At 44.6% G+C, this 72089-nt stretch overlaps 2 protein-coding genes across 4 annotated transcripts in view; one reads left to right on the top strand and one right to left on the bottom strand.

Annotated features, from left to right (window-relative positions):
• The window catches only part of LOC117353678 (3-mercaptopyruvate sulfurtransferase-like), a 9715-nt gene extending 6047 nt beyond the window's left edge, over positions 1–3668 (bottom strand). Inside the window, exon 1 of one of the 3 annotated variants that reach the window (XM_033929880.1) lies at positions 3490–3668. The gene's annotated coding sequence lies outside the window, so the exon portion shown is untranslated. Of the gene's footprint in view, positions 1–3282; positions 3465–3489 lie in introns of those variants that run through there. The other 2 variants (XM_033929883.1, XM_033929881.1) reach the window with 2 other exon arrangements.
• Positions 3669–38884: 35216 nt separating this feature from the next.
• Positions 38885–64151, top strand: LOC117353677 (thiosulfate sulfurtransferase-like). The gene is made up of 2 exons (XM_033929879.1): positions 38885–39517; positions 62560–64151. The coding sequence occupies exons 1-2, from the start codon at positions 38926–38928 to the stop codon at positions 62856–62858; spliced, it is 891 nt and encodes a 296-aa protein (XP_033785770.1). The 5' UTR covers positions 38885–38925; the 3' UTR covers positions 62859–64151.
• The last annotated feature ends 7938 nt before the right edge of the window (positions 64152–72089 follow it).

Genomic DNA, 72089 nt, shown 5'->3' with positions numbered 1-72089 from the left:
TTAATTTTTAAGCTGGAGTCACTTTGGATTCCAATGAGCTGAAGGAGAGCAGACAAATATCATCCCATGGGGGGCTATGACACTACTGACCAGTGGGTATCAATGACATTCATCTCTACTAGCCCACATACATCAGTGGTATCCTCAAGGTTGTGGGCATTTTCAAAGGCATTCTATACTGTGAACCGAAACAATACAAATCAAAAATATTTTTTTGTCATATCTTTCAAAAAACTCAGCCGATTCTTATGAAATTTAGTGTGTTGAATCCTGAAGTTGATGTAATATGTTGTAAATATTTCCCTCTGCACCACAACACTATCTTGTGAAAATGAATTATAAAACACAAATAAAACATTTAAAAATATTTTATGATATATCTTTCAGAAAAATGTAAAGTCAAAAAATGTTTCAATTAAGCAAATGTTTGAAGTGCTCTCCCTTTGCCCGAAGGCACACCCTCAGCCTTGGCTTGTCAATGAAGTTTTGCTTCAGCTCAGCCAAAGCACTGTTTAAGGTTTTTGACATCAGATATCGCTGTCTAGTAAACGCATTCCTGCATCAACCCCCAGATCCAGTAGTCAACTGGGTTTAGGTCTGGTGAATTTGCAGTCCATAGGTCTGGATCAATGAAGTCTGGGGTCTCCAAATGTAACAGTTCTATGGTGTCTTTTCCCCGATGTGCTGGGTCATTGTCCTGTTGGAAAATAAAAGTAGTCTCCCAACATGCAACAGATCGCTGGCAATAGCTTCTGCGTCGAGGAAGTCCCTTTAGTATGCGCCGTTGATCTTAACCCCAGGATTGATGAAGAATAGATCTATGAATCGAGTTTTGAGATTGCGAACGAGACCATAACTGACTGGCTTTAGGTCTGGTGGATCAATAGCAGGCGTTGGGTATTAACCTCACACTGCAGTTTGTTAAAGGCACGTGCAGGGGATCATTCTGTGTTTTAATTGGTGAAGCTACTATAAATATCTTTACATCTGTAAACCAGATAAGCTGACGCTGTGCTCCGAGTACTTGTTCAAAAGGTGCTTGCACCGTTTCAGGCATGTGTCTTTGTTGTGTAAAGTTAACTCTTGGGTACGATGTTTTTTAAGACACTTTAATTTCAGATCGTCATGAATTATCCTAACCACAGTTGTCTGGCTTATTCTTGCTTCTCTCGCTTATTTGGCGAGTAGTTTGGTATGTTCGTGGCGCATCCTCTTGGCTCAGTACAAGATTGCATACAACATCAATGTGCTCTTGTGTGTGAAATTGAGCACAGCAGTCCACTGCCTGGCTTACAATCCACAGTGCTCACTGCTCGGATCTTATGTAGCAGCACATCAAGACCGTTTTTGTCCCAACCTTTCTGTGGGAACTCTTTAAACAATCGTCAATTACTGTAACCTTTTAGCAGTGCCAAGTTCTTTATCAGAATTCGGTATTCTGCAGTGAAAATCATTTGATACAGAAACTATTAACTATCATCTGCTTCTGCACATATCCTATAGCAACAATTCATTTTCAGAAGGTAACGTTGTGGTGCGGTGGGAAATATTTACAACATTTTACATCAACTTCATTCAGGACACAATGAGCTAAATTTCACAAAAATCGACCGAGTTCTGTGGAAGATATGACAAGAAAAACCCCATTTTGGTGTTTTTTTTCTGTTCAGTGTATTTTGTCTACTGAGAAATGCTTTGTTCTTCAAGCATGTGGCTCATCCTTAATCCACTTTCCCCATTCTGTCCTGAGCCTGGGAAGAGTGGCAGAATAAGCAGGGGAAATAATCCCCCCCAAAAAACAATGAAAGCCACCCCAAAGGTCTCTGAGGGCAGCCATTGTCCCCTGGGCCTTGCATTGAAGAACACATACTCCTGGAATAAACTGAGAAAATACAATGTGCTGCACATTGTATTTTCAATGTTCAGACATAGGAATATTATGGTTCTTTAACTGAATGTTGTTCCATGAGAATTGCAGTAAATCCCACTATACCAGTATCGTGACACTACAATAATATTGCTACACACACCCTTTAACCATGAGATTATTATCTCATGATCATATACATGTGCTTCATCTGACATACTAGAGAGGTGAGGCTGGTTGTGTCCCACTGGTCTTGTCAGCTGTACAAAAAAAAAAAAAAAAAGCTGCAGAATGGGATACCACTACACTAGGGGTCAATGTGGCCCAGAACACACAACACTGCAAGACCTGCACTACAGCAAGTAGGCCTTTTTTGTAACAAGTTAGGTTCAAGTACACTAAATATATTCCTATCCCTGGAAGGCTTACAATTCAGACAGAACAATTTGGCCAAAATCACTAAGCTCATCAGTGGGATTTGAGCTCACATTCTTCATTCTGAGCCAACTATCCTAACCATAAGGCAGTGGTCTAAAACTCAAACCCTTTTCAGGGCCACATTTTGGATTTGTAGGTACTTGGCGGGCCTCAGAAAAAAATAGTTAATGTTTTATTAAAGAAATGACAATTTTGTATGAGGTAAAACTTTATAGTTTATAAATCTTTCCTTTTAGCTAAGTCTTAATAATAATATTGTCATTTATAGCTAAAGAGACATATATGATCAAGAAACTGTTTTATTTTTGTGATTATGATAAACATACCGAGGGCCTCAAAATAGTACCTGGCGGCCGCGAGTTTGACACCACTGCCATAAGGCAATCTCCTTCCTGACAAAGAGGAGAGAGAAAACTGATAGAGGTAGGTTAGGGGGAATGAGAAACTACAGTGGCATTAATGGTGGGCGAGGGGGAGGAGGGAGAGAAATTGCTGGAAAGGGAAAGAAGAATATGCAGGAGGACAGATACCGAAGTCCTCAAAATTTGGATAGGATAAAAATGGATCTGCATGGTTTAAAAGGTTGTTAAAGACAGAATATACCTTTCCAACTGCATTTTCGTTTGGCATTCAAGCTATACAGTATTCATACCTATACCCAATGTACACCACCAGAAAAATCTCATTAACTAAGGATGCAAGTCTCCCATTAACCCGTAGTTTATCTGTCCTTAATTTTTTTTTTTTTTTTATCTTCTTTCTTCCCTGGCTAATGACCGCTCCCTCGGGAACTCGAAAGCTTCGTAGCCAGAAAGTAGGACCACAAGCAGCCAGTTGTGCTTCACGTCACACTCCGTTATAGCTACACCATAATCCATTCCTGGATCATGTCACAACATGTTTAATATATGACAGACACCTAGCCTAGAGGTGAAGGAAAGACACTCAAATGGAACCTTAACCTCTTACTTTCCCACCTTCAAAACTCGGACACCAGCTAATCAGAAAGCACAATAGCTGCGAGACCCACGAGAGGAAACATCTCAGAGCCCTTGCGAATGCCACTGACCCAGCAAAACCCTCAGGTCACCTTCCACCGCGCGGAAGTGACAGCGACCCGGACCCGGGGTCAGCGTCTCCCTATCTCGCTGCTGAATTCCCCCCCGCCTCGCGCCACTTCTTACCCGCGACGCAGAAACCCAACTTGAAAAGTCTGGGGGGAGGGGAAGAACGGAGGTTCTCGTAGGCGAGTGCGTGACCTCTGCGTCACTCTTCAGCAGGATGCATTCGCGCGGCAAAGACAACGTGAATGAGCGGAGGCTGGGGCCACGTGACGGATTCGGAAGGGGGCAGAGGGAAGCACGGCCGCCATCTTGAAATACGTGTGCACTGTATAGAGTATATATATTGTATATAAAAAGAAAGAAAGAAAGAAACTCTGTCTCGTCCCGTCAGTGTGTTCCTTGCTCTGCCTTTCCAAAGCGAAACGATAATTGAAGTATCTTGGATTGGTACGGAAAGGTGCCTATTAGCTGTCCGCGTTAGGACTACAACTCCCATCGACCACTGTGACTCTTACGCATTTATGAAGCGCTGTTCCGGCGTCTCTTTCCTACGTCAGGCCTGTTCAGCTTGCCTTTGCCTAGGGTTATAGCTTTGTTTAGGGAACTCAAAACAGCGGTACCTTGGTTTATGAGCATAATTCGTTCCAGAAGCATGCTCGTAAATCAAAATACTCGTATATCAAAGCGAGTTTCCCTAACTAAGGGAAACTCACTTGATTCGTTCCCACCCACCCCCAATCCCCTGAGGCCAGTGGCGCTGCTCTAACCCCCCCCCCCCCAAGAACCGGCATTGCTCCACCCACTCATGAAGGTTCCCCCCCCCCACGCGTGATCCGACATCCCCCCTGCTCGTCCCCCCCCCTGCTCGTGGCCTCCCCCGGCACCCTCCGCTCATGTTGCACCCCCTCCCCACCGCGATACGGCATCAAAAAGGCACCCACCCACCCGATCACATTTCTTACCCCCCATTTGGCACCGGCACCAACGCACAGGACATTACAGTGCCGGTGTCTGAAGATCTGCCTCCGCGCTGGGCCTCGCATGCTCAAGGCCCAGCGCGAAGGAGGCAGATCTTCGGGCACCGGCATGTCCTGTGCATTGGTGCCGGTGCCAAATGGGGGGTAAGAAATGTGATCGGGTGGGTGGGTGGGTGCCTTTTTGATGCCGGATCACGGCGGGGAGGGGGTGCGATGCGAGTGGAGGGTGCCGGATCGCGGGGGGGGGGGGGTGCTCTTAAATCAAGGCACGCTCGGTTTCCGAGGCGCCAATTTTGCTCGTCTTGCAAAACACTCGCAGACCGGTGCACTCGCAAACCGAGGTACCACTGTATTCTTTTATGACCCTTGACAGAAAAGGACATTACCGTATTTTCACGCATATAACGCGCGCGTTATACACATTTTTACCTACCGCGCATACCCCTCGCGCGTTATACGCGTGAGCGCGGTATACAAAATTTTTTTTACATAGTTCCCACCCCGCCCGACGACCGATTCACCCCCCCCAGCAGGACCGCTCGCACCCCCACCCCGAACGACCGCTCGCACGTGCTCCCACCCGCACCCGCATCCACGATCGGAGCAAGAGGGAGCCCAAGCCCTCTTGCCCGGCCGACTCCCCAAATCCCCGACAATATCGGGCCAGGAGGGAGCCCAAACCCTCCTGCCCTCGACGCAAACCGCCCTCCCTCCAACGACCGCCCCCCCCAAGAACCTCCGACCGACCCCCCTGGCCGACCCCCACGACACCCCCACCCCCCTTCCCCGTACCTTTGGTAGTTGGCCGGACAGACGGGAGCCAAACCCGCCTGTCCGGCAGGCAGCCAACGACGGAATGAGGCCGGATTGGCCCATCCGTCCCAAAGCTCCGCCTACTGGTGGGGCCTAAGGCGCGTGGGCCAATCAGAATAGGCCCTGGAGCCTTAGGTCCCACCTGGGGGCGCGGCCTGAGGCACATGGTCGGGTTGGGCCCATGTGCCTCAGGCCGCGCCCCCAGGTGGGACCTAAGGCTCCAGGGCCTATTCTGATTGGCCCACGCGCCTTAGGCCCCACCAGTAGGCGGAGCTTTGGGACGGATGGGCCAATCCGGCCTCATTCCGTCGTTGGCTGCCTGCCGGACAGGCGGGTTTGGCTCCCGTCTGTCCGGCCAACTACCAAAGGTACGGGGAAGGGGGGTGGGGGTGTCGTGGGGGTCGGCCAGGGGGGTCGCGGGTCGGCTGGGGGGGGGCGGTCGGAGGTTCTTGGGGGGGGCGGTCGTTGGAGGGAGGGGGGTTTGCGTCGAGGGCAGGAGGGCCTGGGAAACCTCCTGCCCGTAATGTAGTGGGGGTAGGGGGTCGCCGTGGCTAGGAGGGTTTGGGCTCCCTCCTGGCCCGATATTGTCGGGGATTTGGGGAGTCGGCCGGGCAAGAGGGCTTGGGCTCCCTCTTGCTCCGATCGTGGATGCGGGTGCGGGTGGGAGCGCGTGCGAGTGGTCGTTCGGGGTGGGGGTGCGAGTGGTCCTGCCGGGGGGGGGGGATGTATCGGACGTCGGGGGGGGGCACGGAAAGTCAGGGCGGGCGAAAGGAGAGTCGGGACAGCGCACGGAGAGGCGGGGCAGTGCACGAAAAGTCTGGGCGGGTGAACGGAGAGTCGGGACAGCGCACGGAGAGTCGGGGCAGTGCACGGAAAGTCAGGGAGGGTGAACGGAGAGTCGGGACAGCGCACGGAGAGGCGGGGCAGTGCACGGAAAGTCAGGGCGGGTGAACGGAGAGTCGGGACAGCGCACGGAGAGTCGGGGCAGTGCACGGAGAGGCGGGGCAGTGCACGGAAAGTCAGGGAGGGTGAACGGAGAGTCGGGACAGCGCACGGAGAGTCGGGGCAGTGCACGGAAAGTCAGGGAGTGTGAATGGAGAGTCGGGACAGCGCACGGAGAGTCGGGGAGGGCGAAAGGAGAGTTGGGGTGGCCAGAGGAGAGTCGGGGCGGGCGAAAGGACAGTCGGGCTGCATGCGCGGTATACCCGTGAGCGTGGTATACAAAAGTTTTTGTACATAAAATCGTGGTTTCTGCGCGCTATACCCGTGTGCGCGTTTTACACGGGTGCGCGTTATCTGCGTGAAAATACGTTAGTCTTGTTAACAGTTATGCTGTTTTCGGAGTTTTCCGTGATTAGGGTTACCTTTTTTGTGAAGACCCAGCCCACATTACACCCATTTCCTTGGTCCCCCTTCAGTGTCTCAAACTTTTTTAGCTCTGGCACGCACACTATATAGAGCAAATGTCCTTAGTGCCCTCAGTGCCTCCTTCGTATGTCCTTAGTGTCCCATCCTATGCCCTTAGTGCCTCATATGTCCTTAATGATGGTGTCATCAGTGATGCAGCAGAGGAAATCAGGGTGGTAGAAGGCCGCGAAGCAGCATATTTAGAGTGCTGCGGACGCTGCTGGAGTTGGGAGGATTGTGGTCATCTCGCAGTGGGAGGGTCAGATGGGAGGATCAACGGGGGTTCGGGTGCGCCGAGGAGGGGTGCACCGGGGGGAGGGGGACGATGACGGACACAATGCTGCTGCCTAAAGCACCACACCAGCAGGCCAAGGGAGGCTTTTTTTTTTTTTTTTTTTTTGCATGGCAGGGAGGGACAGGAAGTGATCACCTGTCCAATTTTCCCCGCGCACAGCTTCGGGACGCTGTCCCTGAAAACGAGACATTTCAGCGTCCCGAAGCTGTGTGTGGGAACAACGGGACAGGGGGGGGTCTAAAAACGTGATGGTCCCATTCAAAATGGTCACCTTATGTATGGGTAATTATAACAACAGTGGAATGGAAAGAAAGTAGATAGAATAGATTTGCTAATGCGATGGATAAGCTTTTTTTTTTTAGCACAGATTAACTTGGGAACGCAAACACACATTTCATCATCCACCATCTGCAGTCTTTTTTTTCAATTTAATTTCTGTCAGCTGAAAATCCAAGTTTGCAAAGATAAGAAGATATAAACAGTAACAAAGCCTTGATTGCTTTGTTGCTCAAGTTAGGATAACTACTGCATAGAAAATAAAACTAAAATTAATTGCTGTTAGTTTTCAAAGACCAATCACGTCAAAGAATGATGCTTGTCTGGGTGATTGTATCCTTATGCACACAGATGCTCATAGCATTGACAGACTCATGAATATGTGACATACATGTCATCTATTCGGGTGTATACTTATGAAGGTATTTTTTTTTTTAATGTAAAATTCTGGAATCTCTCATGGCACACCCAGAATCTCTTTGGGGCGCACCGAGACACTGCTTTAAGACAAGTGCTTCTCTCCCTTCTTCCAATCCTCCTCCCCTTATTATAGACATAGAAACATAGAATATGACAACAGGAAAGGGCCACTGGCCCAACAAGTTTGCCCACTCTAAGTTTGCCCCTAAGCACTTCCACGAAGTGAACCCACATGCTTATCCCATTTTTTCTTAAAATCAAGCACATTGCTTGTCTCAGTTACCTGAAATGGAAGATCATTCCAACGATCAACCACCCTTTCAGTGAAGAAATACTTCCTAGTGTTGCTATGAAATCTCCCACCCCTGAGTTTCAACGGATGCCCTCTTGTTGCTGTAGATCTTGTAAGGAAAAAGATAGTGCGGCTTGATAAAAGGAGCCCTTAATGTGAGAAAGCACAAAGATACTTGTCTTGAAATCTTAGCATGTAGAATGCAGAAACCCACTCTGATAATCTTGGCTTCCTATTGCTCTATAGGCTTCCGTGTTCTTGGGCTAATTCACAACAGAAACTATATGAGAAAATATTAAATTGTTCTGTTACTTTCAAGGACCTAATAATTCTAGGAGATCTAAATTTGTACCTGGAGGAAACTAACAATGCAAATACTTAACAATTCCTAATTTTTTGTTCTTCATTAAATATCTTTATTAACCCAGCACAAGTTACTCATATTAAAGGTCACTCACTAGATTTTGTTGCTAGTTTAATCAAAAACAATGGTCACTTACTGATTGATCATATAATCTGGAAATCAATTATCTGGTCTGACCATTTTCTATTAAGCTTTTTTCATAATATATCCCGTGCTCAAAAACTACTGAGCCATTCTCACAGTGTGTTGGCTTGGTCAGGCAAGATTGATTCTGAGAAATTTTGGAATGAAATGGATAACCGCTTAAATTATTCAGATAAAACTTCATGCATAATGTTGTCTAACTGGAACATGTTTGTGACACAGATCATAAATAAAGTTGCCCCTAAAAGAGTTAAAACAAATAAACATTCTTGGTACTATGAATCTGTAGCGTTCTCAAAGATCCTGTTGGAAAATTGGACTACTATGGAGACACGTTAAAACTCAAAATTCATATAATGAGTGGAATGCACAATGTAAAATCTACATAAAAGCTATTGAAGAGTCAAAGAAGTATTATTTATTTATTTAGATTTTTATCCCATTCTCCCAGTAGCTCAGAATAGCTTACAGCAAACATTCACAGTGGAGTACATTTGGGACAATACAAAGACTATACAGTAGTTTAAATACAAGGACTATACGGCAATTTTAGTATAGGTTAAGAATGGACTATACAGCAATTTAAGTAGAAGTTTAGAAAGGAGAAGAGAGGGTAGAGGGGGGGGTTAAGGGGGAGAGGCGTAGACTGGATGAATTTTAGTTGAAGAGGGTCTTTACCGCTTTCTGGAAGGTCATCAATGCATTCTGTAATCTGATTTGGGGGGGGGGGGAGTTGGTTCCAGAGTTGGGGGATGAAGTGGGCTGTAGGAGCGTTTGCGGGCGATTTCTGACAGGAGGGACCTTCCTTGGGGGATGCATAGGTATTTCTCCATTTCCGATCGGAGGGGGCAGGTGGGGGTGTACAGGGTTAGCTTGGATTTTATTTAGGCAGGGCTGGTGGCGTATATTCTTTTGTGCGCTATTACCAGGGCCTTGAATGCGCAGCATTGGTTAATTGGAAGCCAGTGTTCAGAGCATTATGCATGTCTGATTAATGAGGCAGTCATACACACTGAAGCAAGTAAAGCAAAACCAGGAATGCTGATATCGCTATGTGAGTGAAACTGTGAACTTCAAACAACCAACACCCCCAATCTGCAGGTGCCTAATGGGGTATGAATATCATCATAAGTTCACAGGAGGCTCGTAGGAGGCTAATCAGACTGAAAAATGCCGTTTCGCTATTGAAACAAACAAGACTTTTTTACATCAGTGACCCTCAGTGAAGTGTTCATTGTCCATTCCCACTGTTTTTTGTGTGATTTTGAACCCGTGGATTTTTTTGTCCTGTTGGACTTTTGTTGTTTGTCTTTTACAATTTGACATTTTTGCTGCTTTTGACACTATAGATCACCATGTCATGATTTTCAGGCTGAATGAGTTAGGTATTACAGGAACTGTCCTGGCATGGTTTACTGAATTTCTATGCAAACAATCATAAAGAGTACAGAAGGTAAATTTTCTGACCTTAACAAAGTTGGACAGACAGACGGGTCCCAAGTCCGTCCGGCAAGCCCGCCATCCTCAGAATGGGTCTGATTGACCCAGGTGCTTCAAGCCCCGCCCACAAGTGGGGCCTTAGGCGCCTGAGCCAACCGGAATTAGCCCAGTTGCCTTAGGCCCCTCCTGTGGGCGGGGCCTTAGGCCAGTGGCGTACCAAGAGGGGGGCGTGGGGGAAGGTCCGCCCCGGGTGCCAAGCCCTGAGGGGGTGCTCCCGGTCTGGTCCGGTTCCCCCCCCCTGCACCGGGTGTCGCGTTTGGAAACAGCCTGCAGCAAGATCGCGATGCTAGGATCTTTGCCTGCTTCGGCTGTTTCCTCCGCCACGGTCCCGCCCTCGGAGGGGCGGGACCGCGGCGGAGGAAACAGCCGAAGCAAGCAAAGATCGCTGGCATCGCGCGTTCTTGCTGCAGGCTGTTTCCCCAGGGAAATGAAGCGTGGAGACCGGGGGAATGAGCAGTGCTTTGTGGTGGTGGTGGTGGGGCCGAGCCGAGTGATCCTTCGAGGTAGTGGGGGGGCAGCAGGCCTTCAGGGTGGGGCGGGCAGGCAGACCTTGTTGAGGGGGGGTAAACAGGCCTTCGTGGAGAAAAGGCAGGCAAGCCTTCAAAGGGGGGACAAGCCTTTGGGGGGGGGGTGTAGGCCTTCGTGGGGGGTGACAGGCCGTCGGGGGGGGTGCAGTCCTTCGGGGGGACAGGCCTTCAAGGGAGGGCACAGACCTTCAAGAGGGGGACAGGCCTTCGAGGGAGATGTAGGCCTTCGGGGGGGGGGGGGGTGCAGGCCTTCGGGGGGGTGTAGGCCTTCAAGGGGGGGGACAGGCCTTCGAGGGAGATGTAGGCCTTCGGGGGGAGCAGGCCTTCGGGGGGGTGCAGGCCTTCAAGGGGGGGACAGGCCTTCAGGGGGGCAGGCAGGCAGGCCTTCAAGGGGGGGACAGGCCTTCGAGGGGGGTGTAGGCCTTCGGGGGGTGCAGCCTTCAAGGGGGGGGGGTGCAGGCCTTCGGGGGATGCAGACCTTCAAAGGGGGGGACAGGCCTTCAAGGGGAGCAGGCAGGCAGGCCTTCAAGGGGGGGACAGGCCTTCAGGGGTGGGATGCAGACCTTTAAGGGGAGGACAGGCCTTCAGGGGAGGGGGAGCCCTGGTGTAGAAGTACACGGAGGGAAGGGGGAGGGGTTCAAAGAGACGTGCATATGCCGGACTTTAGGTGGGAAGAAATAATGGGTCTGAAAATAGAGGAGAGAGAGAGAGATCATAGACATGGTTTTTAGGGAGGGAAGGAACAGAAAGGGAGAGAAGTTGGACACAAGGGATGGTGTGGAGGGGGGATAGAGATACTGGTTAGGAGGGTAGTTGGGAAAAGAAAGGGAGAGATGGTGGACCCTGGGGTGGTGGGGAAGGAGGGAGAGCTGCTGGATGAAAGGGTAGTTAAGAAAAGGTGGATCTGTGGAGGGAGACAAAAAAAGGAAAGATGCCAGACATCCGGGGGAGAGAAGGGAAACGGAAGGGGAGGACAGAGATGGCAGATGGATGGTTAGCACGGAGAAAGAAGAAAGAAGGAGACCCTGGCAAGCAAGTTATCAGAAGACAACCAGAGCCTTGGACCAACAAGATTTGAAAAATAACCAGACAAAAAAAAGGTAGAAAAACTAATTTTATTTTCTGTTTTGTGATTATAATATGTCAGATTTGAAATGTGTATCCTGGTGTTAGACCGCAAACGTGAGCTAGGATTTAACAGAGAGAGGAAAAGTCCTTTTTGTTTCTTTATTTTATTTACACCACAGCGCCAGTGTGGTTAGGAGAAGCCAAAGGGGGGTGAAAAAGCTATAAAATAAACCCACAAGGATGTTTGGAAAAAAAAAAAAAAAAACCCAATTGGGCAGGAAAATCGAATCGATAAACCAATTCAATAGGCTGAATTGAATCGAAATTTTTTTTCCTGAATCTGGCAGCACTAGTTTGCGCTACTGTCTTAGACTTTAGGAACTGGGATTGGGGAGAGATGGCATCCTCAGTACTTTATAATGCAAGTGAAATGAGGATTTGGTCAGATTTTTGAAGGGTCTGCACTCTGCAGAAGAAAAATATTGTTTAGGCTGGGGACATGAGACAGCAGGAAATGGGAACTTTTCTTCCTTCTATTTTTGTGAAAGGAAAGGCTGAAAATGTCAGAGAGTTCAGTTAAAATATGTGCTTTATGAGGGGTCACGTGATGTGCTCAAGCTAAGCAGACATGCTTGCTCACCTCTCCCGCTTTATCAGGCTTTAATCGCAGCTTTTTCGCCGAATTCCCTGGGCTCGGGCGCTGCTGGTGGCCTCTCCAGTTCGGGCTGATCGGGGGACGCCGGCTGTTGCTTTTTTTGGTCGGTTTTTAAGGTATGCCGACTCGGGCGTCCCGTCCAACAAAATTCCCACAAGGCCCTAACACGCCTGTCAAGATGGCGACGCATACATCTCCTGCTACAGCACTCCCGGGCCCGACGGTCACGCTGCACTCGGAGGCGGTGGAAGAATTAAAACGGCACCTGACCGCCATCCTTGATGACAAGCTGACTCGTTTGCAGTCCTCGATGGATGGCATTAAGGACACTTTGGAGCGGCAGGCTACTCGGCTTCAACAGGCAGAGGAGCGGGTGTCAGTGCAGGAGGACCGGACCGGGGCCCTGGAGGCGAGGGCTTCCGCACTGGAGGAGAAATGCGGGCGCTTGGAGGACAAGGCCGAGGATCTGGAGAACCGCAGCCGCCGTAACAATCTCCGTCTGATCGGGATCCCTGAATCGGTCCTTGATGCGGGCCTGCGGGAGTTGGTGTCGACCTGGCTGCCGAAGGAATTAAATATGGATACTGGAGGAGTGCCTCTACTGGTGGAAAGGGCCCACCGGCTGGGAGCTCGCCGCGAAGGTGATCGCAGGCCCAGGCCAGTTATAGCTCGTCTTTTGAATTATGCAGATAAACACCGGCTGCTGACCTGCTGTAAGGCCAGGGGTGATCTCTCCTATGAAGGCCAGAAGATCTTGATATTCCAGGACTATTCTGCTCGAGTATCGGAGAAACGGCGCGCCATGGCGCCTTATTGCACTCAGCTGCATCAGCGACAGATTCGCTTTGCCCTGCAGTATCCTGCACGGGTCCGGGTGTTCCATGATAACAGGGCTGCTTATTTCAACACTCCGGAGGAAGTCCGCGCTTTCTTATCCACCCTGCCTGGGTGATGTTGGGGGGACTTCCGCCCTTTCGGTTTTCGCCGACTGAGATTGGGCTTGCTGGTGACTTTTCTTTACTTTCCAGTGCTGCAGGGGTGCTCCTGTGGATTTATTGGGATATTGATGAGGCCACTATTCCTTTTGGCTCCTGGTTGTCAGCTGGAGGAGCTTTGCTCAGCCCGCACACTTTCAGGGCAAGACTGAGTAGTGGACTTGGACTTTGTGCGGGGGTCTAGTTTTGTATCTTTGTTCTCTTTTTTTTTCTCTCTTACTTTCTTCTGTGCTGTTCTTTTCTTGCTCCAGCTGTGTGTCTCTGGCTTTGTTAGCCCTTTCTCATCTGCGAGGGACCTTGAGGGAGAGTTACCTGGCAAATAGCACAGTCCACCCTTATACTGGTTCTTGATTTCATCTTCTTCTTCTTTCTAGGACTGTGTTTTTCTCTGTCCCCTCTATATTCTGCTGCGGCGGACGGGACTGATGCTGCTGGACCTCTCTTCCCTGGTGGATGAGGGGCTTGGTGGCCTTTCTCTGTTCGTCTTTTTCCGGTTGTTTTGTGTGCTGCTGGTTTCTGATGTACCTTTTTGAGAGTCATCTACCTTAGCTCTTGCGGGGGGAGTGGTTCTGCTTTAGTCTCTGGGTATGGTCTCTCTTCCTCTATTTCTGGGGCTCTGGGGACGTAATTCCCTCCTTGGCAGCTGTGTGTCTAGTTTACATTTTCTTATTATATTTTCTTTTTTGCATCTAGGGGAGGGGTGAGTAAGGGCTTGGGTGTATGGGGGTCTGTATGACATGGGGGTGGTGGCTGATTGGGGGAAGGCTTTCTGGGAGGGGGGGTTTGGGAGGGTGGGTTGGTGTTTGTGTGTGGTGTGGCTGTGGTTGATTGTGGTGGGGTGTATGGGGGGTGTGGGGGTGGGAGGGGTGGGGCGCTTGTCCTTCCCATGGGCGACTGGAGGAGTTGGTGGATATGTTCCTACTATTGTGGTGTTGTTTTCAGGAGCTGAGTCTAGCTGGGAGGCTCAGGTTCCGGTATGTATGGATGGGATTATTCTATGGGAGTGTTGGTGGCTTTTTTCTCTCAGCAGCTATGGTTAATCTTCAGGTAGCCACTTTCAATGTGGATGGTATCCATTCCCCTATAAAACGTAAGAAAATATTTACATGGCTTAAGCAGCATCGTGTTGATATTGCATATCTCCAAGAAACCCACCTTACTGCCTCCGAACATGAGAAGCTGTGCAGAGACTGGGTTGGGGAAGTGGGCTATTCTGCATATAACAATAGGCAACGGGGGGGGGGGGGTCGCCATATTGGTTCACAAATAGCTACCCTTTCATGTCCATAAGACTATCCAGGATAAGGAAGGCCGCTATGTCTTTCTTCTGGGGGAGTTATGGGGGTATAATTTTCTTTTTTGCAATCTGTATGCCCCCAATGTTTATAGTCATAAATTTTTCTCAGGGCTTCTGGGTCTCCTCACACAATATCCCATTTACCAGTTGATAGTTGGAGGGGATTTCAATGTGGTGGCTGACCCCTCTTTGGACTGTTCTCCTGTAAAGCCACAGCTTCTTAATCCGGACAAACGGGGAGTGAATTTTCTTTGTAGTCAATTAGACCTCGTTGATGCGTGGCGAACGCTTCATCAGTTCGACCGTGAATTTACCTTCTTCTCGCACCCTCATAACAAGTATTCGCGCTTGGATTATTTCTTAGTATCTTCTTCCTTATTGTCCCGCGTCGACACTGTCACTATCGAGGATACGCCGTTATCTGATCATTCAGTGGTAGTGCTGGCTTTGGGGGTTACGGACCAGCGGGAGGAGCGCTCTTGACGTTTTCCGGTCGCCCTGTATAGTGATAAGGATTTTCATACCTTCCTTAGAGCTTGTTAGCTCGAGTATGCTTCCCATAATGACACCTCGGATGTGACCCCGGAAACCTTTTGGGAGGCTTCTAAGGCGGTCGTGCGGGGGCACATTATACAATATGTTGCGACCCGACGTAAAAAGCAGGGGGCAGAGCTTTTGGCTCTCTTGCGGAATCTGGCTGCGCTGCGGCGGAGTCATTGCTCCAGTCGGGATGGGGAAACTTGATTGAATGAGCATCGGTCCAATATAAAAAGAACAAAAACTGAAGCCCCTATGGTAGCTCACTGCAATGAATTTCAACATAAATTTCAACAACTTAAATGTTGGGTCATTGATCAAGTTTCTAAATCCAACAGAGGGGGCGATCGTAACAAGCTTCTTCTAAGAAGGGAACAACTTTGGATTTCGAGACTCCATTCATTAGAACCTCATGGACTCAATAGTCAGATAGACTGGCATGTTTTCTTTTAAATCATTTAAAATAATTATTTTCACTCTAATACAGGATTATGAAGATTGGACATTCACAAATACACAATTAGTTAGACAGATTATAAGGATCTTACAATATGAACATATCTTCTTTATATATTTAAAATTGTAGAGATTGAGTACTCGTTATTCCAAAGGTTCATTTCTGATTGGCAGTTAGATTTTTAGTGTCTCTTTGAATGTTAACGTTATTTTTGGACCATACTCTAAGTTTTTCTTGAATCGAGTAAATCACATAAATGATGGTATACACCACTGCAAGTGTTTTTGGAATACTTGAAAGGCAAATAAATCTAGTGGGTTAAGATTTTGATGAATGCTGCACGTTTACAGCTGTAGTGCTCGTCATTCTATATATCCATCTCTGATTGGTTGTCAAGATTCTTAGCGTCTCTTTAAATATGAGCGCCATTTTTAAACCAAACTTTAAGTTCCTTTGACTGAGCAAAGAAATGAATGGCGGCACACATTACTGCAGGTATTTTTCTTGAATCTAGTAAAGCACATAAATGACGGTACATACCACTGCAAGTGTTTTTGGATTACTTGAAAGACAAACAAACTTAGTGGGTTAAGATTTTGATGAATGCTGCACGTTTATAGCTTGAGTGCTCGTCATTCTATATATCCATCTCTGATTGGTTGTTAGATTCTTAGCGTCTCTTTAAATGTGAGCGCCATTTTTAAACCAAACTTCAAATTCCTTTGACTGAGCAAAGAAATGAATGGCAGCATATATCACTGCAGGTATTTTTTAATTTGCCTGCAAGGCAAACAACCTAAGGGGGTTAAAGTTATAATTAATGTTGTATGTTCAATATAACAGTTGGGCTGATACATGCAGAGTTATATATATTGTTTTGCTATTTGTTTGGTTTTTCTGTTTTTACCGACAAGTTTAAATTTGGCTTTAGGGCAATCAGCCTTGTTGCATTATGGGTCGATTCAGGTGCTTGAATGCTGATGTCTTCGCTCATAAATTGAGTCTTGACATATGTATAAACGCTTTAAAATTAACATATTCAGTGAAATTTCACAAGTAATCATGATTTAAAAATACATCAGTAATGTTGATGTCATCAGAGTCACGATTGGCTACAATGCTTCAGCGTTCTGTTTAAATACGGGCGCTAGTTTGCTTTTAACATTTCGATATGTGGAGTGGGTAAAAGTCTCTCTAACGGCAAGCAAGTATTGTTGATCGATTTGCCAAGTTATCAGATTTAAGATCATTATTTTTTATATAAATACGACCATGCCCTAAGTTATCTCTCACATTCACTGTGGGTAAGAGACTTTTATATACCGCGATGTTTTGAAGGAAATAATGAGTCTGTAGCCATTGTGAAAAAACACTTTCTAAAATTTATTTAAAATATATTGAATTGATGAATGGTTTTATTTAAATCAAAGGAGATAATATTTTAACACTAATACATGATTAAAATCAAGTGAAATATAAGCAGAATAATATACATTTATTGATGTTCTCAACAATAGCACATTGGGTGTTTGATGTAATTTATTAATGATTTATTCAGTAAAATATGTTATATAATGTACTTCTTTTTCTTTTCCTTCTGTTTAAAGATCTTAGAGCAAAATGAAAGTACAACTGGCAAATTAATAAGCCTTTTCATTACTCCTGAAGAAGCCCATGAGTGCGAAACGGATCGGGCCTCCGTTGGGTTATTTAAGATAAGTGCTAATTATTTTCTAAATACAAGTAAAATGATTATCATGGTATTGAACCAACATTTGCTGGTCACTTGAATGCTCATTTGTCAAGAAGGAAAACTTAATAGAGGAAAATTCAATAGGAAATTGATACACACTATATTTATAAGCAAAGTAAAAATATTTTAAAGATTAAAATCAATTAAAATTAGAAAAATAACAAAAATTCAAGGGTTTTTGACCTGTGATGATACCTAACCCCGAAACAGTTGTGACTTTATTGACCACACAATAGGGGTATTTTGAGGTCTTTTTTCCCTTGATTTAAATCACATTATATACACTATTAGTGTTCCATCAATTTTGTTGCATTTTATTATTATTTGGACACTATTTCGTTTTCCATTCTTTAATTCAGTATTATGCATTTTTGTGCCATTTTCCAGGGTGCAGTTTTGGACTTTTGGATTTCTGCCTTGTTCTTTGTACTTGCCTTTTGCCTTGGTACTTTTGGTGTTTGCGCCTCAGGCGCACTTATTGTATTTGATACCTTGTTGTTCCCTTCTCAATAAAAATGATTTAACAAAAAAAAAATGTGCTTTATAAGAAAATATAATAATGTGTTTTATAAAGTTTATAGCATGTGTTGAGAGAAGAGGTGATCTGGGAAATTCTGCTGAGTAAACTCCAGGCCCATTTCCACCCCCCAGTTAGTCCACTCCACTCAACTGGTTCACACACTGAGTGGGTCTTTGGGTGTTGTTCCTGGGTAGTTGTTTTGGGATCTCTTCCAGTGGTTTGTCAGTATCTCCTTCTGGTCCAAGGAAGGAAACTTTGTTAACCTTAGCACTGACCTACAGAATATGTTTGTAACAGCGCTGCTTGTGTGGCATTAGTCTATGTAGTGATCAAAAGAAAAAACCAGACCTTTGCACATTTTTGCACTATATGGTGGGTGTATGAGGAGATTCACATTTCCTGCACAGCTAAGTCCGTGTGAAGTTACCTTGTGCTGTATTTGACAACTAGCAAAGTCTCTGTTTGGAAGGAAAGATCTCAGCTTAAAAATGAAGTGGCCAGAAGTTATGGTAAAAGCAGATAGCGTAGCTGGTTTTAAGAAAGGTTTGGACAAATTCCTGGAGGAAAAGTCCATAGTCTGTTATTAAGACATGGGGGAAACATCTACTTGCCCCGGATCGGTAGCATGGAATGTTGCTACTCTTTGGGTTTTGACCAGGTACTAGTTACCTGGATTGGCTTCCATGAGAATGGGCTACTGGGCATGATGGACCATTGGTCTGACCCAGTTAGGCTATTCTTATGTTATGTTCTCATCTGTAGGGGCCTTTATTTTCACTTCTTATTTTAATGTATTTTTTTTTCTGAGAACTTATCAGTGTTTTTTATAATGGGAACAAAAATGGAAGAGAATTAATGTGTGTGGAATGGGGGGTAACTAATTTCTTCAGCTAAATAATTCAATCCACCTCAACCAGACATAGGAGAACTCACGCACCATTCACACACCCTCCAACCAAAAACGTCAAAAGAAAAAAACAGTTCGACAACCTCCTAGCCATTCGAGCTGCAACACTCGACCCCCAACTCTACAACCTATTGACCTCAACTAGAGAATGACACGGGGAAAAAATCTGTCCCCGTCACCGCCCCGTCCCCGGCCCACCATCCTCTGCACCGCCCCGTCACCGCCGTTCCCTTCACCGCCCCGTCACCGTCACCGCCACCGCCATCCCTTTTACCGCCCCGTCACCGCCACTGCCATCCCATTCACCACCCCGTCACCGTCCCCGCTGCATCCATATAAGCCTTAGTACTGTAATATTTAGCTTATTCCTTTCTTATAAATCAAAGTTCCTGCTGCTGAATTAGAGAAAGAGATGTTCAGCTGGCAGGGCTTTGTTTATAAATTTTTATCAACACAACTAATATACTACTTTATCCTAAAGCAAAAAATAAATAAATAGAATTTTTTTTCTACCTTTGTTGTCTGGTTTCTGCTTTCCACATCTTCTCATTCAATTCCTTCCATCCACTGTGTGTCTTCTCTCTGCGTCTTCCAATTGCTGTTACTGTGCCTCTCCCTTCACCTCCCTCCCAATTGGTCTAGCACCCATCTTCTTCCCTCCGCTCCCCCATAGTCTGGCATCTGTCTTCTTCCCATTCTGTCTTCCACATTTCCCTTCAGGGTCTGTTCCTCTCCACCCTCCTTCAATGTCTGTCCTATTCCTTTCCACCACCACCCTTCCCTCCCTCCTTTACCATCTGTTCCTTTCTACCATCCTTCAGCTCCTCTCGCGTGGCCTATCTATCTACCTTCCTCCCTCTTATTTTCATGGCACGTTACAATGTAATTTGTGCAAGCCACTGGAGCCTGCGAGCTCGGTCCCTGTCCCATCCCCACAAACCATCTCGCTTCTGTGCTCCTATTTTCCCCATTTCTAATATCTCCCCTATGTATCTGCCATTGCCCACCCCCCTGTGTCTATATACCATCCCCATGGCATGTCCCCTTTATGTCTCTGTCCCTATGCCCCATGCACATAATTTCCCCTCTTTCTGTTACCTTCCTGTGTCCAGATTTCCCCTATCTTCCTCTTCCATACCAGTGTGTCTCTTCTTTTCAACCCCATCTAGCTTTTTTCCCTCTTTCTTCCTCCCCCCCTGCTTCTAGCATCTGGCTTACCTGCTTGTCCTTCCCTTTCTTTCCTGCTGTGGGTTTTTCTTTCCATCTTCATCCCCTTAGCCCAGAATCCTTTTCCCTTTCACTCCCTCCTTCCAGTTTGAGCGGGGAACACGGCCGATCGCACGGTCCTCGCAGCCCCCACCCACCTGCCCAATCGATCCTAGTGTTTAGCCAGCTCTCTCCCTTCTCCTCACCTTAGTTTGCAGACTTTCTTTTTCGGCGGCCTGCACGCTTTCCCAAAGAGCCCCCACCCACCTGCCCAATCGATCGTAGTGATTAGCCAGCTCTCTCCCTTCTCCTCACCTTAGTTGCAGGCTTTCTTTTTCAGCGAACTGCACGCTTTCTCAAAGAGCCGCGCACGCGCGGCTGCTCAGTGTTCAATCTTCTGCTCTGCTGCAACTTCCTGTTTTCGGTTGCGTCAGAGCAGAAGATCGAAACTGAGCAGCAGCGGGTGCGCGGCTCTTTGATAGCGTGCGGGTCGCCGAAAAAGAAAACCTACAAACTAAGGTGAGGAGAAGGGAGAGAGCTGGCTAATCACTACGATCGATTGGGCAGGCGGGTGTGGGCTGCGGGGACCGCACGATCCTTCATGCCTCACTGCGGGAACAAGACCATTCATCGCTCCACGGGGCGGTGAATGGCCTTGTCCCCATCGCCGCAGCGACTGCTAGTTTTCGTTCCCCGTTTTGGCGGGTTACCCGCGGCTAAACCCGGTGGCCGCGGGTAAACCGCCACCGTGTCATTCTCTAACCTCGACCACAAACTACAAAACCTTCAAAAAAGAAATAAAAACCCTTCTATTCAAAAAACACATAAAACCGAACTAACACAATCAGAACTGTCCCAAGCATTACCTGCAACTACTCCATATGTACTTCTGATGTCATGACAATTCAGACATAATTTATGTTATGTTATGGTATGTTTGGAATAATGGTTACATATATGAGGTTCAATAAAATAAAATTTTCACTACCTGTTTCTATTATGACCATTTATTCGTTTCATGGTTATTACAAAAATATTTTTTACATGGGGGGGTGTCAAAAAATTATGGGCCCCGGGTGCCACATACTTTAGGTACGCCATGCCTTAGGCACATTGGCTGGGTTGGCTAATGCTATATTTTCTGGTATTAATTTTATCATCTACACCAGGGGTGTCCAATGTCGGTCCTCGAGGGCCGCAGTCCAGTCGGGTTTTCAGGATTTCCCCAGTGAATATGCATGAGATCTATTAGCATACAATGAAAGCAGTGCTTGCAAATAGACCTCATGTATATTCATTGGGGAAATCCTGAAAACCCGACGACTGCGGTCCTCGAGGACCGACATTGGACACCCCTGATCTACACCTTTTGTTTACAGATGAATAATAGAATCTGCCTCAAGAGCCTTGCCGTCTCCATTTCTGCACTTCTCATACCTTGGCCTTACAAGAATAGGCCATGTCTGTCTTCTCTCACCTTTCTAAGTTTTTATTATATGTAGCATTCAAATCCAAGCTAAAAGCCCACTTTTTTGAATCTGTTTTCAACTCTTAACTCACTCATTGCTGTTGGATACCTATACCCACTGTATCATTTCCTCTACCATAATCTCCCCAACCCCAAAATGTCCTGTCTAAATTAGATTGTAAGCTCTTCTGAACAGGGACCATCTATTGTATGTTAAAATGTACAGCGCTGCGTACGCCTTTCAGCGCTTTAGAAATAATAAATGAATAGTAGTAGTAGTAATATGTCATCAGTATTGCTTTGTGAAATGACACACTTAAGCTTCCAGAGCTGTGTTGTACCCTTACAGGGGTGAATCACCAAGGACTACCGTACTTTTGTTGCCTGCCTCCATCTGCTGGTCAATGAACATAACTGACAAGTTTCTGGTCTGATCTGTTGGGACTAAAGGAAAGAAAATTACCAGGAAATAAACATCATTTTTCCTTCACTGTTATGACTGGGCTGAGCGGTATTACATATCTCATATCCACACTCCCAGGCACCTTAGTTCTCTGTAAAAACAACACCCAACAGGGTCAAACACACATGTAACATGCATTATGTTAAAATTCATGACCAGGGGCTTCCCCAACTCTCCTGGCCATTTTCCGGGTCCTGCCTGGACTCCATCTTCTCCAGGTCTTCTCAAGAGTCCTCCCTGACCCTCCATTAACCCGCCAGGTCTTGGTAGCATCTGGTGCCATATACTTGACCCTCTGCCAGTTGCCACCATCCTATCTGGTCCCTCCGCTGGACTGCTCCTCCCAAATCCCCTGCCCAGTTTCCGGGTCCTCCCTGGACTCCATCTTCTCCAGGTCAAGAGTCCTTCCTGACCCTCCATTAACCCTTCAGGTCTTCGGCAGCATCTGGTACCATATACCTGTCCCTCTGCCAGTTGCCACCATCCCATATGGTCCCTCCGCTGGACTGCTCCTCAGTCCTTTGGCCAATGCTTCCAGGATCCTTGGACTCTCCCAGCTTCTCCATCGCTCAGTTGTCTTATCCTGCATGCATGCACTGAGAACTCTTCTAGCCCCTCAGCCATCTTGAGGACTTGCTTGGATTCTTTTTCACTGGTCCCACCTCCAGCTGTCAAGCCTAAGTCCCTTGACTCCAAGCTCTATTGGGTCCCTGGCTACTTCTTAGCTCCTTCCCTGCCAATGAATAGGTCTCTTCCATCATCAGGCTTCAATACAGGGCCCGATTTCTCTGTCGGTGGATTGGTGTCCATAGACTCTCCCACCACAAAGTTTCTGTTTCTCTGCTGCACTAGTCCCTCCTCTCAGGACTGGTCAGCCAGGCTACTCTACTCTGCTACACCAGGCCCCCTATCAGTACTGGACAGTAATGACCTTCAGGGGTTATCAAGAGTGGATCTAAAGCCAGTAAGTATTCCCCTTCCCAAGGCATGCACAACCCCCAAAGAAGCTCTTTGCCTTCTGAGTTCGCTGTGCTGGGAGCTGTTATTTTCAGCACTACAATCCATTCAGGGTGAGTGGACAGCTCCCAGCAGCACTTGCAGTTCTATGAAACTTAGCTCTTCTCTCAGGCTCAATGAGCTCCACTGCTCAGGCTCCCTCTGCTGGCCAGTGACAAGTTCTTCATCCTGTCACATCCATCTTCAAATAACTATTAGGGGAAGGGAAAGAGATTTGATATAATCAAAGTGGTTTATATTTATTATGTGCAGGTACTATCTCTGCCCCTAGTGGGTTCACAATTTTTTTTTGTACCTGGGGCAATAAATGACTGCTTAAATGCTTTTTAAGTGAGCAGGAGTCTCTTCCGCCTGCTTAAATCACTTTGATTATCAGGTCTATGGGTTTCAGAGATCTGAAAATGAATTACAAAATTTAAATGCAAATAATCTGAATATAAACAAGTCCACTCTGTCTGGCACTGGGTATAAAATGTCACATCTCTGATCCCTGGCTGGGAGGAGTTTTTGTGAGAACTCTTTGTTGTCATTTTAGCCATCAGGAGGGACATCAGGAGGCATTTAGGTGGATGGGAGGAGCATTGGGGAGCTCTTTTTCCTATTTTTAGACATAGAGGGGGGTCAGGTTGGTATGAGGAGCATTGGGGGACTCTTTGTTGTCATTTCGGCCTTTGGAGGAGGTCAAGTGCTGATTTATGTGAGAGATGGATCAGATGGGGGGGGGGGAAGAAGAAATCAACAACCCCATGGATCCCTTTATGCAGGTCCTGACCAATATTCAGCCAGAACTTACATAGGTTTCTTATAGGTTCTGGCTGAATATTAGCTGAGACCCGCATAAGTGCCAGCAGTCAGGAGAATTCTGGTCACATACCCAAATATTCAATACTGGTGCCCGGATATGATCCAGTGTTTAATATCTGGGACTAATTTAACCAGCACCATATAAATAACGTCGATCACCACCAGCTGATTATTGACTAGCATATGTTTGTTTGTATAAAATTGTACTTGTCTGAGTTTTTATTAGGTCTGGGTGAATGATTGCTTGTTGTTTGTGTTTCATGATTTCTATGCAATTATGCAAACTGCTTTAATTGCACGAGTAAGTGGCAAGTATAGATAAATTAACACAATTGCTTTTTTCCTAGCTCCGCCAAACCCTCTGTGACACTTTTTCACTAATCTAGCTGGGCTTATATCCAGTGGAAAGCTGGATGGATTCAAAGATTTAATGATGCCCAGAACTTTCCTATTATTTAGTTCAAAGAAAGATGTTAATCATTTCCTCGGAGGGGGGGGGGGGGGGACTTTACTTATAGGTATTAATACTGCTTGAATTTTCTGTAGTTTTTTTAATGTAAGAAAAATTGCTCATTTCTTATTATCTTGTACTCTTACAAGAATTTCATCAAATTGTACCATTGGTGGTTTTGTTATTTACTCTCTGGAACAAATGTTTTGGTTTAATTTTGGAGAACTATAATGCATGTACTTTTATATTATCTCAGTAATAGTATTTTTTGTATGTATGTCCATGACCCAGGCACTGTGGCTTAAACGTACATCCTGTGCTTGGACTTGCACCATTGGTTTTTCAGGATTCTGAACCTTTGATTTCATTTATGTGAGCCAGGAGGCTGAATTATATCTGGGGAGAAACTGCTGATATATTATCCATAGCTCGGAGCATCTCAGAGTTCCATAGACTGACTAAGGAATCAATATTTCGTTCCTTGAACTTAATGAAGAAGTAATCTAAAGTATTAGAAAGATTTTCTGCATCATCTGCTTTTTCAAATAAAATTTAATCCGAGGCATGTCTAATAACTAAACAAAATGAAGCAGTCAAAAGTGATCTGACCATGCAACTTGCTCAACCCTGAGGGAGACCCACCTGATTTACACTACCTTGTTTCCACTCAGGAGTGTGCCTTACCCAATAATGGGGAATTTACCACCCCCACCCCCTCTTTTACAAAACCGTAGCAGTTTTTAGCACCAGCAGCAGCAGTAACAGCTCTGACGCTCATAGAATTCCTATGAATGTCAGAGCTGTTACCGCTGGTAGTGTAGTGTCAAACTCCTGAACATTTTAAAAGAGTGGAATCAACCTGTATATTAAAATATCGTGGAGTAGGCATGTAACTTGTTTCTTAAAAGATCTTCACTATTAGGTTTGCCAGATCACCTGATGAATCCACATAGTTCCATGGTGTTCCATAAACTACAGTGGAACCTCGGTTTGCGAGTAACGCGGTTTGCGAATGTTTTGCAAGACGAGCAAAACACTCAGCAAACTCTCGCGAACCGAGCACTGCCCCGATAAACGAGCACTTACAGCTGCAGTAAGCGTCGCTTCAGGGGGATTCCTCTTCCGTCCGCCGGCCAGCCTTCCACGCCAGGTGCCTTCTGCATGTTGGAGAGACTCTATCTGAGCCCATGCAGCCAAGTGCTGTCCCACCTGCACGTTGCGTATGATCACGCACAACGTCAGTCATTGACGTTGTGCGTGATCATATGGAACGTGCAGGTGGGATGGCACTTGGCTGCGTGGGCTCTCATAGGCTCTCCAACATGCAGAAGGCACCTGGTGTGGAAGGCTGGCCGGCGGACGGAAGAGGAATCCCCCTGAAGTGGCGCTGTGTGGGCTCAGGGATTCTTTAGTAGCTGGCGGACAGACGAGGCATCCCCCCAAAAGCAACACTGCGGGGTTCTTCAGCGGCTGGCGGACGGAGGAGGCGTTACTAGAGACCCGGCACTTGACAGATACAGACCCCTGGGCCACCCCTCGCCACTTCCTCGGCATCTTTTGGGTTGTGGAACAAATTCTCAGTGTTGCCATTATGGCCTATGGGGAAAGTTGCTTTGATATACGAGTACTTTGGATTACGAGCATGCTTCTGGAACAAATTATGCTCGTAAACCAAGATACCACTGTACTAGGATTCTTACGTCTTACTGTTCTGCTTTCAATGAAACATATTTCTTACTTACTAGTTGTGTGAATTTATGCTTAATTATGAATCCTTGCAGTGAATTTCTAATACACCCCTTCCCCTATCTTTTTTTAATGTTGTGTCACAGAATAACATGTTGGGCAAAGCTGAGATGTATTTTATATTAGTGGTACCCAACCTTTTTGACACCAAGGGCCACTTTTATAGAAACACATTTTTCCAGGTACCAGTAGGTGCGGGGAGGGGGGGGAAGAGGATTCGGGGTGGGTTCGTAGGGCAGTTTTATACACAATATACATTACATTTCTATTAGTATTAAGTTATAATATCGTAATAGAAATTATACAACATATCATATTGCAGAATCAGTGGGAGCCCTGGGATTGTTTTTCTGAAACCAGATGATCCCATCTGGGGACGATGGAAGACAGTGACACATGAAGTGTGTTGCTTATGTTCAGTCTACTCCATAATCTCATTTTGGTTACTGTGACTGCAGAAAACGCCAAACAAAGAAAAATCCAACAAGACTGCAGTGAAAGGCGAGTACCAAAAACAAAAAGAGCAGAGAGGAATGTACAAGGTACAGGAACTTTTATTAAAAGTCAATAAAATATTGTAATCCAGAAAATGGTGCCATCAGAGGGAATGCTTCCGGCTCAACTGCAGGGCGTGTGAAGAGGGAGCCGGCCAGCAGGTAAACACTCGGAGATGTTTGTTAGTTTGTTATTAGTTCAGTATTAGACATATGTTAGTTTAGAATAGATAGGTATAGATTAGTTTAGGTTAAGTTAGGGCCCTGCTGAAAGAGTCTACCTTGACGTGGTTGCAGGCTTACAAATCTTTTGGTCAAAGAGTGCGGCGACAGAGAAAAGTATGTGTGTATTCGGCCCATGGAAGAAGGGGGGGTCGGGGGGGAAGGGGTGTGTGGGGGGCCCAATAGGATTGCTCAGTAAGGGGCCCAGAAATTTCTGATGGCGGCCCTGTGCGCCAGGCCTTAGGTCAAAGACCAGTGTCCTAACTGAATCTAGCCTTTAGGTTCTCTTGCCAACACCTGTAAGAAATCACAATGATACCAGGGTTTCAGCTGCACCTCCTCACATTGGAGGGTGGTTGATGGTGTTCCTGCAGGAGTGGAACAGATCACCGTGAACCAATGGGTGCTGGACATCATACAGGAGGGACACAAGATACACTTCCTTCACCTTCCTCCAGATCTATACATAAATTTAAACTAATTTACCCTTCTGTTAGAGGGATTCAAACTTTAGGTAGACTTTCACATTCTTTGGCATTCACTATGGTGAAAGTTTAGAATGATCTCCTTTCAGATATTAGAACTTGCTCCTCATTGATTTGCTTTAGAAAAACCTTGAAAACACATTTGTTTAAGAAATTTCTAACTGATAACTGAAAGATGACTGAATGTTTGATATTTATTGACTTTTTTGTCTATTATCATTCATCAATGTATTCTTAATCTAAAGTTTTGTTAACCTGTCCCTCAGGAGAATGACCCAGTATATAAGGTTAAAGATTTGATTAGATTGTACTCTCTGGCAGGAAGACACTGAAAGTCGGGGTGATTCTGCAGTGTCTCTTGGTTATTCAGGCTGTAGAACCAGTTCCCAAAAGCAAAATCAGGCTCCAGCAGATACTCTTTATACTTCATTGTGACAAAGAAAGACTCAGAAGACTAGAGACCCATCTTGGATCTCAAGTCAGTCAATGCATTTCTATGAATTCCACACTTTTACATGGAAACAGTGTGTTCAGTCATAGCAGAAGTGGCTCTGGGAGAGTTTCTGGCTTTCCTGGATCTAACTGAAGTCTATCTGCATATTCCTATCTTCCTCAGACACCAGAAATATCTGAGATTTCACGTTCTTCTGCAGCATTTCCAGTTTGCAGTCCTATCCTTCGGGTTGGCAATGGCCCCCCCGCACCTTCCCCAAAGTGATGGCGGTGGTAGCGGCATATCTCCATAAAATAGGGTTCTTGGGTGGGCAGACTTGTTGGGACGTCAGCCCTTTTCTGCCGTCATACTCTATGTTTCTATCCATATCTGGACGATTGGTTGATCAGGGCTTTGTCCAGACTGGAGTGTGAGCTGGCGGTTTAGACTGTGGTGTCTCTCCTGCAGCATTTGGGCTGGATTGTAAACTTCAGGAAAAGCCATCTAATTCCATCTCAGAGACTACGGGAACTCACAGCAGCCATTTCCTAATGGCGATCTGCACGGGGCAGGAGTGTAGGAAGATCGCTCCTGCCCCGAAAGCCCGCTAGACCACCAGGTAAGGCCGGGATGCCGGGGGGAAGACTTAACGATGTTTTTTATTTTCTTTTTTTCCCCTCCCCAAAAAATAGCGAATATGTGAAATCGCTGATTCTTGGATGTCCGTCAGCCCTTGGGGGCTGGGAAAAATTTGTTTATATATATATTTCAGTTTTATATGGAAGCAGTTTCTCAGCTCGTTTGAAGCCTGTGTTGGCAGTTAACATTACTTTTAAGTTAATTCTTGAGCAGAACAATTGGTTTAAGCCTGTTGTTACAGATGCTTCTACTTCACGTGTATCAGGTGGCTCTCAGTGCTTGGGTACTAACTATAGGTGGAGCTGGAGTACAGCCGAGGCAGAGTGAAAAATCTCGAGTGGATTCATTCTGCAGCAGCACTTGGCTATGGGCAAATAACCCATCTATCTTTCCTCACCTATCTCTTTTTATATGAGACTGTCCTCTCCAGTGACAGAAACATACATAAGTGCATAAACTCTCTGGTTCTCCCCCCCTTACCCTAGGCAAGAAACTAGTTTAAATAACTTTAAAATAAATTTTTGCTTATGAGATTTATGATTGATAATGGGAAAAAAGCAAAGAGGCTTGCTTCAGTCAACCCTCTTCCCTGAGGGTTTTTCCTGTACCTTTTAAGAACATAAGAAATGCCTTCACCGGATCAGACCTTAGGTCCATCTAGACCGGCGACCCACACACGCGGAGGCTAAGCTAGGTGTTCCCTGATGAAGACCTTGTTAACCCGTATCCCTCAATGTGATTTGCAAGAAGGTGTGCATCCAATTTACCTTTGAATCCCAGAATGGTGGTCTCCGTCACAACCTCCTCCGGGAGAGCATTCCAAGCATCCACCACTCGCTGTGTGAAACAGAACTTCCTGACATTTGTCCTGGGCCTGATGCCCCTCAGTTTCAGTCCATGACCTCTTGTCCGTGTCACATTTGACAATGTGAATAACGATGTTTCTTGCTCTATTTTGTCGAATCCTTTTAGTATTTTAAAAGTCTCTATCATATCCCCTCGCAGTCTTCTCTTTTCGAGGGTGAACAAACCCAGTTTTCTGAGTCATTCCTTGTAGCTCAGATTCTCCATACCTTTTACTAGTTTTGTGGCCCTCCTCTGTACCATCTCCAGTAGGGTTATATCCTTCTTTAGATAGGGAGACCAGTGTTGGATACAGTATTCCAAGTGTGGTCTGACCATCACTCTGTAAAGCGGCATTATGACGTCCGCCGATCTGCTCGTGATCCCCTTCTTTATCATGCCCAACATCCTGTTTGCTTTCTTTGCCGCTGCTGCGCATTGAGCCAACAGCTTCAGGGTCCTGTCTATCAGTACCCCCAGGTCTCTTTCTTGTTCGCTCTTGCCCAGAGTTGCACCTAACATTTTATATTCATGCTCCTTGTTTTTCCTGCCCAGGTGCATTACTTTGCATTTTTCTATATTAAACTTCATCTGCCACATTTCCGCCCATTTCTCCAGCTGGTTCAAATCCTTCTGCAGCTCTTCGCTGTCTTTTTGTGTGAAGAAAGCCTAGCAAAGAACATTAAGAAAGGGGACAAATCCTTCTTCAGGTATATTAGTGATAGAAAAAGAAACACAGATGGGATTATACACCTTAGAAAACCTGATGGGAATTATGTAGAATCTGATACAGATAAAGCCGAACTACTAAATGAATACTTCTGCTCAGTCTTCACCTGTGAAGCGCCAGGGTCTGGCCCACAGCTGCAGGCAAAGCAAAGCTCGGAAGACCCATTTCGGAACTTCGAGTTCACACCGGCTGACGTCTACGGCAAGCTATCAAAACTCAAGGTGAACAAAGCCATGGGACCAGACAATCTACACCCCAGAGTGCTCAGAGAGCTGTGTGATGTCCTAGCGGAACTTTTATCCGTTCTCTTCAATCTCTCCCTGAGTACGGGAAGAGTCCCCCTGGACTGGAAAACAGCCAATGTCGTTCCTCTGCACAAAAAGGGTTACAGGGCAGAGGCTGCGAATTACAGGCCGGTGAGTCTCACATCGATAGTGAGTAAGCTCATGGAAACACTATTCAAGCGTGAATTAGACACGATCCTGAACGAGGAAAATCTACGCGATCCCCATCAACATGGGTTCACCAAGGGCAGGTCCTGCCAATCCAATCTTATCAGCTTCTTTGACTGGGTAACAAGGAAGCTTGACTCGGGAGAGTCCCTGGACATCGTGTACTTGGACTTCAGTAAAGCTTTTGATAGCGTCCCCCACCACAGGTTATTGAGCAAGATGAAATCCATGGGACTAGGGGTTACTCTAATGACATGGGTCAATGACTGGCTAAGCAGTAGGCTTCAGAGGGTGGTGGTAAATGGTAACCTCTCTAAAACATCGGAGGTGACCAGTGGAGTGCCGCAGGGCTCAGTCCTGGGTCCGATCCTTTTCAACATATTTGTAGGCGACCTACCTCGGGGGCTTCAAGGTAAAATAACATGTTCGCCGACGATGCCAAATTATGTAACATTGTAAGTAAAAGCGACTTGTCCGACAGCATGAAGCAGGACCTGCTGTTATTGGAACACTGGTCCTCGACCTGGCAGCTGAACTTCAAAGCAAAGAAATGCAAGGTCATGCACCTAGGCAACAATAACCCATGCAGAACGTACACACTGAATGGGGAGACCTTGGCTAGGACTGTGGCAGAACGAGATTTAGGGGTGATCATCAGTGAAGACATGAAAACTGCCAATCAAGTGGAGAAAGCTTCATTCAAGGCCAGCCAAATGCTAGGTTGTATCTGTAGAAACTTCGTTAGCCGGAAGCCCGAGGTCATTATGCCGATGTACAGAGCCATGGTGAGACCTCATCTGGAGTACTGTGTACAATTCTGGAGGCCACACTACCGTAAGGATATGCTAAGAGTTGAGTCGGTTCAGAGAATGGCCACCCGGATGGTCTTGGGGCTAAAGGATCTCAAGTACGAGGAAAGGCTGAACAGATTGCGGCTATACTCTCTCGAAGAATGCAGAGAGAGGGGGGACATGATCGAGACATTTAAGTACATCACTGGTCGTGTAGAGGTGGAAGATGATATTTTCTTTCTTAAAGGAACCTCAGCCACAAGAGGGCATCCGTTGAAACTCAGGGGCGGGAAATTTCATGGCGACACCAGGAAGTATTTCTTCACAGAGAGAGTGGTTGACCATTGGAACAAGCTCCCAGAGCAGGTGATAAGAACATAAGAACATAAGAAGTTGCCTCCACTGGGTCAGACCAGAGGCCTATCGCGTCCAGTGGTCCGCTCCTGTGGCGGCCCATCAGGTCTATGACCTATGAAGTGGTTCCTGACCATTTCTCTAACCTACCTCTACTTCTATCTGTACCCCTCAATCCCCTTATCCTTTAGGAACCTATCTAAACCTTCCTTGAACCCCTGTAATGTGCTCTGGCCTATCACAACCTCCGGAAGCGCGTTCCATGTGTCAACCACCCTCTGGGTAAAAAAGAACTTCCTAGCATTTGTTCTAAACCTGTCCCCTCTCAGTTTCTCCGAGTGACCCCTTGTACTTGTGGTTCCCCACAGTCTGAAGAATCTGTCCCTGTCTACCTTCTCTATGCCCCTCAGGATTTTGAAGGTTTCTATCATGTCTCCTCTAAGTCTCCGCTTTTCCAGGGAGAACAGCCCCAGCATTTTCAACCTGTCAGCGTATGAAAAGTTTTCCATACCTTTTATCAGTTTAGTCGCTCTTCTCTGGACCCCCTCAAGTACTGCCATGTCCTTCTTGAGGTACGGCGACCAGTACTGGACACAGTACTCCAGATGTGGACACACCATTGCACGATACAGCGGAATGATGACTTCCTTCGTCCTGGTTGTGATACCCTTTTTAATGATACCCAGCATTCTGTTTGCTTTCTTTGAGGCTGTTGCACACTGTGCCGATGCTTTCAATGTTGAGTCCACCATCACCCCCAGATCTCTTTCAAGGTTGCTCACCCCTAGCAATGATCCCCCCATTTTGTATCTGAACATCGGGTTCTTTTTCCCTACATGCATGACCTTACATTTCTCTATGTTAAAACTCATTTGCCACTTTTTTGCCCACTCTTCCAGTCTCGTTAGGTCCCTTTGCAGGTCTTCACAGTCTTCCGTGGTTCTAACTGTGCTGCAGAGTTTGGTGTCATCCGCAAATTTAATAATCTCACATTTCGTCCCCGTCTCCAGGTCGTTAATAAATATATTGAACAGGAGCGGTCCCAGCACCGACCCCTGTGGAACTCCGCTCGTGACCCATTGCCAGTCTGAGTAATGGCCCTTTACTCCAACTCTCTGTTTCCTGCCTGCCAGCCAGTGTTTGATCCATCAGTGGACATCCCCCTGCACCCCGTGGCACCACAGCTTCTTAAACAGTCGTTCGTGAGGTACTTTGTCGAAGGCTTTTTGGAAGTCAAGGTAAATGATGTCTCTGGATTCCCCTTTATCCATCTGGTTGTTTATTCCCTCATATAAGTACAGCAAGTTCGTGAGGCACGACCTTCCTTTGCAGAAGCCGTGCTGGCTCGCCTTCAGTTGTCCATTGTTTTCTATGTGTTCGCAGATTGTGTCCTTAACCAGTGCTTCCATCATCTTTCCCGGAACCGAGGTCAAGCTCACTGGCCTGTAGTTTCCCGGGTCACCCCTTGATCCCTTCTTAAAGATGGGCGTAACATTTGCTATTTTCCAGTCCTCTGGGATCTCCCCAGTTTTTAAGGATAGGTTACTTATTTGGCGAAGTGTTTCCGCTATTTCGTTTCTCAGTTCTTTTAGTACCCTTGGGTGGATGCCGTCCGGGCCTGGTGATTTGTCGCTCTTCAGTCTGTCTATCTGTCTGAGGACATCCTCTTTGCTTACCTCTAGTTGGACCAGTTTTTCGTCATGGTCTTCGTTTGTGATCTCCTCGGGTTCTGGTGATCATGGCCAACAGCGTGCCTGATTTCAAGAATAAGTGGGATGCTCACGTCGGATCTCTATGAGGGAAGTGTAAAGGTATCGCCACCTGAGTGTGATCTCTAGGAGGGTAGTTAGGGAGGGTTAATAGAGTGGGCAGACTTGATGGGCTATAGCCCTTTTCTGCCGTCATTTTCTATGTTTCTATGTTTCTAACTGCCCGACCTAGTTTTGTGTCATCTGCAAACTTGATAATACTGCTTATTGTTCCCTCTTCCAAGTCATTTATGAAGATATTGAATAAGATGGGCCCAAGAACCGAGCCCTGGGGCACACCGCTTGTTACCTTCTCCCAGTCCAGTTACGCAAACCCTCTGAAATCTGTTCTCCAGCCATTTGCCTATCCATCCTAGTATGTCCCCTTCTATTCCATGGCTTTGTAGTTTCCTCAGAAGCCTTGCGTGCGGAACCTTGTCGAATGCTTTCTGGAAGTCCAAGTATATTATATCCACCGGGTCTCCGCTATCGATTTGTTTGTTCACCTTCTCAAAAAATTGAAGTAAATTTGTCAAACATGACTTCCCCTTCCTGAAGCCGTGTTGACTGGCTCTCATCAGGTCGTTATTTTCCAGGTGCTGTACTATGCTGTCCTTGATTAGTGCTTCAACCATCTTCCCAGGAACCAATGTAAGACTCACAGGTTTATAGTTGCCCGGTTCTCCCCTCAATCTTTTTTTGAAGATTGGGATGACATTCGCTATCTTCCAATCGTCTGGTATTTGCCCGGTTCTAATTGACATGTTAGCTAGGGTTGCAATAGTTCTCCAATTTCGACCTTAAGCTCCTTTAACACTCTCTGGTGAATTCCATCTGGCCCAGGAGATTTGTCACTTTTTAGCTTGTCAATTTGGTAGTATATTTGGTCCAAATCCACGTTCAATGTGGTGAGGCTTTCCTCTATTTTTCCCTCGAATACCCTTCCTGTTTCGGGCATTGTTGCAGTGTCCTCATTGATAAAGACAGAGGCAAAGAATGAATTTAGCCTATCTGCAATCTGTTTGTCTTCCTTGATGCACCCTTTTCTTCCTTGGTCATCGAGAGGGCCTACTGCCTCTCTTGCTGGTTTTTTCCCTTTTATATATCTAAAAAAGGGCTTGAAGTTTTTGGCTTCTCGTGCTATTTTTTCCTCGTAGACCTTTTTGGCCTTGTGACACTTTTTCTGGTCGACCTTGTGACAGTTCCAGGCCTCCGTTGTTTTTTCACGTTTCCATTTTTTGAACGAGTTCCTCTTTTCCCTCACTGCATCCTTCACCTCTGTAGATAGCCAAGCTGGTTCTCCATTGTTTTTGTTTCTCCTTCCTTTGGATATCTGCGGAATGTAGAGATTCTGCACTTCGGTGATGGTATTTTTTAGTAGGGACCATGCTTGATCGACCGTTTGGATTTCGGCTGTCCTTTTCTTGAGCCGTTTTTTAACCATGGCTCTCATGCTGTCATAATTCCCTTTTCTGAAGTTAAAGGTTGTGGTTTGGGTCTTGGTTGGTTTCCCCTTCCCGATGCTAATTTTGAAAGTGATCATGTTGTGATCGCTCGCCCCCAGAGGGGCCGTGACTTCCACATCTGTTGTCCTTCCAGTTATGCCATTTAGGACCAAGTCCAGGGTTGCGGTCCCTCTTGTCGGTTCACCCACCATTTGTTCTAGGAAGCAGTCCCCTATCATTTCCAGCTCTTCCCTTCTTTCTAGTGCTTCCAGTTCCCCCATTTTGTTTCTTAAGCTTCTGGCATTTGTGTACATACATTTGAGCTCCCTTTGTGCTACTTTCTTGGACTTTTTAGTCTTCACATTCCTTTTTGTATCTATTTGTACTCTTTCCTTGCCTCTTGCAGTTTCAACATGCTCTTCCCTTTTATCTGAGCAGTTGTTTATAGTTCCCTCTCTGGACTCCTTAGTCTTCACATCCCTTTTTGTATTTATTTGCGCTCTTTTCTTGCCTCTTGCAGATTCAACATGCTTTTCCTTTTTATCTGAGCAGTTGCTTGTAGTTCCTTCTCTAGTGCCTCCTGATGTCCGGGACATCAGTTGGTTGTTGACTGTCGGCTCTCCCCTGATCCTTAATTTAAAGCCTTCTCAATGGTCTTCTTCATGTTTTCTGCCAAGACTCTCGCTCCTTGCTTGGTGAGGTGTAGCCCATCCTTGCTGAAGTATCTGCTTCTTCCCCAGAATGCTGTCCAGTTGCGCACGAAGTCGAAACCCTCCTCTTCGCACCATCGTCTCATCCAAGCGTTGGTCGCTCGTAGTTCATCCTGTCTCTTTCCATCCGCTCTCGGTACCAGGAGGATCTCGGAGAAGGCCACTTTCACCTCCCTGACCTTCAGTTTCCATCCGAGTTAGCGGTGCTGGTCCTTCATTTCCTCCCTGTTGTACTTTCATCTGCTGACATCGTTGGTTCCCACGTGGATAAGCACAGCAGTATCCTCTCCTCCTGCGCTGTCTATGATCCTGGTGATCCTGCTGGCCACATCCTTCACTCTTGCACCAAGCAGGCAGGTAACCAATCTATCCTCTCTTCCTCCTGCGGTGTGGCTGTCCACATTGCGTATGATGGAATCTCCAACGATGATCCCTATCTTCTTTATTCGGGCGTTCCTTGGGGGTCGTAAGTCTGTATCCATGGCGTAGGACCTTCTTCTGTGGTTCTTCTGTCTCCCTTCTTCTGTGGTGCATCCCCAGATGGTCTCTCGTTTCTGTTGAGGGTAATATTGTATCCTTACCCTTTCTCCCTTTGTTTCAATAATTACTTTTAGTTTTGTCTATTCCCCCGATTATTAATTAATTTTTTTAACACAGTAAATATGTAAACCATTTTGGAAAGTAAAAGCGGTATATCAAGACATAATAAACTTGAAACTAGTGATATCCTGTTGCTCATATGCCTTAATCCAGCTCTGTTTGTCTTCCCTGTACACCAGATTCCTCTCCTGCCTTTACAGCTAAGCTGTTCTACATTTCAGGCAGTGGCCTGACCCCTTCTACTTCTTATCCCCTCCCAGCTTTCTATCAGCTCCTATCATTCCAGCATCTCTCCCGGTCTTTCTATCATCCCTTCACCCCCATCATGTCTTCCCTCAAGTCTCAATTCCTCTCCCTATTGTTGCCAATTGACTCCAGATTTTCAGGATGGGGTGATTCAGTCCTGGTTTTATCCACTGCCTGAATATACTAGTCTTGCTTTTCTTAGGGAAATCAAAGGAGGAGACACCAGAACTCCAAGTCCATTTCAACAGTGGGGTGAAAATCAGGCCTGGCTATACTTGCCCTGAAAATCTTGAGCCAATTGGCAACTCTACCCGGGCCTCCTCAGTATCTTCTGTTCTTCCACTCCCTAATACAGAGGCAAAACTGCAGCTGCTGCCTTCTCCCCTTACAACCGAGTTAGGTCAGCCAATATGGCACAGGGGGCGGTGAAAGCAACAGCACAGAAGACAGAAGCCGTTCTGCTTGCTGCATGACGCTCTCTCAGTTTAGTGCAGAAGAGAATATTAGATCTCTACCCAGTACATAAGTGTTTTTTAAGAATGTTATTGATGGATAATTTGTTACACTTTCTGTAAGATATTTTTATAAAATCAATAAACAATGTAAAAATGAGATCTGCTGAACACAAAGCTGTTCCTATCTCTTCAGATCTCTCCGCAGCTTTTGATCTGGTTAGTCATTCCATTCTCGTTTCTCATTGCTACGGGTAGGCAATTCCGGTCCTCGAGAGCCGGAGCCAGGCCAGGTTTTCAGGGTATCCACAATAAATATGCATGAGATAGATTTGCATCTCAAGGAGGCAGTGCATGCAAATCCATCTCAAACATATTCATTGTGGATATCCTGAAAACCTAACCTGGCTCCGGCTCTCGAGGACTGGAATTGCCTAGGCATCTCAGGAACAGTTTTGCTGGTTTTCATCTTTTCTTACCAATAGATGCTTTTCAGTTTTCCTAGTCCTTAATAAGTTGTGGAGTGGCTCAGTGTTCAATATTGTCACCTCTTTTGTTCAACATTTTTTTTGAGCCCCTAGGCACTCCTAATTCAAGATCATTTGGGGTGCCGGGCAGGAGGGACTGGGCGTCCCTCCTGCCGTGATTGTTTGGGAGGGGGGTAGAGACGGGTTACTGCTAAACTTATCGCCGCCGCGATAAGCTCAGCGGCAATTCTCTAACCAGCGCCTGTAACATGGATGTCAGTTAGAGAAGGGTTAGGCAGGCTTGGGTGTGATTCTCTATAGGATGATGTGTGCGAACTCAAAAGCTGCTTAGGCGGCTTCTGAGACCGGGCGTCCTATACAGAATCCGGCCCCAAATGTCCAAAGCAAATGGATGCAAATTTTATGCATGCTGGTAAAGTGAAAGCAAAGGGGGAGGAATGTGACTGACACATGCCCACAAAAGCTGCGCTTACTGCAAAACTCCTGGGTTCATGCGCCAGGCAAAACAGGAAGTACAAGAGCACATCAGCACCCTTCCCCTGTACCATGAAATATCAGTCCCTCACTCACACACAGGCACAATTTGTCCATTTTTTTCTCTCAGTACTACAGGGTGCACGCTTGGGCTCCTTTCTCCTTTCAAAAGAAGCCACAAACTGGCAATTTAATATGAAAAAATGCAGAAGAAATCCTAACATAGTAACATAGTAACATAGTAACATAGTAGATGACGGCAGATAAAGACCCGAATGGTCCATCCAGTCTGCCCAACCTGATTCAATTTAAATTTTTTTTTTTTTTTCTTCTTAGCTATTTCTGGGCGAGAATCCAAAGCTTTACCCGGTACTGTGCTTGGGTTCCAACTGCCGAAATCTCTGTTAAGACTTACTCCAGCCCATCTACACCCTCCCGGCCATTGAAGCCCTCCCCAGCCCATCCTCCACCAAACGGCCATACACAGACACAGACCGTACAAGTCTGCCCAGTAACTGGCCTAGTTCAATCTTTAATATTATTTTCTGATTCTAAATCTTCTGTGTTCATCCCACGCTTCTTTGAACTCAGTCACAGTTTTACTCTCCACCACCTCTCTCGGGAGCGCATTCCAGGCATCCACCACCCTCTCCGTAAAGTAGAATTTCCTAACATTGCCCCTGAATCTACCACCCCTCAACCTCAAATTATGTCCTCTGGTTTTACCATTTTCCTTTCTCTGGAAAAGATTTTGTTCTACGTTAATACCCTCAAGTATTTGAAAGTCTGAATCATATCTCCCCTGTCTCTCCTTTCCTCTAGGGTATACATATTCAGGGCTTCCAGTCTCTCCTCATACGTCTCTCCTCATACGTCCTCTCCCAAATGCCATCCCCAACCTGGAGGTGTTCTAAGCATTAAAGCCAGTGTTAGGTTCTGCGCTGTCTTCGGAGCATTAACTACATAACCAATAATCACCCTGTTTTAAATCCATTTCCATACAATTTGCGCACAGATTTGCATGCACACTAGAGGTTTTTTTGTTTTGTTTTGTTTCTTTTGTAACATGCATGCAGTTCCAGCGTTAATCGCTCCTAGCTCTGGCATTAGGTTTTGAGCATCTGGACCATATTTTTTTAGCTGCTGAAATTCCATTTAAGAGCATACAGATGATGTGAATATAGCTTATCACCTTGCGCAGCCAAATCCCCACTATGTGTTTGTTTGTAATTTGCTCTATGTGGTTAAAACAGTTGTTTACTGTACAGTATATTTAAATTCTAATAAAATAAAACCACAAAGTACAGACAGGCCAAAGACTTCCGTTTCTTTCCCAGTAGCCACCCTTGTTAACCCCTGTCTGAACCCTTTCACTTTTTCCTGTTTCAAACTCCGAGGCAGAAATATGAGAAGTCACACTCTCAGTCTGTCACCTGAAGCAACTAGCAGGCCAGCCTCTCCTGGGCGTTGTCCAATTGACCGATTTGATTTGTGGAACTACTGAGTAATGGATCCCTCCCTCGGATTTCCCCTCCCCCTTCAGCACTAGGAACTTCTACAGTTTTGAATCTTCACCAAACAAGTTTTGAAAATGGTACAGCAGCTTTTCTCTAGAGCTTTGGTGTCTGCTAAATGGCTGGCAGACTGTGTTAAAGCCAATCGACTTGGCCCAAGCTTGCGGGTGCTGGACGCCTCCTGGTACCCTCCAGAAGAGAGAAATGCCCGCAAGGAGTACCAGGAGCGCCATATCCCCGGTGCATCATTCTTTGATATCGACGAGTGCAAGGATAAGAGCTCCCCATATGAGGTGATGTTGCCCAGTGAAAACCACTTTGCAGATTACGTCGGCAATTTGGGTATCAGCAATAGCACCCACGTGGTGGTTTACGATGGCGATCACTTGGGCACTTTTTATGCCCCCCGAGCCTGGTGGATGTTCCGTGTTTTTGGGCACAAAGATGTGTCAGTGCTGAATGGAGGGTTTAAGAACTGGTTGCGGGAAGGCTACCCTGTAACTTCAGAGGTCATTAAGCCGGACCCTGCTGTGTTTCATGCAAAGTTAAATCGATCGCACGTGAAAACCTACGAGGACATGCTGGAGAACATAGGATCCAAAAAAATGCAGGTGGTGGATTCCAGGTCTGAAGGGAGATTCCGTGGGACAGAACCAGAGCCAGGCCAAGGTAAGACCCTACTATTTGCAACTTGTTCTCTTATTATGAGTTAAGGTAGTGCACACAAATATTTGTTGTTGGGTTTTTTTTTTTTTTTTAATTCCTCCTTTTACCAGCAGATGAATGCAAGTTCAGCAACCAGTCAGCAAAGACACACTTGGTGTTTTCATACTTGCTGTTAATTCTGGCCTTCTGTAGTTTCCTGTTAGATTCACTTCTCCCACCCACTTTGACAGAGTGAACAGGGACTTTACACATACTCCATTATTAAATTCCTCATTGGGAGGTAGTTTCACTCCTAGATTTTTATTTTTTGGACGTGCAACTAAATAACAAACTTCAGTGAATGTGAAGAGTTTTGTAGACAATTCTGGAAATTATGTTAGAATATATAGGAACAACATTCCATATTCAAGCCTGTCCTTATAGTGTGAAAAGAACAGTCAGAGGAGTCAGATGTAACCCACAGCCAGGGCTTATTTTCTGGGGAAAGGGCCTAGCATGTATTCTGCCATTTGGTTTCAGCTCTGAAATAGCAGAGGTGTTCCAGAGGCATAGCTAGAAGTCCAATTTGTGGAGGACCCATAGGTGGTGGTGAGGAAACGTTTCCTCTCAGTTCTGCTCTCTCCCCTCCTGTGCTCGTACCTTTGCAGCTGGGGATGCCCAAGCCCTACCAACTGAAGTGATTCGCTGGCCAAGCCCATACTTGTGCTGCCTCAGAAATGAAGAAGCCAGTGGGGTGCTTCAGCCAAGGATGCTTGTTGGCACTTCTGCGCATTCTCAGAACTGAGGGTGCATGGAAGTGTTGGCATCTGCGGTAAAGCACCGCACTAGCTTTCTCCCTACTAAGGCAGCACAAGCCGGGGCTTGGCCAGCGAATCTCTTCGGCTGGCAGGGCTTGGGCATTCCTGACAGCTATTCAACAGTACTGCAATTTTGGAGGGGGCTCAGCCGCCAAAGCTCTCCCATGGCTATGCCACTGATCTGGTATTCTATTCCAGCCCCCTCCATTTCTGGCAGCCTATATGGGTGAGCTTGGAGCACAGCAGAGAATAGTCACTCTGCTTCCTGATGAGCATTGGACTCAAGCGGTAGGACAGAAGAATTGGTCTCCCCCTCCTCCAACTAATAATAAATTATTATTAAATAAAACCCGATTTCCTAACAAAAACTAAAACTGACATATTCAGATATTAGGCAAAGATAATCACAAAACAATACAATTAATCAAATACACATAGTAAAAGCACTCCTAAAAAGCCTGTATTTCATATACATTCAGGGGGAAAAAACCCTCAAAAATGTGCGTATTATAAATACTCATAAGAAGCCCATATTTTATATATGAATATCTTAACAGTCATTAGGCAAAAACAAGCCCAAAGTCACTCTACTTCCTAATCCCTCACCTCCTTTACAGTTCTATTTAAGGGACTGCAATTTGTAAAGTTGGTTTGGTAGCCATTGACTTTAAAGGTGAACTGAGAATGCTCATGCACACAGCCAAGGGTCTTTGGATGCATACATCTCTGTTCATCTATGTACCTGAGTCATGAGTATTTTTTTAAATAGGATCATTAATTAAAAAATAGCAATTCTTCCCCACATCCATTTGTACAATAGGGGAAAAAAAGAAATGGAACAAATTTAAACTCTTTACACATGCATATACAGAAAAAGAGATCTTTAACAATTGATAGGTTTGTCTTATCATTTGTTCTTTAGCCTAGTGGCAATATTCTTTAAATGACTTTAGTTAAAATTTAACTTGTACAAAGGTTTGTGCTTTACCTGTTAACATTGGGGCCCTGATTCTGTCCCCCCACCCCGATTGCCAGCAGGAGGGTGCCCAATCCCTCTTGCTGGAACGCCGCCTACCCAACACCCCCGATCACCGGCAGGAGGGTGCCCAACCCCTCCTGCTGGAACGCCGCCCACCCGACACCCCTGATTGCCGGCAGAAGGGTGCCCAACCCCTCTGCAAAATGCGTCCCGATTTTAGGCAGCTGTAGGCGTCCTACAGCTGTCTAATCAGCCAATCAGGATGCACGTTTTTTTAAAAAATGCTCCCCGGGCTGGCCGCCTATATTGAAGGCGCTCTGGGAGCCTAGGAAGGCTCGCAAGACCGCCTAAGCTCACCTAAGGGCCTTAGGCGAAATTAGGCGGCCCTATGCATCTCCCTAGTAGAGGAAGAGACGCTTACAATGTAGGCCAGCAAAATGCTGGCCTACATTGTAAGTAGAAGCGGCCGCTATACTTATCACGGCAAGGGGTCCCCCCACCCCAATTGCCAGCAGGAGAGTGCCCAATCCCTCTTGCTGGAACGCCGCCTACCCGACACCCCTGATCACCGGTAGAAGGGTGCCCAACCTCTCCTGTTGGAAGGCCACCCACCTGACACCCCCAATTTCCGGCAGGAGGGTACCCAACCCCTCCTGCTGGAACGCCACCCACCCGACACCCCCGATTGCCAGCAGAAGGGTGCCCAACCCCTCCTGCTGGAGAATGCCCCCCCCTTTGCCCCCCGCCGCAATAACACTCCCCAATGACCCCCCTAACCTCCCCCCCAACTCACCTCTAATTGTTGGCCGGCCGGCCAGGTCTTGCTGCCGTCCAGCCGGCAGGCCCACCTCGTCGAAATGAGATGGGCCCGCCCCTTCCCGGCCCATTCCCGCTAAGCCTAAGGCCTGATTGGCCCAGGCTCTAGAAGCCTGGACCAGTCAGGCCTTAGGCATAGCGGGTCCGCCCATCCCCACTAAGCCTAAGGCCTGATTGGCCCAGGCGCCTAGAGCCTGGGCCAATCAGGCCTTAGGCTTAGTGGGTATAGGTGGGGATGGGCAGACCCGATAAGCCTAAGGCCTGATTGGTCCAGGCTCTAGGCACTTGGGCCAATCAGACCTTAGGCTTAGTGGGGATGGGCTGCGACCGCTATACCTATCATGTCTACTCTAACCCGATTCTGTAACCAGCGTCTGTAACATGGACGCCGGTTACAAAATCGGGGTTAATGTATTCCCGATTCTGTATAGGTCACCCCTCCTGGTGTCTACATTGTGGGTGTCTACATTGTGAAAGAGGTGAGCATGGAACACCCCTAACTTTGGTAGGAGTGCAAAGTTTGTACTGGTTTAATACACAAAGCATTGGAGTCTTTTATTAATGATTAATGCATGTTATTTACAGCAAGGCCCAAAGGAATAATATTGACCATATAGCAGATAACATGTGCTAATTGTTAGTAAACCCCCCCCCCCCCAAGCTAGCTGTTCTGTTCTAAGATTATATATTATAGGATAGGATATAAGTTAAAAGGCTCCGGTGTGAACCAGTGCCTGAAAATCTGAAGAATAGTCTGAAAATAATCCAATTTTAAAAACAAGGTAATATAAAGAAATAAAACAAAAAAAAATCAAAGGAAATAAGGTGATACCTTTTTTATTGGACTAACTCAGTGCATTTTATGATGAGCTTTCGAAGGTAACCCTTCTTCAGATTAGGAAAAAAGCAAAATTAGTTTGTGCATGTTATTACTAAGGGCCTCTTCTACTCTATGAGCATTGGGAGCAGCTTGGGCCATTCAGCGCGGCTCCCCGCGCTAAAACCACAGGGCAAATGAGGATGTTGGTGTGTTTATCTGAGAAATTCAGAGATTATATGGTATTGTGTATATTTCTTTTCTTCTATTGCATAGGGACATACCTGTAAGAGAGAGAGCCATTTATTTGCACAAGAACTTGTCCTTCTTGCCAGAATCTTACAGTATTATATAAGGTGATTTACTTTGGCAAGTAAATTTTGGACTATCTCCAATCAGGACTGGCTGTAGGGGTTAGTAACCAGAGCAGTTGCCCTGGGACCCATGCCTGCCTTCAGCTGAAGGAAGCAAGGCCCAAAGCAGGGTTTGGGGCCTGCTTCCCAGTTTCTGCCCTGGGCCCTGTTATGGATGCCGCCAGTTAAACTTTTGGATATAAAAGAAGAAGATGTGGGCTCTCAAATTAACATCCTACCCATTTCAAAGAAATACTAAAGAAAAAAAGGGGTATTAGGATGATTATGAAAATATAATAGTCTCGTTGTCTAGAAAGATTTAATGATTACCCAAAGGGGTTTTCATTTCTTAAAATAGTCTTCTATAAAGATCTCTTTTTAAACACCAAATACTACTAAGGGAGATAAGCATATCATAAAATTTAGGAACTCAGATCATAGGACCTCCTATGATCAAATAACGTTCCAGGTCCGCATCCTGTAATCCACTTTTTTAAAATCATATATGCTCACTCCTCCCACCCTACCTTATAAATTAATTATGTGATATCTGTGTTGTCGAAACTACATCTGTGACACTAAAACTGGATTTTTTAAATTTTTTGTTTAAAGAAAATAAAAAAAAAATACTAATTCCTTATATAACATTCATTTTGGTCAAAGCACTAGTTTCTTAAATGTCACCATAACAATAATGATGAAGGCAATACTTATTTTATAGTGGAACCAACCCAGTCAGCGCTGAATCCAATGTATCAACTCCCGACGCCCTCTATTGAAATTGTGGGCGTTTCAATCTATCACAGATCTTCCTTGGAGGATTTTTGTGCTGCCTTTCTATATGTGAAGAATAGTGCACCTATTGAATTAATCATACTCATGCTACTGCCCCTGTTGTTAGAAATCACTACAATGGTCAATACAATATTTCTTCTCAAAGCTTGTTACGGCCGTTTGTGACGCAAATCTTAAGGAATTGAGGCTAAACTGAATTGCTCTTCTTCTGCCTATGCTGCTCTCCTTCGTCAGCTCAGCTGATCAGGGCTCCAAAGCCATGTAAGAAAGCTAAGAAGCATAAATATGTCTCCTTTGCCAGACATGCCTCGGCATCTTCTTAGGCTTCAACTGCCTCAAAGTAATCTAAGCATCGATGTATGGAGGACCAATCGCCATCTCTCCAGCTGGTATCTTCTAAGAGGTCCCCAATTTCTCTACACCCAGTATCACAAGTGCCTTCTGTACCTTTGCCTACATCGGTACCAGCACCATCGATACAAGAGCAGCTTCGAGCACTACTTCAACAAGAGCTTGCAAGGATACTGCAGTCACAGCCTACTCAGGCTCTAGCAGCTTCCATGCCATCCACAGCCCAGCCTGAGTATGTGCAAGCATACTGGCCCAAACAATGCTCCAGGAATCCATCTTGATGTTGAGCATCGACATCCCGGAGATACTCTATACACGCATCATCCTCGAGAGTGTGATTCAACTGTTTCGCCTTGACACATCCTCGACGTTCATCTCAATGCTCGACTCAACACTCTGCTTCAGAGACATCTAGAAGAGAATACTTTGAGTCTGATTCTGTCCTATCACCACATTCCAGTGATGACTACCCTGACTCCTCCACATTTCAGATCTCTACCTGGAAGCTATCTTTCACTAGCTTTGTGCACCAGATGGATCAGGCTCTGCCTATCAAAATTGGAGTCTGAGTAGGAACCTCAGGCAGAGTTGATGGAACTCTTGGACTATGAGTGGCCTAAATCAAAGTCTCATGCCACACTGTCATAAGACACTCTCTTTAAAAATTGAGAGACCCCCCTCTTACCATTGCAGTGTCTCTTCATAAACTTGGCTTTCTCTACAGAATACAGACTTGCCTTGGCTTTGATAAACCTCAGCTTTAACATCAGTCTTTGGTTGTGGAGTCTACACTGAAGCGTGCTAACAACTCTTACTAATATACTAACACTCCATCAGGTAGAGAGGCCAGAATCTTGGATAAGTTTGGCAAAAATATATTCCAGGCATCCATGCTCACAAACAAAATAAAGGACTACCAATTCTACATGTCCATCTATGTAATGTTAATCAAATTTTTTATTCTGCCTTTACCTATTCAGTTAAAACTCAGATTACATTACAAGAGGTTGCGTCATTAATCCAGGGAGTTATAATGGACAGTTTGACATGAACGTTCAATAGAGTTGCTAGTACAGGTAGATCAGTACAATTATTAATACAGTTAAGTCATAGTTACAAATACATAGTTGCAAGTTCAAGTAGGTCATCGTTGGCTTATTTTTTTTATCTTTATTTTTATTGATTTATAATATATCACAAGTAAAACACTTGTTACAGAAATACAGAACATAGAATTTTTTCAAGAAACAAAAGATAATCCAATTCCTTTCTTAGACCAAAATTAAACAGGAAAATTAAATAATTAATTACAGGAAAGCTGACTACGCTTGACAAACCCACAAAAACTTAAGATCCAGCCGATTGTCTGAATTAAATTACATTACTTCAGAGATCTTTTTAAGGTCTAGAAAGGCTCTCAATTGTGATGGTCAAAAGAAAGTGTGCTTAATCCCCAGGTAGCGAACCAAACATTTACAGGGGTATGCTAAGAAGTAAGAAGCCCCTAATCTTTTTGTTTCATCACGCATAGAAAGAAACTCTTTTCTGCGATCTTGTGTTATCTTGGATACATCTGAATAGATCCAAATTCTTTGTCCAGAAAATTCTTGATGTCAATTCCGAAAGTAAAGTTTTATTATATGGTTCAAATCTTGTTCGAAAACAAAGGAGACCAAAAGTGTCCCCCTTTCCTTAACATTGGAAAGGGATTCCTCCAGAATTGCAGTCAAATCTTTTTGCACTACCAAATTTCCTTCTTCATCAGCTTTAGTCATAGTAGTTGGTATATAATATATTTTATTAAAGGGAGGAATAGCTTGTTGAGGAATTTTGAGAATCTCCATTAAGTACTTTTTTAAATAGTCATGAGGATTTAAAGCTGGAGATTTTGGGAAGTTTAGTATCCGTAAATTTAGCCTCCTGTTATAGTTCTCAAATTGTTCCAGTTTAGAATGAACATATACCTTATCTCTAACCAGAGTTGTTATTACTTCCTTCAAGTATTTTACTTCAGTTTTAGCACAAGTCATTTGTTCAATAGAGTCATTTTTAGTCTGTTCTATAAATTTGACAAATTGTCCACTTTCCCCGATAGTCTAAGTACCTCTTGTGTTGAAGCCGTTAGCTTACCATCGAGCCTCTGCAGGGCCTGTCAAATGGTCTCCAAAGTCACCGCCGGAGGAGACAAAAGCAATGATGAACTCGCTGAGGCTCCCAAAGTTGGCTGTTCGGCTGTCTTCCCCACGGGTGCTCCTCTCTCCAGGCCCAGGTCCAGGTCTGCGACTTCCGGCCCTAGAATCCCTACCGGGGCAACTGTGCTGATGTTGGACACGGCAGTGTGCTGGATATCAGAGGGGACAGTGATACTTCATGCCCTAGTAGGCTGGATGCTCCATTGTCTAAGCCTGCAGCGGGGCCCTCTTCTCCCGACGACAGGGTTGCTAACTGGCTCAAAAACCTCTCAAGGGTTTGCTGCTGTACCGGCGTGGAGATTCTGAGAGAGTCATTCTCAGAACTCCCTTTCTTTTTGTATGAGGCATTCCAGGGAAAAAACACCATCTCGGTGTTGAAATCTGCAGAGGAATTAGCCGGCTCCATGGGAGAGATAAGAGAAGCCAGTGTTAGCGTGCAGCCATCTTGGATTACCCCCTGTCCATCCATCGTTGGCTTATTGTTATGTCCCAGCAGTTGCATTACAGTTTAAAAATGTGCTTTTGCAATTACCATTTCAGTTACTTCAGGGTTGGCTCCCTGTCTTGATACAGAAATGCTTTTAAAAGTTTTCTGAATCTGAGATAGCGGTCACAAGATCGTAGTGTAAGTGGTAGTTGGTTCTAGCATTTTACTAATTGATATGGAATGGATTAAGTAATGTGCCTGGTAGACTTTATACTGATGGGAATTTTAAGTGGAAAAGATTTCTGGTGGATATGTTGGAGGTGCCCTGAGGTAGGATAACCAACTCTGTTAGGTAGTTGGGGGTGTTGCCTGTCGGGATCTTAAAGGCAGTGATGCTTAATTTAAACTTGATCTTTGCAGTTATGGACAGCCAGTGTAGTTTCATGTAGTAGTGCTGTAGGTATTCCAATTTTCATAGTTTGTATATGAATCTTATTGCTGCATTTTGAACTAGTTGTAGATGCGATAGTAACATTTTAGAGCAAAGAACTAGTATTACATTATAGTAGTCTAGTCAAGATAGGATTAGATTACACTACGATTCAGAAAGCCTCTGCATCAAAGTATTTTCTGATGGATCTTAGCTTTCTCATCATAAAGAAAGATTATTTTATTATTGATTATGCCTGGCTCTTCATGAATAGGTGGTTATCAATTTCTATTCCTAAGATTCAGGATTGTAGTTCTAGTAGAAAGTCTGCGTCTTCTACTGTAAACCTTGGAGTATAGTGTGGGTCAGTTGAGGGTCCTAGCCAAAGGAATTTGGTTTTATTCTTATTTAGTTTGAAGCAGTGGGTTGAGGTCCAGTTTTCTACGATGTGGACACATTTTTTGACAGTGGTGAGGGAGTTGGCTAATTCAGCCATTACAGATAGCATTATCATAATGTCGTCTACATAGGTGAAATGTTTTATTCTTGCAAGATCTAGATTGACTTCTAAGGATTGCATTAGAAGGTTGAACACTGATGGTAAAAATGGGGATCCTTGGGGGACCCCGCTGGGAGGATGTCAGCTGTCAGAAAGTTCACCATCCTTACGAGTGGTTAGGAAACCTTGGAACCAGGAGAGGACTGGGCCACTCAATCCAAAATCACTGAAGATCTCGGACATTTGATCGAGTTGTTCTGTAACATATCCTTCCATCATTTTGATAAATTGGGGGATGGAAGCTACTGGTCGATAACTGGGGGCTGAGTTTTGGGTTCTTGGGAATGGGCATTAAGCCAATCCCTCCTCCTGATTTGGGAAAAGGCTGATTTTTAGGTGATAGTTGAGCCATTTGGGTTATTTTTCCTATGGTTGTTAGGGTGGTTCCTTTGATCACGTAAGGTGGGTAGGTGTTGAGTGAAGTATGCTTTGAAGTATTTTAGGAAAAAACATTCTGTGTCTTTGAATTTAATCTCTTCAAAATCTTTCCAAGATATTTCTGCTGGCATTTCCATAGGTAGTTTTGTTGTGGTGAGTCTATCTGGACGGGAGGGGGGAGGGGCAGTAAGATGGTCTTGTGTGGATTGAATCCTTGTTTTAAAATAGTTAGCTAGTTCTGATACTGTTGGAATAGAGGATGTTGGATGTAGAAGATGTTGGGATGTCGCCATTTGTGATCTTGTTCATGTTGATTATGTTATCTAATATTAAGAGACGTTTGTTTATTTTAAGATTATCTTCTGTGCTGATCAGTGAAAAAACTGAAATCATTCCTCTTTGATACTTTAACAACACAGATCTTTTCTTTCACATCTCCCACCTAAATATCCCCCCTCGTCTCCCCTTCCCTCTCTTTCCTGCCCCTCTCCTCTTCCCTTCCCTTCTCTATGTAAGTCGCCTTGAGCCTGCATAGGTATGCACGACACAGAAATAGAAGATTAGATTAGATTAGATCTTTCTTCCTTTGCATCATTAGTGATTTATATTCTAGGATTTTCTGCTGCCACATATAGAGGCATTTTCAAAACACAAACCCCACATTGTTTTAGGTTGCTGAAATTCCATTTAAGTGCATATGGATGACATGAATATAGCTTCTCACTTTCCATAAGGAAGTTCCCACTACTGTATATTTTTGAAAATTTGCCCTGCGCGGTTTAATAAAATAAAACCACGAAGTACAGAAAGGCTCCGAATAAAAGCTATTCTCTTCATTTTCTTTCCCACTGGCCATCTTTTTTAACTACTGTCTGATCCCCTTGTAATTATTTTTTTAACTCCAAGATAGAAATTTGAGAACGGACACTATTACATGAAGCAACTAGCAGCCTCTCCTGGGCGGTGCTCAGTTAGACAGTTTGATTTGTCGAACTACCCAGTGGTTCTCCCTCCGTCTTCCAGCACTAGGAGCTTCTGCAGTTTTAATACTTCATCAGACAAGTTTTGAAAATGGTTCAGCAACTCTTCTCCAGGGCTTTGGTGTCTGCTAAATGGCTGGCAGATTGCATTAAAGCCAATCGACTTGGCCGAAGCTTGCGGGTATTGGATGCCTCCTGGTACCCTCCAGAAGAAAGAAATGCCCGCAAGGAGTTCCAGGAGCGCCATATCCCTGGCGCTTTATTCTTTGACTTTGATGAGTGTAAGGATAAGAGTTCCCCATATGAGTTGATGCTGCCTAATGAGAATCAGTTTGCTGACTATGTAGGCAACTTGGGTATCAGCAACAGCACCCACGTGGTGGTTTATGATTGTGATCATTTGGGTATTCTTTATGCTCCCCGAGCCTGGTGGATGTTCCATGTCTTTGGGCACAAGGATGTGTCACTGCTGGATGGTGGTTTTAAGAACTGGCTGCAGGAAGAATATCCTGTAACTTCAGAGATCATTAAGCCAGCCCCTGCTGTATTTCATGCAAAGTTGAATCGGTCGCATGTGAAAACCTATAACGACATACTGGAGAACATAGAATCCAAAAAATTTCAGGTGGTGGATTCTAGACCCGAAGGGACATACCGTGGGACAGAACCAGAACCTGGCGAAGGTAAGAAAAATATACTATTTGCAACTTACTCCCTTGCTACGAGCTGAGGTGGTACACACAGTTTTCCAGTTTCTCCCTTTAATCAGCAGATAAGAGCAAGTCCAACGCACAGAAAACCAGCCAGCAAAGGCAAACTTGATGTTTTCCCTACATGGTCTCAATTTTGGATAAGCAGTTTCCTCATAGACCTCTCCCCCCCCCCCCCCCCTGTACATTCACACTACAAAGTGAACAGGGACTACTTACACATGCCCCATTACCAAATTCCTCCCTGGGAGGTAGTTTTTTAACTCTTAGATTAGAATTTGAGCCATCGAAATAAACTATCCTCCCCCCTCCCCCCCTCTTTTAGAAAGTCCTGCTAGTGGCTGCTGCTGCAGAAATCACTCTGGCATCCATAGGGAATTAATGGACATCGGAGTATTTACCATACAGTTTTGTAAAAAAAAAAAAGTCCCAAGTGAATAAAAAAGAGTTTTGTCATCTTTGCCTATAACTGTCCTGAAGAAGAAGGACATGCCTTCAAAAAAAAGCTTATCAAAAATTGTATGTAAGTTAACCAAAGAAAAGGTATCACATTTATTTTTCTTTGTTTTATCTCTATCTATTATTACCTTTAATGTGGAATAACAGAGCAACAGCACTACTGTAGACAATTCTTGAGTTAAAGTTTGCTATAAAGAAAAAGCATTCTGCGTTCCAAACATGTCCTTAGTCCAACAGTGTGAAAAGAACAGAGAGAGGAGTCAGATGTAATCCAGAACCAGGGCTTAATTTGTGGCCTTGTCTTTAAGAGGAAGATGCTCAAAACTTCAATCAATGGCAAGCAGAAAACTTGAGGCTAATGGGGGGAGGGGAAGCATGCTGGACACATGCACACAAAAGTTTCACAGTAAGCATGGCTTCTTGAGCGGATTGTCCAAACACCCCCCCCCTAAAAAAAAAAAAAAATCAGCACTTATTGATGCTTATTCTTCTGCAGCTAAATATGAGCCTTGCAAAAATTGCTTTTTATATTGTTGATTTACACTGTTCTGAACCAGCGAGTGTTACGAGATCTCTTCCCACCAGAAGATAGAGATAGAGAAAACTGAATTAATCCTGTGACATATTGTATGATAATGTCTGGAACAGTCTAGTATGTTTCACTACCTTCCAGCAGGTGGTACGTTGTATTGTGGTGCTTGTCTCTGGCCTAGCTTCCTACTCTGCTGGCTGCAGCCGTACAGCGTGATCAAGCCTAATGGCTGCTCTGAGGTCACAGGACCGTACCTAGTTGAGCTCAGAACTTGGTTCTACAACCCCCCACTCACACTCCTTAGTGCCATTGGGCAAGGCTCCCTCCTATCCCTCTGTACAGCAGCTTTCTATCCCTCCCTCCCATCCCCATGTACAGCAGCTTTCCATCCCTCCTATCTCCCTGTATAGCACCTTCTGACGCCCCCACCCCCACCACCACTACTTTGAGATCTGACATACCTTTGGACCTCCCAAAGCAACAGCAGCAGTACTCGGCTAGCAGAGGCAGCGCTGTGAACAGGCTGCTTGCAGCCTGCACCGCCAGGGCTTTCCTCTGCTGTATCATCAGTGACATTTTCAATGACACGGCAGAGGGAAGACCTCGGCAGGGTAGACCGCAAGCAGCCTGTTCAGAGTGCTGTCTCTGCCAGTTAGCCATCGCCACTGCTGCTTTAGGAGGCCTCGAAGTATATCAGATCTCACTAGGGAGGGGGGAAGGTGGGGTGTTAGTCACTGAATTGATGAGTCTGATTTTTTTGGAGAACAAATCAATTTGAATCAGGCAGCATTAATTTAGAGCTGAAGGTTGTAAGAGGGTATGTATAGGGTTACCAGATTTGTTCAAGAATAAAAGAGGACATATGATCCTGCACTGTTCTGCAAGCTCGGAGGTCCTCCAGACATGGCCCCAAGCTTGGAGTCTTCCAAAACCCAGACAAACTGCTGGATTTTGAAATTTCATCTAGACAACTGGACAGTCCTCTAAAAAGAGGACATGTCCGGATTTTCCTAGACTTCTGGTAAACCTAGATATCTATAAAGCAAATTTGATATATTTTATTGAATGCCCGCTGTAAAACGGTTGAGATCTGAGGCATGAAGGGCAGGGATGAATCTAGAATTACCCCAAGTACCTTGGTGGAGGTAACTAAGGAGACAGGTGTGGAAGAGAGCGTTGCAAGTGTTGCTGTCTCAGGCCCCAATATACGATAAGTGTGTCTGAGGTGCATCCTTATAGTTGAAAGTTACTATATGAAAGTGTGAATATTTTATATATAAAAAACTGAAATATTGTTAAAAAGGCAGAAGGGTTTTTTTTATGAATAATGATGGTGAACTATTTTTGAGGCAGTATTGCTTCTTTTAAGCTATACCAAAGACACTTCTGAAGTCCCTGATTCTTCTGAATCCCAAGGCAGCTATTCTCTTCCCCTATCTTTCACATGATCAGAATGTTATTAAGTGGGCTTGCTATTCTACCCTGTATGTAAAAACCTCTTTACAGGGATTCTTCCCCTTCTCCATTGCATTATGAAGGCATCTCTTCCCTTAGGTTTGTGCAACACATGTAAAGAAAGGTTCTTTTTCCTCTACAAAAAGCAGCAGAATACAAAGTTGATGGTTATGTCCTTTTAGGAGGGACAGGGATTGGGACTTGTCTACTGCCTTTTTGCCGTTATACAACCACACTCAAAGCGGTTTACATTTATACAGATACTTATTTTGTACCAGGGGCAATGGAGGATTAGGTGACGTGTCCAGGATCACAAGGAGCACTGCAGGGTTTGAACCCTTGCTGCAACATTTGCATGTTTGTGCGGCCCCAGAAAATTTTTTTACGGCCAATGCGGCCCAGGGAAGCCAAAATGTTGGACAACCCTACTTATGGGCTTGATTTTATATAGGTCACCAGCAACATAGTGAGGAGGTGCAGACCACACCAGGTGCCATCTTAGTGGGTGTACCGGCACCCCTTTTCCTCTCCACCCACCTCTTCAAAATCTTCCCAGGCTGCTGCTTTTCTGTCAGCACTTCCAGGTCATGACCAGGAAGTGATGTTAGAGAGAGAGCTGAAGCTGGCACGAACAGCAGTTAGGAGCTGCTTGCTGCCGGCTAAGATTTTGAAGACGTACGTGGGGAGGGCGAGGGAGGGGGGTATGTGTGCACGACAGGGAAGAGTGCCAGGAGGCGCATGGTGCAGTGATGCCGGGCGCCAATGCCCCAGATACCCCCCTCCTTTGCTACACCGCTGCAGGGCACCAATATAGGATGTAAACAAGTGGGTAAAATATGTAGAGCATGGCTTATGCACATATTTGTAGGTGCATTCTATGTGTCTATGATTAGGAAATGAAATGAGTAGAAGGCAATTTGAAAGGTGCAATTCCTTAATCATTGTGTTATAGTGAGTAAGTTCATGTATGCTGTAGTTGTGGGAACAGTTTTTCTCACGGAAGTAGATTGTGGCATTTTTTTGGAACGAGTTTTTCTTTTCTGCTTCCTACTGCATGTAGGGACACTTCTACAGCACAGAAACTTCCTCCATATCTTCTCCTTCCTTTCTGTGACTATAGTAACAGTATTGCTGTCTTTCAGTGTTCCGTCCCCATTGCCTGGATTCTCCCCACAGTCGCTTCTGCTAGTTTAAATAGAAGCAGGTAGAGCAGGCTCACTCACAAGTTATAGGGGTTGGGGGAAAGTGGAGGACAGGGGGAAATAGAGGATTGGAGATAGATGCTTTATACTCAGAAAAATGTCCACACATTGACCCAGCCTTCTCAGAGCTGCCAAGACACCCGGAGACTTTTTTTGGCCAGTCTTGATTTTAAACTTAAATTGCTCAAAGAACTGTGGGATGCAGAGTAGGTGAAATCAGTACTTCAGGTCTCATAATGCGTCAGGTAGTCAGAAATCAAGAACTGGTCAAAAACCTCCTTCTTGTGTAGGGTCATGGACTGGGTAACTTTGGAAGCTCTGCTTCCTGGCTTCTGGACATTCAAGTAAAATTCTGCCGACTTTGAAAATATCCAGACAACTGGCAAGTCTAACTTCCTGAGTGCTGAGCACATTTTTCACAGCGCTTTCTTAAACACTTGGACATAAAATATGTACAAAGTTTACCAAAGGCTTAATCTGACCCTGCCCACAGCAACAGAAGTTACTTGACAATACACATATGCTCTCTTTTGCAAAAGCGCACTAAATCAAAGTGTGGGCTAACTGCTAACATGTCCATAGGATAACATGCACACGTCAGCGTTTAACGCGTATTTAGCGTGCGCTAAAAAGCTTAGTGCACCTTTGTAAAAGAGGGGGGTTAGCAACCAGAAAGAAAACTAATTCCTGAAGTAGCGATGGTAGAATTAACAAAAATAGGGAATTGTTTATTTCATTTTTTTAGCCCATCCTCCCAAAGCAGCTCAGAATGGGTTACAAATCGGGTACACAAGCATTTTCCCTAACTGTCCCAGCAGGCTCACAGTCTATCAAATGTACCTGGGGCAGTGGAGGATTTGAACACACAACAGGTCGCTGAGGCTGTAGCTTTAACCATTACACCACACATTCCCTTTCTGTCTATCTGTGAGGTGTGTGTGTTCTGGGCATGTTTTGTGGCTGTGGAAGGGGTATCAGGGGTGGAGATGGGGTAACTGTGGCAAGCTTTATGGTATGGGGCAATTTGGAGCATATAGGGGTAGTTTTGGGGGACTTGTTTTGAGGGCGGGGCAATTTGCAGGATGTAGGTTTTAGGGTTGAGGTTAGTTTGCGGGATGTTGACAGTAGGGTAGTTTTGGGGTGTGGAGTACTTTAGTAGGGGGGGGCAGTTTGTCAGGCAGATTAGTTGTGGGGGTAGTTCTTTGGGAGTAGGGTAGTTTACAGAATGTGTGCAGCAGCCGGTGAGTAGTTTTTTGGAGTAGGGCAGTTTGCAGGAAGTTACATTTTGGGCTGATGGAGCAGTTTGGTGGCTTAGAAGAGTAGGGAATCCTACCACTTAAGCTTCCTTGTCTTGTTCTCTAAATGCTGCATTTGCACTAGGTTTTATTGTAACAGAAGCTGGAACTCCTTTGCCTATAGAAATGCGTTGGGCCATATTAGGGGAGAGGTGAGGGAGTCTCATTTCTTTGGAACCCCCAGTCCTTTCTTTGGAACCTCCGGTCCAATTTGGCCCAGTTTTTCCCCACATGCAAAGTTTCATCCTATTCCATTAATTTTACTATGCTAGAAGCTGTAACTTTTTTCCTCTTATAAATGCATTGGGTTTTTTGGGAGTTTTTTTTGTTGGGGGGGGGCTCATTTTCTAACTCATTGTGTCTTTTTACTGTTTTGTTTTTTCTCACATGCCGTTTCATCGCATTTCATTAATTTTTTTATGTCACGGAAGCTGGAACTTTCCCATTGAGTTAGAAGACTCTCCCTCCCCCCAAAAAATATATCTTGGAAACCACCAGCTCGATTTGACACATTTTCAAGCTCAAAGTATCTATTTCCTGGTTCTTGCCATTGGCAAAAGAACATAAGAATTGCCATACTGGGACAGACCAAAAATGTATCAAGCCCAGTATGCTGCTTTCAACAGTGGCCAACTCAGGTACCAAGTACCTAACTAGATCCCATAGGAGGGGTCTTAGGCACTTGGGCCAATCAGAGCCTTAGGCCCCTCCCTGGTGCATCCCTGGATGAAGGGGTAGGTTCACCATTTTTAAATGCCAGCTGGAGGGAGTAAGCATCCTTCTGGCCAACCTTCATCGTAAAGGTAAGGGGTGGGGGTGGGGAAGAGGGTTGGCAGCTGGCAGGGACCTGCGGCAGGATGGCGTGGGCATCCCTTCTGCTGTTCTTGAATTTAAAGGTGTGGGGGATATTGAGGGGGCGGGGGACCCCAGCAGCAGGAAAGAATGGGCATCTCTCCTGCTAATCTTGTACAGGGTGTGTATGTGTGTGGGGCTGGTGGTGCTGGGCAGCAGCAGACGAGAGAAGTTTTGGCGGGAAGGGGGAACATTTCCCTCTGCTGCTCAATCAGCTGAGCCTGCAGGACTTGAGGAGATTTGTGGCTCAGTTGATTGGGGCAGGGATAGCAGCTTTGAAAGAAGGGAGGAGCTGTGCATAGTGATTGTTCTTCTGAGCAAGAACTAGGCACAGTTCCTCCCGCCTTTACCAGAGATTCTCTGCACAATAGTGTGATAGAATTTACCTACTATTATGCTGAGAATTGCCCTTAAAATAAAAATAGCTACCACTATGGACACTATATCGGATTTTACCAGAGAGTTTTGAAAATCTAGCCCTGATAGTGGAGCTGTGGGGAGGAGTAGAAACAGACATGAAGGTGAGAAAAGGATGAGGAGGGAGTAAGACTAGAAGAAAATGAGATGGGAGAAACTGTAGAGAGAAACCATAGAAAGGGAAAGAGAAATGATGAAGGAAGACTGGAAGAGAATCTGTAAAAGAAGGAATCTGAAGACAGAAAGAAAACCGAGATCAAGTAGAGACAGAAGACTGAAGCTAAACACAATCCCCCCTCTTTTTTTTTTTTTTTTTTTAACAAAGTCATGCAGCAAAAGTCCTGAAGTCTTTAAATCTCTATAGACTGTAGCAGAAGCCGCTAGTGTGGCTTTGTAAAAAAAAAAAAAAAAAAGGAGGAGGGGGGGTGGGAAGGTTGGAAAATTGTTTTAAGATTTTAGTAAAGATTTCTATGCCAGCTGGGCTAGATGAACAATAGGCAATAGCTGTATTTTGTCCTTCTCCTCCTGCCCTGTAGTCACCAGAATTAATGTTATTTTACTGGAAGGACTTGGAGGAGGAGAAATGGATTATGCCATTGTCTGAAAAATATCTTTAAAATTGTTTTTTCTTTGGCAGCTCTGAAATACAGAGATCTATGAGTGAGTCTCAAATTGAAAGGAGAATAGAAAGTAATACCACCCCCCATTTTTTCACAAAAATAAAAGTCATTCCCTTGTTACATCTGATGGGAGACAGTGATGTAGAACTAAGTGGGCTTATTATGTTAGTCCCAAAGAAAAAGCATGGCAGTGAAAGGGAGAGGTTACAGGAAGCATGGGTGGAGTTTGGAAGGGTGGTAGTTTTTAGTTTTGTTTGTTTTTCTTTTTGACTCCGCTACTACCTTGTTTCCCCAAAAATAAGACCTACCCCAAAAATAAGCCCTAGTTCCTGGATTTGCCAGCAGCAGCGCTTCCCCCCCTCCCCCTGCCTCCACTCCCGCCATGCAGCCGAACCCCCGCTGACTCTCCCATCTTTCCATCTCTCCCTCCTGTCCGAATCCCACCGACCCTCTGACTGCGAGACCTACTACCTCCCTCCACAGAGCATCGTCGGCAGCACTCTAAACAGACTGCTTCGTGGCCTTCTCCCGCCGGGGCATTCCCTCTGCCACATCACTGATGATGTCATCAGCAACGCGATGCACGGAAGGCCCCGGCGGGAGAAGGCTGCGAAGCAACCTGTTTAGAGTGCTGCTGACGCTGCTTTGTGGAAGGAGGTATGTAGGTCTCGCGGTCAGTGGGGTTCAGATGGGAGGGAGAGATGGAAGGTTGGGATGGTCAGTGGGAGTTCTATTGTGTGGCGGGGGGGGCTGCTCAAGGGTTCTGCTGCAGCTGCATGGAAGGGAGGGATACAAGGGTTCTGCTGCACAGGGAGATGGGAGGGATAGAAAGATGCTGTAGAGGGAAGGCACAAGGGGATGGGTGAGAGGGGAGGAAAGATGCTGCACATGTGTGAGAAAGGAAAGAAGAAGAATTGGGGTGGAGGAGAAGGTTGAGATGATCATTGTATATGAAAAAAATAAGACCTACCCTGAAAATAAGGCCTAGTGTGTTTTTTGGGCCCCAAATTAATATAAAACACTGTCTTATTTTCGGGGAAACTCAGTAAGCCCTGGCTTTCCATTCTTACTCCTAGCACAGCTCTGCTGCAGGCTTGCTTAAGAACATAATAGCCTCAATGGTCTATCTAGCACAGTATCCCATCTTCATCGGTGGCCAATCCAGGTCACAAGTACCTGGCAAAAACCCAAATAGTAACAACACTCCAAGCCATCGATCCAAGGCAAGCAGTGGCTTCCCCCATGTCTGTCTGAATAGCAGACTATGGACTTTTCCTCTAGGAACTTGTCCAAACCTTTTTTAAAATCAGCTGCGTTAACCACGCTTACCTAAAAATGGTGGAAGTGGATGATAAAGAACAATAAATAGAAAAACTCCACTTGTTACTGTAGGAGCACTATCCACAACAGAAGAAAAAGCCTTAGGTATTATTACGGCAGAGCAAAAAATACTCAAACCTCCTCCACCCACATCATCGGCAAAAAACTTCCAAAGGGAATGTGCAAAAACCACTACTCTATTTTTGCAGGACTTGATTCATTAGCTACTTCTTATCTAATTGTGAAGATGTAAGTGATACAACATGTAAGACAACGTTTCACGGTGTGTAACCGTTTCTTCAGGGCATTTATTGCGTAGCCTGCTATTCTGCTCCTGCCAGCGTGGATAGCAGGCTACGCAATAAATGTGACTTTTGACAAAGCCCTGAAGAAACAATTACACATCCTGAAACGTTGGCTCACATGTTGTATCACTTACATCTTCACAATTAGATAAGAAGTAGCTAATGAATCAAGTCCTGCAAAAATAGAGTAGTGGTTTTTCACACATTCCCTTCGGAAGTTTTTTGCTGATGATGTGGGTGGAGGAGGTTTGAGTATTTTTTTGCTCTGCCGTAATAATACCTGAGGCTTTTTTTTCCGTTGTGGATAGTGCTCCTACATTAATCACTCCTACCGCATTCTCTGGCAGCGTGTTCCAGAGTTTAACTATTCTGAGTGAAAAAAAATATTTCCTCCTATTGGATTTAAAATTTAGTTTTAATACAATACACTTCTCCCTCCGTTTTTGCTGTGATAGGTGCGTAATAGACCCGTGAATACAGAAAATCCGCGAAAAACCTTTTCAAATGTTATTTGCTGTTTTCTTTTAAAAACCTGTTCTGCTGTCATCAATAAAAAATTGTTTAAACATAAAAACCATCGTTTATATGATGAAACTACGAATAACATGGTGGGAGACCTGGCCTGTTCCTGAAGAAGAGGCAAAACACGGTGAAGAAAGTGCTGGGAATCGGCGATTTTCTCTGTAAACGCTTGGAATCAGTGATTTCTCTATGCAAGCTGATGTAATTTGGGGGGAGGAGCCAGCAAGCTAAAAATTGCAAATAATCAAAACCGCAATTGCTAAAACCACGAATATAGAGGGAGAAGTGTATGTTTTTACACATATGAACAGGCAAATCAGGTAACTTAAAATTCCAAAGGCAATAAAAAAAAAAATAACTCGCATACATAGTATGAAACAGTCCACATCATGAGAGGTAAGGAGAAAATAAGACAACAATAGAAATAATATAAAAATAAATATACAGGATAATACAATCCTAACTATTAGTGTCTATTATCTATTCAACCTTTAATAAACCCACCCATCCCTTTGTTGAGAAGATTATATCTTATTTCCTCCCAATAAAAGATTAGTTGATCAGGTTCAAAAAATATATAACTCTTACCTTCAAAGATAACTAAACACAAGGAAACTTCAAATAAAATGTTCCATCTTTTGAAATTAGCTGAGGTTTCAGACTGAAAAAGGCCTTACGTCTCAGCTGAGTAGCATGAGCTAAATCAGGAAAGAGTTGGATTTTTTGACCACAAAAGTTAACATCCTTATTACGAAAATATGCTTTTAACAACAGGGTTTTATCTAAATCAGATAATAAAGTCACCTATTAATGTAGCCCTTTTAGACATAGGGCTCCTTTTACAAAGGTGCCTTAGCGTTTTTAGCACACGCATAAGATTAGCGCGTGCTAGCTGAAAAATTTACCGCCTGCTACCGCCTGGTAGTGGCTAGCGCACACATTAAAACCGCTAGTGCACCTTTGTAAAAGGAGCCCATAATATCCTAGGAATCTCCAAAAATGCTGTGAGATTAGGGGTTTCAGGACCACTCAAAACATCAGTGGTTCTTTCAACACCCACTATTCTGGTCTTTAGGGAAATCCTCTATAATAAAACCCTAAGCGCGCATGCACACTTAAGAGTTTTGTGATCGCTGCTGGCGTGCTGTGTCCTTCCGTGGCCGTGCTCTATTTTGGAACACGGAGGCTGAGCAAGGGTCATCGACGCCTTTGTGAAAGCTTCCGGTTTGAAAATAATAATACATGCAAAATGACACCAGCGCAAGGTTTTTAAAAAAAATTATAACCAAGATTTATTGAATTATTGTTTCTATTTTTCCATTATTAGATCAAAAGAATCCAGCATCATTGCTTACCAATTGCGCTAATGGGAGATCGTTATAGTAGCCAAAATGCTGGCCTTCTCCTAACGGTCTCGTTTTACTAGCTCCAACTTTCCTATTATATACTGTTGGCTTTTCGGTGACATCATCATCATAACAGCCAATAACAATTTACCAAAGAGGTGGTCTTAAAAAGACAAAGGAAAAATAAATCCCTTCATGTTTCCATGTTTAAAAGTTTAGAACAGTACATTTGATTTCTGAATTAACATTATAGCATATTCAAAAGAATTCTACAATTATTAACAGGGTGCTGAGAAATTCAGCCCTAAAGGAAAAAACTCTTCCTAAGCTGACAGGTTCAAACTGCATAGCCTTACACAGAAACCTTACTCTAGAGGAGGAAAACTGACAGCTTCATATTACACTGATGTAGTGCTAAGCGTGGGCTTCCAATGCCCCCCCTTCCTATTCTTGAGACTGACACTAATTACTTCCAGATGCTGCTGTAGGATTTCTTCCTTAGTGTTCTTTTTCTAAACCATTTATATCACCACATATCACATTCAGGGGCCCCAAACATTCATAATTTCATTCATATCTTGGCCATTCATACTTCATACATTTTATATCTTAGTTTAGGACACGTGATCCTTCTTTACCAGTCTAAAGCAAGCACAGCTGGTGTTAATTAACACCAAGAGGCTGGGAGTGGGAAAACTCAGAGAGGACAAAGAAGACAGAAAACTATTCACTGGCACAAGATGGTGTCCAAACAGAGAACCCAAACTGGATTCCATGTAATCATGTAATCATGATTTCCACCATGATTTAGCTCAACAGCAAAGTACATAAACAGATATTATTATGCTTTCCCTTATATTAATCCTTAGTATATTTTTCTCTGGCCTTAGCTACGTTATATTTAAATTTTTATTCACCTGTTTTTCCGTACGCTTCTATTTGGGCACGGTCCTTAACTAACACAGATGTTTGTCTAACTAGAATTACCCAGAATCATACGAAAAACTGGCCTTTTGTAGAAAAAAACTCCACAAAAAATACTGCACTTATCATGTCCTAACATCCATTCCCATTTCCGTCCCATAACCAGCACCCCCTGCTGGCCACGAGCCACTACTCAAGGCACAGAACACGCCAGTGACTCCCCCTTCCCGCCCTCACTTACCAACCGCTGACGCTCCTCTTCAAAGCGGCCTGCTGAGGTTCGCCGGCTGGCTGTAGCAAACCTCGCAGGCCGCTCTCCACCTTGGTAGCATGTTCTCTCTGACGCGATCACTCTACTTTGATTTTCCATCATTTCAAGCTTCCTATGGTTTAATGCAACGATGAAAAATAATGTTTAGGTGCAGAATTCAAAACTCTAACATGTCTAATCATTGCATTAAACCCTATTTCCATCATAGTTTCCAGGAGTTTGTGGGGATGGACTGTTAAGTTTCAATGTTGTTTAAAATTTCTTATATCGCCTAATCAGTCTTCTAGGTGGTGTATAGTAAAAGTGCCATAAAATCATAAAATCACGCTAAAAATTAGTAATACTAAACAATACCAGGATATATTAGTTCAAAAAGACGTGACATACAGACTTAATTCAAACAAATGAGAAAATGGGCAAGAACTACAATCTTTGGAGAAAAGAACACAGAGGAGGTAAAAAACGACCTAGGATTATTGTGTGCCCTCTTGACTATAGTGAGTTTTGCTTCTTTAAGAGGTGCGCTGTGAGCACTGTCTTTTTCTCCACATTATTAAAGTTGCTGGAGCAGATTCATTCTCACATCTGAAGATAGTAGTGTGTTGTATATTTATATTGTATGTGTGGACATAGGCACTTATAAAGTTGTGTATCTGAGACATGTGTAAAGTTGCTTATGTATGGGCTGGAGGGGAGGGCAGTATTCCTTTATGTATATCTTTCAAAGGTACACCTATACTCATATGCACATAAATTAACTCTGGAAAATTGTGCATAGTAAACAGCAGGAATAAATTAAGTTCACAAATCGCCTGGGGTAATTTCCAACATGTTTTTGCAACATTCGTTCCAGAACATCTCATATACATTGTGCTATAAACAATATCACATAAGAACAGTGTACATCATAAATACATGTTTTTTTTCTGCTTCCTTTCTAGGGATTTATCCTGGTCACATTCCTGGCACAGTGAATATGCCCTTCTATACTTTTCTAACTGAGTCTGGGCATGAGAAGTCATTAGAAGAAATCAAGAAAATGTTTAAAGAAAAGAACATTGACCTCAGCAAGCCTCTGGCGGTTACGTGCCGTCGAGGGGTCACAGCATGCCACGTGGCACTGGCAGCCTTCCTTCTTGGAAAAGAGGACACTGCCATCTATGATGGGTCCTGGGCTGAGTGGTTCCGTCGAGCTAAGCCGGAGCACATAATCACGGAGTGGAAGCGCAATTCTGCCTAAAGGCTCTCTTTGTACTTCACTCCCAAGGGCTGGCTGGCACCATTGATTCCAGTTTGAGCAGTGCTCCCTTTTTATTGAGGTCCAATGAAAGAATTTGCTGCACTGTTGCCGTCCTAACTGAATGACATCACGACATTTTGACCCTTCTGCTACTTTGTGATATGTACAGCCTCTGTAGGTCATGATTAGAGAACAGCACTCGAGTAATCCCTAAAATTTAGCTCATAAATAGGATGTAATCTGCAAACTACAAGAAAACAGACATTCACCCTTTGGGTATTAAAACAAAACCTTCGGCATACCAGGTCAAACCATTGTCCATCAAGCCCAATATAAATACTTGGAAGATCCCTTCCCTGTTGTTCATTGCCAGATGTAGAAGGGGATGATCCTTGTACATACCTAGCTATTAATTAATAGACTAATCCTCCAGAAACTTGTCAAAATCTTTCCTACACCAAGCTATAGGGTCCTTTTACTAAGGCGCGCTAACCCTTTTTGCACGCGCCAATCGATTTAGCACATGCTAACGATTAGCGTGTGCTAAATGCTAAGGCACCCATAGAATATAATGGGCACCTTAGCATTTACTGAGCACTAATCTTTAGCGCCTTAGTAAAAGGACCCCTGTGTTACTATGACCGCATCATCCAGCCATGAATTCCACAGCTTAATCATGCATTGACTGAAAAAAGTTTTTAATTGTTTTAAAATCTAATTACTAGTGCCACATAACTGGTTCATACCACAGTGATTTTATATCCTCTCTTTATTATATCCGCTCTGTCTTTTTCTTCTCTAGATTGAAAAGTACTAACCTGTTTATCTTAAGTATAGTCAGAAAACAAGTAGTACCTTAAGATGTAAAACAGTGTTTCTCAACTTCTTCAAGCCAAGTACTCTCCAAGTCTAAGAAATGTCAACCGAGTACCCCCGACCACTGCCCCAGCCAGACCTGCCCAATCTCTGCCTCATAATAATAGTACTAATTGTAATGCAATTTCTTCCATTTATTTTTCATATACACACAATATAATCTTATTAACAATACATAATAGTAAGTTTAATACAAAATTAAACTAGAATAAGCACACTTTACACAGAGAAAATGTTATCATTTATATTCTGTTTTTTCAAAGAGGTCAAAACAGATGACTTTAATGAATGTGATGTCACCTCAGTAACTGCTACAGAAAAATAAACAAATATAGTGCAAAATATAGACAGCAGATATAAATTCTCAAAACTGACACATTTTAATCATTAAATTTAAAATAAAATTATTTTCCCTAACTTTGTTGTCTGGTGATTTTATTTTTCGAATCATCTTTTCCCAGTCTCCGATTACACTTCCTTCTGATTGTTCTTTTAACTGTTATTCATTGCCTGTTTCCTTCTTATCCATTGGCTGTTTTTCTCTCCTTCTTTACTTTCTTCCCTACATCCACCTTTGGTATTAACTTTTTAACATTCAATTTTTTTCCATTTTTCTGCCTTCTCAAAATCTACTTTTCTATGTCTTCCCTTCCCTTCCTATCTCTCTCCTTTCCCATAATCTGGCATCTCTCTCCTCTCCCCCCTCTTCTCCCAGTGGTCTGGCATCTCTCTCCTTCCCTCCCTCCCCCCAGTAGTCTGATATCTTCCTTCCCCCTTTCCCACAGTCTGGCATCTCTCTCCTCTCCCTCCCTTTTCCTTCCAATGGTCTGACATCTATCCCTCCTTCCATTATCCTTCTTCAGATCTGATATCTTGCCCTTTCTTGAGTCATCCCTCCTCCCCCCAGTGTAACATTTCTCCATCTCTTCTTCCTTTCTGCCTGCTGCAGTCCAACATCCCTCCCTTCCTCCTTTCTGGCCCCCTCCCAGTCCAACATTTCTCCTTCATTTCCCTCCACCAGTCCATTTCTTTCTCTCTACCTCATGCACAGTTCCTCTCCTCCATACCTCCTTCCCTCCCCCAATCAACATCTCTCTCCCTCCAAGAATCCAAATTTTCACTCTCTGCCCTCTCCCCCTTCCCCTGTATGACATTTCTCCTTTCTGCCCTCCCCATCAACATCTCTCCCTCTCTCTCTCCATGAGTCCAACACGTTCTACCTCCTGCATGCTTTCTCTTTTTCACCATTTCCGAGTGTGGCATCACTTCTTCCCGCCCCCAGTCCATCTCTAACGCAACCCCACTCACAACTAATATGCTCTCTTCCCATGCACCATTTCTACCTCCCCTCCACCCCTATGTCTATTTCTCCCTCTCGCCACTCTCATCCCTCCTGCAATAATTTTCCTTCCTTCCGTCCTCCCCAACCACACTCACATGCTCTCCCTACATGCACCATTTGTCCCTCTTCTCCATGTCCATTTCTCACTCTCTCATCACTCACCCCTCCTACAACAATTTTCTTTCCTTCCGTCCCCCCAACCCCCTCACAGCTAACATGTTCTCTCACCATCTCTCTCCCCTCCACCCCATGTCCATTTCTCACTCTTTCACCACTGTCATCCCTCCTGCAACAATTTTCCTTTCTTTCTCCTCTCCAACCCAACTCACAATTAACATGCTTTCTCTACATGTACCATTTCTACCTTCTCTCCATTCCATGTCCATTTCTTCCTCTCTCATTACTCTCACCCCACCCCTCTTGCAACAGTTTTCCTCCCTTCTCTCGCCCCCAACCCCACTCACAACTAATATGCTCTCTACCATTGCACCATCTCTCCCTCCCCAACACCTCATGTCCATTTCTCCCTCTCTCACCACTCTCTTCCCTCCTGTGGGATTAAGACTGCAAAATTAATTGCAGGGGCAATGGTGACAGTGCCGACAGTGACTCTACTAGGGGATTGAGGAGGAGGGAGGACAGGAGACCCATGCAGTGCTGCGTACCCCCACCAGCTTTTCATGTACCCATAGGGGTATGCATACCATGTGTTGAGAACCTCTGATGTAGAAGCCAATTTATAGCGTCATGTCTATTTTACACCTATTTGATAAAGTCAAGTGTGCAACTATTTGACTTCATAAAATACTAGCGTAGGTATGTTGGCGCTGGCACCAATGGTATAGCCAGATCTCCAATCTTGGGTGGGATGGGTGGGTACAATGTCCTCTGTGCAGTCCCCCACTCTAATTCATCCTAAAATATTAAATACCTGAGCTGAAAAGGATCCTCGAGTCCCACAAGATGAAAACCTCCTCAAAGGTGCCCTTAACTCCATCCAGTGCATTTGGAAATAGTTTTAGTGAGGCACTCAACACAAGTGCCTGGCACATGGTCAATTTCAACTGAGCATTCGCTAAGTGCTGTCACCAACTGGCAAGCTACACTGGGTGCCTTCAAAGAGATTTGGTGGGACTTGGGAATCCTTACCAACTATAGCAAGGTTCACCATTGATGGGAGATCCTGAATCCAAAGAGCATGGACTGTTGACTACCCAAGCCCACCCAAAGCTATACCACATACACCAGATCAAGGGCTGATATAAATGCAAGGAGTAGGGGACTGACACAATGTCTTCCAGCCAATGTAAAGTTTAATAAAATCAAGTATTTTTTTCAATGTAAAGTCTAATCAGATTAAGATTCAACACAGAGCCATTTTTCAGTAGACACTCTCCTGCACAAGGAGTCACAAATTCTTGCATCATGTAAAAATTAAATTATCCTAGTAAAAACAGGAATACAAATTTGAAAATATTTCGCTGTGCTTCACAAAGAAGCTTCCTGCAGCAGTAAATGCCAGTTGAAAAGGGGAATACATTATATTACATTAGGGATTTCTATTCCGCTATTACCTTGCGCTTCAAGGCGGATTACAAATGGATTGTCCGGAGATTAGAAGTATTTAGGGAGTAGTTTGTGCATTTCTTTGAGTTGCTAAGGATTACATCTGAGTTGTCATGATATTGGAAGTACATATGTAATAGTTGCAGGTGATTCAGGTAATGATTGGGACTTTTCTGATTGTGTTAGTTCAGTTTTATGTGTTTTTTGAATAGAAGGGTTTTTATTTCTTTTTTGAAGGTTATGTAAGCCTGTGGTTGTGGTCAATGGGTTGTAGAGTTGTGGGTCAAGTGTTGCAGCTCGAGTGGCTAGTCGTACAGTTTTTTTCTTTTGACGTTTTTGGTTGGAGGGTGTGTGAATGGTGCGTGGGTTCTCCTAAGTCTGGTTGAGGTGGATTGAACTAGTAAATTGTTCCAATAGGCTGGACTGTTTCCGTTTATTGTTTTAAATAGTAGGCAGTAAAATTTGAAGTGTATTCTCGCTTGTATTGGGAGCCAATGTGAGTCGTAGTATGCCTCTGTGATGTGGTTGAATTTCTTCAATGAGTAGATCAGTCTTAGGACTGTGTTTTGTATTGTTTGTAGTTGTTTTATCATGGTTGCTGTGCATGGGAGATATAGTATGTTGCAGTAGTCTATTAGACCTAGGATTAGGGTTTGTACCAAGAGTTGGAATTGTTTTCTGTCGAAGACTTGCCTCAGGTTTCTCATGACTGCAAATGATTTTTTTTATTGTTTGTTGATTTGTGGTTGCATTGTACAGTCTCTGCCTATTAGCACTCCCAGGAGTTTTAAAGTGGGTTGGAAGTGGTATGTTGTAGAGTTTATGACAAGGTTTGTAACGATTGGGGTTTTGTTATTTTCGAGTAGGATGAAGTTTGTTTTGTCCGGATTTAGTCTTAGTTTGTGGTCTTTCATCCATGTTGCTATTGTTCCAAATGTTCTGTGTATTGTGTCTGCCATGGGTGGTGCTGGTTGATTGAACGGAAGGAGAATGGTGATGCCATCTGCATAACTGTAGGAGGTTAGACTTGTTTGTCTAGGTAGGAGCCGAGGGAGACAATGTATAGGTTGAAGAGTGAGGGAGAAAGAGGTGATCCTTGGGGTACTCCGCAGGGATTAGCCTATGGCTTGGATATTTCTTTGATTGTTTCACTCTGTATGTTCTGGATTGTAGGAATCCTTTAAACCATGATAGTACCTTACCACTGATTCCTATTGAGTCCAGTATTTGTAGAAGGATGTTTTGGTCTACCAGGTCAAAGGCTGCGGAGAGATCTAGTTGGATAATTAGCGGGTTTTTTTGCCTGTGCTGAGGTGTTGTCTGGCGGTGTCCATGAGTGAGCCTAGTAGGGTCTCAGTGCTGTGGTTGGTTCTGAAGCCTGATTGTGTTGGGTGGAGTAGGTTGTGGTTTTCTAGGTATGAGTAGGTCTTTGGCTACCAGGCCTTCCATTAGCTTTACATAAAGTGTTATTGAGGCTATGGGTCTGTAGTTGGATGGTTGGTCTATTTCTCCTTTGGGGTCTTTCAGGATTGGAGTGATGATGATTTTGCTGAGGTCTTACGGGAAAATACCATCAGTTAGTAGGGAATACCCACACTAACACACATTTTTACATAAGAATTAATTTGTGATTTTATTAAACTTTACATTGGCTGGAAGATATTGTGTCAGACGTCTACTCCTTTGCTTCTTTATTGGTTTTACATGGAGGCAATCTTTATTTTTTTAACCCTGCTGGGGGGTTTTTTGCCCTTAAGGCCTGATTCTGTATAGGACGCCCGGTCTCAGCAGTCACCTAAGCAGCTTTTGAGAATTGCACTCGGGCGTCCTATACGGAACCACCCCAATTCTCTAACCAGTGTCCATGTCACAGGCGCCATTTAGAGAATCGTGTTGCCACTGAGCTGATTGCAGCAAGGGAATTTACCTGCTGCAATCAGCTGAGCGTCAGCGGCAAGGAACCTCCGAACCCCATTGCAAGTCGGCTGGTAGGAGGGATGCCCACTCCCTTCTGCTGCCACCCCTGACTCCCTCCCCCACTGTCCGTGGAAGGAAGGATGTCCAATCCTTCCTGCTGCAAACCCCGAAACAATGCTCACTCCCTCCTGCCAGCATACCCCTCCAACATCCCCAGCAAGAGGGAGTGGGCATCCCTCCTGCTGCCACCCCCCTGAACACATGACCCCCCCACCCTCTGAAGCTGACTTCTTCAGAATGGCGGGCCTTTCCCTTCCTGGTGCATCCTGGGATGCACCTGGGAGGGGCCTAAGACCATGTTTGGCCTAGGCACCTAAGGCCCCTCCCATAGAAGGGGTTTTAGGCACCTGGGCCAACTGGAATCTTAGGACTCCTTCCCATGCATTCTGGGATGCACTGGGAGTGGTCTAAGACTTCGATTGGCCAGATCCCTAAGGCCACGCCCATGAGAGTGGCTTTAGGTGTCTGACCAGGTGGTTTTAAAATATAATTGCAAAGATGAAATGTGATGTGGAAAGAAGAGGAGTACAAAGAATACAAAGATTAGAGAAATCAAAGGGTAAAGAAGAAAGAGCGGGATAAAAGTTTAGAGGTCATAATTACTTATTAATAAATATGTAGGCAAATAAACTGCTATGAAGAGTAAGTTACTTTAAGAACGACCCTGTCTCTTTGGCTATAATACAGTACTTTGTATCTTCCCACCACAATTCATTGAGCAAGATGTCAAAGTCCAAAGGTTGGGAGAGGAATTAAGTTAACAAAAAAACAATGAAAATTGGATGGATCTCAAATGATGATGTAATGTTAAGTTGGCAATACTCCTGCTGTAGATAGAGCACACTCTCAGATTTCCATTGTTTCTGTGATGGATAGGGATGTGTCTTCTACTTTTGTGAAAGCAAATTGTGCCAACCCTGGCCCAGCAGCTCTCTTCATTGATGTGGTTTTGTTATGCCTAATACTACTGTTATTTTAGGCTGGAAGAACAAATGTAATGGAGGCAAAGTTACTTTTATCAATAAAAGCAGCAAGTAAAGAGATCAGTTTCTACTAAATGACATTGATTTAAAGGAGAAAATAAAAATACAGAACAATGCTATCAGCAAATTACTTTTGTGTATTGGTTTTCACTTCAGATATGACTTTTATCTTCTTCTTTTGATGTTCTTTCTATTCCAATGGAAGTCGGAAAGAATTATACAAAAGGGCTGAGAATATCCACATGTCTGTCAGACTGGAGGCAAAATAACTTCAAAAATTTAACAGAATGGGATGAAACTTGGCATAGGGAAAAACTGGTGGGAAAACCAATCAACTTTGAAAATGGGGCAAAACAAAAATGAGGCAGTGCAATTTTATGGGAAAAATAATTTCAGCTTCTGCAGCATAAAAACTTAAACAGAATGAAACATAACAGAGAGAGATGGACAATCATTGCAACCACAAAGACAACATCAATGGCATATCTGTAAATCACCTTAAACATGTTCTGGAAAAGTGTGATTAAGAAATTCTGATTAGATTAGATATCCTATGCGGGGGTGCTGAAAAGTTTTCAGCCCAACCAACCAACTTTTTAAATTCTGAGCATTATTTTACCACTGTAGCTGCCAAAAGTGTTATTTTGTTAAGTGACAATTTGCAAAAACAAAATTCTATGTTTTGTCATTCTCTGAGATAAGAACATAAGAACATAAGAAGCGCCATCTCCGGATCAGACCTTCGGTCCATCAAGTCCGGCGATCCGCACACGCGGAGGCCCTGCTAGGTATTCACCTGGCTTATTTTATAGCCAACCATATCTTTATATGCCTCTCTCAAGGAGATATGCATCTAGTTTGCTTTTGAAGCCTAGGACTGTCGATTCCGCAATAATCTCCCCTGGGAGAGTATTCCAGATGTCAACCACTCTCTGTGTGAAGCAGAACTTCCTGACATTAGTCCTGAACTTGCCCCCCCTTAGCTTCATTTCATGTCCTCTTGTCCGTGTCAAATTGGACATTGTAAATAATCTTCTCTGCTCTATTTTGTCAATTCCTTTCAGTATTTTGAAGGTCTCGATCATATCCCCACGCAGTCTCCTTTTCTCAAGGGAGAACAATCCCAGTGTTTTAAGTCGATCCTCATATTCCAGTTTCTCCATACCCTTCACTAGTTTAGTTGATCATTGATTGAACCATATTCATGGCTGGGCTGAGAACTTAACTTTTTGGAACTCACATGGCCACACCCCCTTTCAGATTCATATACCGGTAATGATGCAATGCGCCTTCCAAGTTGTGTACATAACTTCTAACTGATGCCAATTAGCATCAATTAACAAATGTTAAAAGGCAATTATTGGTGTTACTTAAGCCAATTAAGTTGTGTATTCACATTAGCTACATGCACCAATGAACACCCACAACCTTGGGCACCATATATAGAATTTGGGGGTTTGGGTTTTTAAATTTGCCGAAAATAGGTGCATCAAATGTTCACTTTTTGCAAAGGGGCCCCTTTACTAAAGCTTAATGTGCACTAAATACTGTGGGCCTCATACTGAACTGCAGGAGGCAGCCAGGTTGCCTCCCTTGGTCGGCAGAAATCCTGGATATACAATGCTGGGGTTGCTGTCATTGAATATCCGGGGCATAGGTCAGAAGCTTGCACTTAGCTGGCCAAGTTGATTTTCATCAGCTGGCTGGCTAAGACTAACGGCCAAAGATAGACTAGCCTTTTGGGCAACTGGGCACCGGTCTAAAAAATGAGTGGTGTCCAGTTACAGTCTAGCGGCTCTGGCTGCCCCCTCATCCCAATCCCTCTTTCCACCCCCAGATTGGCAACATTCCTCTCCAATGACCCTCTCCCCTCATCTGAAGAAATTGCAGATACTGTCATTAGGGGCAAGAGTGAAGGGATTCGCTTCTGCCCTCATCACCTCGCTAAACCACCAGGGATTAAAGATAGGTCTGGGAGACCTACTGAGATGGGGGGAGGGATTATTGCAGGGGGGAGGGAGGTACTTATGTTGCAGACCAGGGGAGGAAAGAGGGGGGACATTTCATGAGGATCCAAGGGGGCTCAGAGTGCTGCTAAGAACCCTGCACAGTTATGCAGGTCCTAGCCGATACTCAGCCGGGGCCTGTATAAATATATCTTATGTGGGCCTCGGCTGAATATCAGTCAGGACCTATATAAGGTTCAGCATCTAGCAGAGCACCATTTAATGTTGCATATTCAGTGTCAGTGCCACACACATGACCTGGCACTGAACATATTCAGAGAGTAATCTAGCCAGTAATAGTCTGTTTTAAAAAAGCAATAGTCACTGCTGGCTGAATATTGATGGGTCATATAACAGATAGGATGCTAACCATGTTCCTACAATACAGTACAATGATATGATTGGAATTTTTAAATGGAGAGAAAAATTCATGTCTATTTTTTAAGGGGCAAATTAATCAGTTGTTTCATTCATTCAAATA

Source organism: Geotrypetes seraphini, chromosome 2 (assembly GCF_902459505.1).
Source record: "Geotrypetes seraphini chromosome 2, aGeoSer1.1, whole genome shotgun sequence".
Lineage (NCBI taxonomy): Eukaryota > Metazoa > Chordata > Amphibia > Gymnophiona > Dermophiidae > Geotrypetes > Geotrypetes seraphini.
The sequence above is the reverse complement of the archived record's forward strand: the minus strand, read 5'-3'. Positions and strand labels throughout refer to the sequence as shown.

Excerpts from the sequence above, each read along its gene's own strand:
- LOC117353677 (XM_033929879.1), top strand. The coding sequence starts at position 38,926 with ATGGTACAGCAGCTTTTCTCTAGAGCTTTGGTGTCTGCTAAATGGCTG. Across the intron at positions 39,518-62,559 it reads AGAACCAGAGCCAGGCCAAG|GGATTTATCCTGGTCACATT; the intron begins GTAAGACCCTAC and ends CTTCCTTTCTAG.